Source organism: Musca vetustissima, unplaced genomic scaffold (genome assembly GCF_032173495.1).
Source record: "Musca vetustissima isolate MV318-11 ecotype Yass unplaced genomic scaffold, APGP_CSIRO_Mvet_v1 utg168959, whole genome shotgun sequence".
Classification (NCBI taxonomy): domain Eukaryota; kingdom Metazoa; phylum Arthropoda; class Insecta; order Diptera; family Muscidae; genus Musca; species Musca vetustissima.
The window spans coordinates 6,238-70,588 of NW_026885867.1; the positions used below are offsets into that span (position 1 = coordinate 6,238).

At 34.6% G+C, this 64,351-nt stretch overlaps 3 protein-coding genes across 3 annotated transcripts in view; 2 read left to right on the forward strand and 1 right to left on the reverse strand.

Annotated features, from left to right (window-relative positions):
• Positions 1-20,424, forward strand: part of LOC133333162 (fatty acyl-CoA reductase wat-like) — a gene marked incomplete at its 5' end in the record, with an annotated part of 22,020 nt that extends 1,596 nt beyond the window's left edge. The window contains 5 exons of the mRNA XM_061541492.1: positions 10,481-10,742; positions 10,812-11,013; positions 11,075-11,317; positions 11,379-11,636; positions 20,331-20,424. Coding sequence (XP_061397476.1) covers positions 10,481-10,742; positions 10,812-11,013; positions 11,075-11,317; positions 11,379-11,636; positions 20,331-20,424 — 1,059 coding nt within the window. The remainder of the gene's footprint in view (positions 1-10,480; positions 10,743-10,811; positions 11,014-11,074; positions 11,318-11,378; positions 11,637-20,330) is intronic.
• A 5,987-nt stretch (positions 20,425-26,411) lies between these two features.
• Positions 26,412-35,145, forward strand: LOC133333163 (fatty acyl-CoA reductase wat-like). The gene is made up of 8 exons (XM_061541494.1): positions 26,412-26,514; positions 30,689-30,801; positions 30,872-31,120; positions 31,388-31,649; positions 34,166-34,367; positions 34,425-34,667; positions 34,730-34,987; positions 35,055-35,145. Exons 1-8 carry the CDS (start codon positions 26,418-26,420, stop codon positions 35,143-35,145), a joined length of 1,515 nt encoding a protein of 504 aa, XP_061397478.1. The 5' UTR covers positions 26,412-26,417.
• Positions 35,146-54,951: 19,806 nt separating this feature from the next.
• LOC133333164 (uncharacterized) lies at positions 54,952-57,685 on the reverse strand (the record flags this gene model as incomplete). The annotated part of the gene is made up of 4 exons (XM_061541495.1): positions 54,952-54,977; positions 56,959-57,171; positions 57,306-57,541; positions 57,626-57,685. Coding segments are annotated over 4 exons (535 nt in total), but the record flags the coding sequence as incomplete, so codon positions are not given.
• Positions 57,686-64,351: the final 6,666 nt, after the last annotated feature.

Sequence of the window (64,351 nt, forward strand, 5' to 3'; positions counted from 1 at the left end):
TGGGGTTGTAGGATTGGGGTATGTAGGAAGTTTTGGAAATTGGTACAACTATGTACTAAATTTGGTACAATTTGAATTGCGGCTGCACAAATAGAGTTAGAATCCTGAAACTTGAATTTAGGATGACTGTGGGAGTATAGGTTTGGGGTAGGAAGGAGGTTTTGGAAATAAGTACTACTATGTACAAAATTTGGTACAATTTGAATTGTGGGTGAACCGATAGAGTTAGAATCCTGAAACTTGGATTTAGGATCATTGGAATCCTGGAATTTGAATTTGGAACCATTGTGGGGGTGTAGGATCGGAGTATGCATGAAGTTTTGTTGGATGGTTGAAGAGGGTACTTATGGAAATAATGCGTGCTAAATGGAAATTTTGGATTTGGGTGAACCTTTAGAGCTCAAATCATGAAATTTGGTACTAAATGGTACTATGGCCGATATTAATGTGTGGATTGTTTTTTCTGACATATGCAATTTCCTACATTCGCTAACGAAGTTGCGGGCATATGCTAGTTTTCAATAAAACTTGATGGAAATAATAAAAAAAAAGTTTGTACAAGAGCCAACCTTAGAGCTCGAAAATGTAACCTTGTAAAAATTGCAGAAATCCCTGAAAATGTTTATTTATTTAAAAAAAAACTCTATAAATGCTTGCATGAAATATTTATAATTAAAAGTATATAAAAATCTTAACAAAATATTCTTTAAAAAATTCACGCCTTTAGATAGTACTTGAAAAAATATTTTAAAAAAATCCACGCTTATGGATAATCTCTGAAAAAATCCTCGCTTATGGATAGTGCTGTGGATAGTTCTTGAAAACATGTTTTTAAAAAAGTTTTTTTTTTTTAAATCCATGCCTTTGGCTTTGATAAATATTTAAAACATTTAACTTGTATAAAGCAGATCGAATCCGACAGGCTTATAAATATGAATGCCCATAAAAAATTATCATACAAGTCGGAATCATTGCATCTTAATATCTTCTGTTTCATTGGCAATGTGTAATTATGTTGTTTACATATCTACATATTTTGCGTCACCATTAAATATTCAAAACTCTTCAAAATTGTTGAAATTAAGTGTTTTACATCAGATCGTTAACTGATTTTTTTTAAATAGCTTCCGCATAAATACCGGTTTTTATAAACGTCACATGGTTTAAAGCACGCGACTAGCAAGCTACCCATCAATTCAGCGGTGGAGTGCAGCACACGTCTGGCCACAATTACTCACATACCGACATCAATAACAACAGCTGGTGGTCTAGTGGAAATGTAGGTTTTCGGGTTACTAAAATCTTGAGCCAAGTCAAAACATGTGCAATAATAACCGGGTAGTTGGCAGATGTGTGGCCAGCAAAACAAAGCCCACCGAAACAGTTGTAACGACGTAGCACGACGGCCTGCTTCTGAACATTACAAATTAACTAACATTGCAAGTATTATAAAATTACATACATATGTATGTATAAAGATATGGTATATTTAAAATAAACTATTATACCAGTTACGCTATAAAACCGGCTGCATGAAAAGAAAAATCCCAAAGACAACAATAATCACGTAACGCAACTAATTTTTTTCTTCTTCTTTCAACGAAGAAAAAGTGGAAGTCGCAAGCAGACAAGCTGAAGCTGAGCCATGCTGAGGCATCGAAAAGAAAATAGGCAGTATTTGAAATTGTATGAAAGTTTTTTTGTTATTGTTTGCAAGATATCGCCATGGTAGCCTTTTTTCAATGAGCTTTTGGATATTTGTGGTCGATAGTGGCCGGTTTGGAATTTCAAAAATGGTCAAGCAAAATTGCAGGACTATCTGACCAATAGGCGTAGATTTTTTAAAGAAAATTTTTTCAAGGACTATCTGACCAATAGGCGTAGATTTTTTAAAGAAAATTTTTTCAAGGACTATCTGACCAATATGCGTAAATTTTTTAAAGAAAATTTTTTCAAGGACTATCTAAACAATAGGAGTAGATTTTTTAAAGAAAAATTTTTCAAGGACTATCTGACCAATAGGCGTAGATTTTTTAAAGAACATTTTTTCAAGGAATATCAGTTGATTTTTATGGATTATTTTTGAATAACATTCAAGCATTTTTCAAGGACTATCTGACCAATAGGCGTAGATTTTTTAAAGAACATTTTTTCAAGGACTATCTGACCAATAGGCGTAGATTTTTTAAAGAAAAATTTTTAAAGGACTATCTGACCAATAGGCGTAGATTTTTTAAAGAAAATTTTTTCAAGGACTAATTTTTTCAAGGACTATCTGACCAATAGGCGTAGATTTTTTAAAGAAAATTTTTTCAAGGACTATCTGACCAATAGGCGTAGATTTTTTAAAGAAAATTTTTTCAAGGACTATCTGACCAATAGGCGTAGATTTTTTAAAGAAAATTTTTTCAAGGACTATCTGACCAATAGGCGTAGATTTTTTAAAGAAAATTTTTTCAAGGACTATCTGACCAATAGGCGTAGATTTTTTAAAGAAAATTTTTTCAAGGACTATCTGACCAATAGGCGTAGATTTTTTAAAGAAAATTTTTTCAAGGACTATCTGACCAATAGGCGTAGATTTTTTAAAGAAAAAAATATCTGACCAATAGGCGTAGATTTTTTAAAGAAAATTTTTTCAAGGACTATCTGACCAATAGGCGTAGATTTTTTAAAGAAAATTTTTTCAAGGACTATCTGACCAATAGGCGTAGATTTTTTGAATAATGATTTTTATGGATTATTTTTGAAGAACATTCAAGCATTTTTCAAGGACTATCTGACCAATAGGCGTACATTTTTTAAAGAAAAATTTTTCAAGGACTATCTAATCAATAGGCGTACATTTTTTAAAGAAAATTTTTTCATGGACTATCTGACAAATAGGCGTAGATTTTTTAAAGAAATTTTTTCAAGGACTAGTTGACCAATAGGCGTAGATTTTTTAAAGAAAATTTTTTCAAGGACTATCTGACCAATAGGCGTGGATTTTTTATAGAAGATTTTTTCAAGGACTATCTGACCAATAGGCGTGGATTTTTTATAGAACAAAACATTTTGACTTCGACATAAAATTAACAAAAATCTACAACGGCAACCCTCTGCCAAACCCGCTTGTCATCAATGTTTCCCATCGCTAGCCCATGTATATGACGAAGTATGTGCTTGCGCGTATTTAAACAATGGACAGACAATGAAAATGGATGGACTTGTAAAACCACATTTTCCAAACTCACATTTCCCTCGCCAATTCGCAAAGAGAGTAAGAGTTTGAGAAGCTATTTGTTGGCATTATATAAAGAAAAGCTATAGTGTGTTTAAAGAAAATCAAAAAAAGAAAATAAAAACACACTTTTACATTGCATAATTCGTTAGTATGGTTTAATGTGTAGATTTTTCCAATTTTTTTATTTTATTTTCTTTACTCAAGTTAAGGCGTCTCCTCCTATCATATATCACATGGAGTGTTTTTCTTCTTCTTGTTCGACGTCGTCGTTGGCGTCTTTGGAGTCAAACTGGCAACGACATAAATTATACGATGCCCAGATACATGTGGAAGTGTCATGTTGGCTTAGTTGTAGCCGACTTATCTCGGAGTAGTTTTTCATTATTGCAAGACATTAAATATTTGCAAAATTTACATATTCAAGGAAGACAATGAAAAAAGTACTAATAATTGGTAATGGCAATAAATGCGAGGGGAAATTCATTAATCAATTGAGTTTATGTAAGCTGCTATAAATTTGTGAAACTATATAAGCTGTAGTTCGAACTATGTGTATTTTTTTTTTTGACAATATAAATAGGTTTATGAGACATGCAGGAGTGGATTTTGTAATAGCAATTTTTCCATGAATTGGCGCATCTATTTAGCCTTATGCGATAATATTATTTTCCTATAACCTATAACATATTCTTATATTTATAATGTTAGTCTTTGACGAATGAGGGTATATACACGTTTATACGGCAAAAATGTGTGTCATCGAAATATTATGTTATTATGCTTCCTTGGACCAAATTCGTTTAAAACAATTCTTTTCTGTCCGGCCGAATGGTGGACACAATAACTCTCAATTTGCACATCCGTCCACTGCTTCTGGTGCTTCTTCCCCACTCTCTTAATAAAATGGATTAACAAATAATCAAATTTTTGCATTTTGTGAGGAAGGTGCCAGAAGGATTGTTCCCATCTTCGAACTTGTATTATTATTTTAGAATACAACATGTATTAATTTATTATATTGTTTTCATAGAAATCACCGTATGTCGGAAGAGCTATTCAAACAACACACCAATAGCGACCATAATTGGGCCACTGTAAAAAAAATATTTTTTTCCGATTTTCTGAAAATTTTCAACCACGCATCCTTCTTAATTTTTTTTTAAGGCGGCCCATTTTATCGAAAATTTGCCTAAAGTCATCCTGAAAATTTTCGGAAAATCTGAAAAATTCCCATCTCCCACCTCCTTTATGACCTAATCAAAATTGTATCGCATTCAGTACCATTTAGTACACATAAGTACAAATTTCCATTACTATTTAATCCATACAATTCAAAAGAAGTTGTACCGAATTTAATACCTTCAAAAACAGCTCTTTGGCACATCTATCCTACACTCCATTAGTAACCCTCATACCAAATTTAAGAGTTCTATCTGTACCGGTTACAAATGGTAGCATAAAAATACAAATGGTAGCATAAGTCTATGCAAGGACCGAAAAAACTTAATTAAAAACCAGTGATCGGAGCAGTATAGTCGGACGACCCGACCATAAGATACCCTACACAACTTCCACGGAAATGTTTCTCTGGTTCTATATTCTGAACTTGGACAATATTTCGAGATATTTGCACTCTCCTGACCGATTAGAGGTCAACAAATATTACTAATATTAAGTACAGCTCTTCTAATTACTTGTCCAGATTCCCTTCTCCATGGGTTGTATTGTGATGTTCGGCTTTCAATTGAGGCCTGTAGATCGACTCGAAAAATCCCAATATTATTATCTGATCACCACCGAAAATTATAGGTATTCTCATTACCATCCCTGGATCCGAGTGGAAAGTTTCAAAGGCTTCAGCGCTATATTTCCGCCCTCTAGTGTGGCAATGCGTTACTAAATAATATATAAAAGTTTGTCATTTTTCACACAAAGGGTCCATTTAACACAAAGTCAGGGTCCGATCCCATTCTCCATGTAAAAATTCGTGATGTTTGGACCATAATTGCGACCTTTGGAGCGACCAGAAAAATAGGCAAAAGTAAAGTTTTTGGTACATTTCATCCCTTAAATATTAACCTATCTTTACCAAATACAATAGGGACCTTCTTTGGGCAGAACCCATCCTGCATGCAAAATTTCGTGAAGATTGGTCCATAACTGCGACCTGTATCGTGTTTAAAAATTATAATGGACAGGCGGACATACATGTCTACATCGACTTAGCTAGTCGAGATATGATGATCGGTATACTTCCAATATTTCGCGGCGTTACAAGCTCTTGGGGCTGCACAAAGCTATAATACCCTGACACCATAGTTGTATAGGGTAAAAAATCCACTTCTGTGTAAGGAAAATATTTAAAAAGAACCCATGCATATGTAAGGACCCTAAAATATAATTTAAAATAATACACGTCTATAAAGACCTAAAAAATACGCAAGAAAAATATTGAAATTCCCAAAAACCTGACCGAAATCCACAAAATACCGAATAATGGTGGTACCGATATATAGAGGTTACCGCAAAATATAAGTCAATATAACAATTTTTAGTACGGATATGTATCATTCAGGGAGAACCTCAAATACCAACAAATTACAGCCTGACTAAAATCCCCAAAATACCGAGTATTGGGGAATATCGTTATATGGGGGCTACACTAAAACGTGGACCAATATATAAATTTTGCAATAGCAAACATCCTAGGGGTACTAGCAATATCTATGCAAAATGTCAGAACATTATCTTAAATATTACAATCTCTATGTGGAGTTCAACAGACGAGCGGGCATGCGTAAATCTACATAGAATTTTATTCTGATCAAGAACATATATTTTGTGGGGTTTCCGATGAATATTTCGAGGAGTTGCAAGCGGAATGACAAATTTAATATACACTCTACCTTATGGTGGACGTTATAAAATCTCACGCCTATTTAAAGACCCACACACATATATTGGCAACACAGCTGTGGGCGAATTTAACTTTCCCATCCCTGCCAATCACACAAGTGAGTAATATTAGAACAACAACAACTCTTCAACATACAATTCTTACCTTGGAGAAAAGCTCGTGTCCCATAGCCTTGCTCTTCTAAGCTCACGAGTGCAATAGAAATCAAACGATGACGGCAACGGCGACTGCGACGACAACGATTGTTCAGACGACCGAGGATGACACGAATGAAAAACGTAAACAAACCATACCACCACGAAATGATCACTAACAAAAACAAAGAACAAATGGTAGAAACAACAAAAACACATAGCCCCAATTTTATTTGACACAACTTTTTTTATTGGCAAATAATTATATTTTCAATGATTTGATAATTTCAAATTTAAACACTTGCGTCAAACACTTTTCACTTCACTTTGTAAAAATTTACAGATGATAGACCATTAAATTATTACCGAAATTAAAGAAAACACTACTCGCGAAACTCCCGACAAACAACTCGCGCCCGTCTTCAATGAAACACACGAAACAACTGAAGAGAAAAATTATTGTAAGGTTGCCGTAATCAATTTAATTAGTGTGATGATGGATGTGATGTCTCTTTTAGTTTAGGGATTAAAGGAGTGAATATCGATATCGATTTTAAATATTGAAATAGTTATTGTTACCTCCACTAAATAGTTTGCTATAAACATTAATAAAACAGTAAAATGATTGACTTACTGATTTAACGCTGCATCAACACCCAGACAAAACGGTTGAAGCTAAAAGCTTGAAACTTGGGGGAAGGTCACTCTTAGTTCGAAGGTGTCAGAACAGACTGGGGCTTTGGAAATTTGTACTGGAGCGGAACGAAAAGAACCAAATACGGTACCACTTGTATTTGTCGGACCGGTAGTCTTAAACTTGAGGATAGATTTATCAAAGGAAATTCGAACTAATTAAATTGTGTACAACTTCATAGCCTGAGAACATATAGAGATAAACACTTGAAATTTGGAATGGGAATCAAGGTTGAGAAGTAGAGTCGATATAAGGAGGTGGTTTGGGAAGTGTGTACAAAAAGTACTAAATATGGTACAATTGAATTTTGAGGAACAGATGAAGCTGACATTTGAAATTAACATACTCTTGGAGTCTAGAATTAGGATATGTAGGTAGTTTTGGATGTTAGTACTGTAGGTAGTTTTGGAAGAACTAAATTTGCACTTAGATGAACCGCTAGAGCTGGAACCCTGAAATTTGGAATTAATATAACTGGGATATGTGGGAAGTTCTGTAAATACGTACTTATGGGTACTAAATGTGGTACCATTTGGATTTGAGTGAACCGAATATTGAAATTGGCAAATAAGATTGTTATTGGATTGTATGTAAAGGAAATTTTATAGGTAGTAAAGGAAATTGTTACATATGTGTACAAAATGGTACAAAATTTGATACAATTTTGAATTAAGAATTAAAATTATACTCATGTGTACTAAATGGTATCAAATGTGATACAATTTTGGTGAACCAATAGAGCTGGAATCCTCAAATTGGGAAATATGATTTCCGTTGGATTGTTATTGGCAGTTATTGACATAAATATTTATATGTACCAAATTTCTTAAATTTGTATTTGGGTAAAACTATAGACCTCGAATCAGGAAATTTGGAATTAATTTGGGAAATAAATACTATAAGAATAAGGAAAGTAGTAAAGTCGGACGGGACCGACTTTATGACACCCTTCACCACTATGGGTGTATTCTTGAGACGCATTCTAAGGATATGTGCGCGATTTTGAAGGATATGTGATCTTTATCTAAAATTGACCCGAATTTATCCTATAATAAACTTTTTATTTGGACAGATATATAGTCCTTTACTACAATGGGACAAAGTTATGTAAATCGATTTAAAGCAAACATCAATTACATCGTTCTGTGCACAATGTTGTGCGTTATGCAAAATTTCATGTCAATCTGACATACATGAAAATCAGTATGGGCCTATCGGCCATATTTTGAGCCCTTAGTGCATTATTTACTTCAAATCAGATGAAAATATATATGGGTGCTACATATATCCAAATCTGAACGGATTTCAACGAAATTTTCCAAACGTTAGGATACAGTAACTTCAGTACGTTGTGCAACAAAATCGGACTAAAATAGATATGGGAGATATATATTAATCTGAATCAATTTCAACGAAACTTTACAGAAGTTGAGCTTCAGTACATTATGCAAAATTTTGCTTCAATCTGCCATATTTTTGGTACTTGGTGAACCATTTACTTAAAATCGGACGAAACTATATATGAGGGCTTTATCTAAATCTGAACCGATTTTAACAAAACTTGACACACGTTAGACACTACGCACTGTGGTACGTTGTGCAGTACGTTTTGTGGTAATCGGCTTAAACTTGGGTTTTTGGTGCACGATTTGCTTAAAATCGGACGAAAATATATATGAGAGCTGCATCTAAATCTGAACCGATTCCAACAAAACTTGGCACACGTTAGGCTATACTAATTTCAGTACGTGGTACAAAATTTTATGGCAAACGGCCCAACTTTGGGCGCTCGGTGCACCATTTACATAAAATCGGACGAAAATATATATATATATGGGAGCTATATCTAAATCTGAACCTATTTTCACGAAACTTAGCAAACATCATTCTATACTCAATTCAGTATTCTATTCCAAATTTCGTGCAAATCGAAGGATATATATAGGGACTTGGGTCACCATTTACATTAAATCGAACGAAAATATATATGGGACCTATATCTAAATATGAACCGATTTTTACCAATTTCAATAGGATTAGTCCTTGGGTAAAATAAATGAGATGTTCCAAATTTCATCCAATTCGGATCATAAATACGACCTGTACTTTGTTTACAATTTAACATCAACAGACGAACGTACATGCATAAATCGACTTAGAAAGTGTTTCTATGCATATTCTCAAAAGGAACCATGTGTATCTCGTTTCCTTTTGCCTGTTACAAACATATGCATAAAGAAATAATACTATGTACCACAGTGTGGTGAAGGGCACAGAAATAGATTTCTGCTACGATCAGGAATGTCCTATAGTATTGAGATATGGAGGTAATTTTGAAAAAACGTACAAATATAGACAAGATAAAACCAAAATAATGTTATATTATAACGATGAGTCTACCAGAGTTAAAGCACAAGAAAGGCAGAACGTCATCCAAACAGTAAAATTTGGAAAAATGTCAATAATCATATAGGGGTGCACATCATGTAAAGGCATGGGAGACTTAGCTTTTATAGAAACAACGCTGGACGAACATTTGTGCTATGGACTTTGGGTTTTATCAGGAACAACAAGTCACATTTTCAATGTTACAAACATAAATTACATATAATGCGGATGTGACTTCTTTATAACTGTGACATAGGTTTGGATACACTAGCCCAAAGTCCCGACCTAAACCCTAGAGACAATTTGTGGGCATATTTTGAAAAAATAATAATAATTTGGCATTTGATGTTTTGGATTCTTACATGATTTTTATGGTCCCTAAAAAATGTCTTGAATTTTATTTACGAAAATCTTGAAAAATTATGTTTTTTTTAAATAATTTGTTTTACCTTCCCACTCCCAAAAACAAAGTTTTGTGCATTCGTTGCAAAGTGACAACACATTGCAGTGGGAAACGTATGTATTTGTCTTCAAATGCCTTGTTTACCACATAGACAGGTGAGGTGGTATTGCTGGTAGCGTAAGTACATCGATTTGTTACAACTTGTAACTTACAAGAAACATTTGGGTGTAAAAGGTTTTTTGTAGCGGTAGTTTCTGGGGAGAATACCTCTAACAAAAAGCTAATGGAGCTGATGAGGATCCGTTTGGAGATTCGAAACCCGCCAACATTTTTTAAAATGTTTTCACTATCTATTGCTCAGTTTCAACAGATTTCTAGTTAATGTGTGATTTTATTCCTTACTTTATAATTTAAAATCCGCAGGAACATGTCATCACTGTAAATATGTAAATGTAATCGAATATTTATTTTCTTACAATTCATTGATATTCCAAGTGTCATCACCTAACAATAATAACTCAGTAACTGAATGAATGAACGCTCGCTTAATGGCCCTGCACCTTAGATTTTGCATATAGCAAATTGTAGGAGGTGGGCGAAAGTGAGACAAAATTTTGACTCGATAACATCTTAATTTGTAATCAATGATTTATTTACAGCACGGAATAACAATGAGCTACTAGTTCTAACTTTTTTTCTTCTTCTTCCTCCCATATAGGCCTTTGTTCACGTTTCCTCAGCGTTTGCCAATTGTTTGGCTTTGCACGGGGAAGAACGTTTCTATACTGAACATTTGGGTATTAATAGCGAAGATTTGCTGTGCATTAAAAATATTTTGGGCAATGAGAAATTTGATCGCATGGAAGTGGATATGGTGGGAAAGTATCCCAACACATATTGCTTTACAAAATCCTTGGCGGAGGAGGCTGTGCTGAGATATAGTGGCAATTTACCGGTATGCATATTTCGGCCGGGAATAAGTGAGTATAAATATATGGTGTTAGGCAGATTTTATTAATAACTACATGATGTTTGATTTTTACAAATAGTCCTACCCACAAGTGCTGAACCTGTTCCCGGTTGGATTGATAATTTATATGGACCCATGAGCGTGTTATATGGAGCTGCCTATGGTGTATTGCGTGTCATGTATGGTAATCCTAATCAAAATGCTGGGTTAGTGCCTGTGGACTTTTGTGCCAATATGATGTTGGCCTGTGCTTGGTATACAGCAACGGCGGTTAAGCAAATGTAAGTTGGAAATATTTGGACTAGGATGCAATAGATATTATAAATATATATCTCCATTCAGACCCTCCAGCGATCCTCCAATTTACAATTTGGTACCCGATGAATCGAACACCTTGCACTGGGGTGCTTATAAACGTTTCGTCGAAGAACATGGTGTGGAAATACCGCTGGCCAGTATGATCTGGTATCCATTTTTAATATTCGCTCAAAATGCCTATTTCTATCGTTTCCTGATCTTAATCTATCACATCTTGCCGGGATATTTTATTGATTTTGTACTGCTGTTATTGGGCAAGAAACCTAGGTAAGATATTTGAAAATGTATTTATTATTTTATTTTTTAATAATTTATTGTGGTTTTTCAGGATGACAAAGGCGTATAAGAAAATCCACAAGCAGTGCAGTTTGTTGCGTTACTTTTTACAGAACAGCTTTACTTTCGACACAACAAATACGAAGAATTTATGGAAAATTATGTCAGCCGATGATCGCAGAATATATAATTTTGATATGGCTGCACTGGATTGGAGTCAATATTTCTACAATAGTTTGTTTGGTTTAAGACGATTTTTGGCCAAAGAAGATCCATCGACAATACCACAGGCCAAGAAATTGCTGAGAAAGTAAGTAATCGTATTTGAATAAAAATACGGGGTTAAATATTTTGGGGAGTAGATTTTTATGGATGTGCATATGCATGTATGGATATGCATAACCTAAAATAAACATTGGTACGTACGGATCAACTTATTATACTACCATGATGTGGAAATTCAATATGCATAAAATCTATCAGACTCCTATAAGAGCGTATTTGAGCATATGAAATGTCTGGAATTTTTTTTACAGTATCAAAGGGTACATGCCCATGGCCATAAGGCTGAGGGTATAAATGCGCAAGCCATTGTATTGCATGGAATTGGGAAGCATGTAGGAGGGTCAATAATGGTATTGGACTGTCTTTACTTGTAAATGTAATGAAACGCTATGGTTCCCTTCGCTGAAGAAAATATACCGAAATATGTCATAGATTGCTTGTGGAAGTCAAAAACCAGCTTTTTATAATGACAAGCACAATCAGATCTTTACTCTATAGAAAAATCTTTGGAGTAACAAACATAACCCATTCCCAAAGGATCAGCGAACATACACATCGCAATATTATTACCAATTGTAGATTAAGTCCGAAGATGGGAGTTGGAGATGGTACCAAATTTCAGAACTAAAAATGGTTCAAATATATATTTACACTCAATCCTGTTGTGTAACACCCTTAAAATACCGAATATTGGGAGGTACCCTTATATATTAATAGTTTTGAGTTGTTTTTTGTAGCAGCCCTATTGTTTTTACACATAGGGATGAGGTTACAGACGTTGACCAAGTAAGATTTGGGTCGTACCGGATCGTAAACCCCGCTGTCGTAAAACGATAATTTGTAGTTGGGAGGTTGGCTATACATTGTGAACAAAAATATCAAATTGCAGAAAATTTGGTGGAACATCTCCAAAATACAGAATATTAAGGGGACCGTTATAGGGAGACTACCCCAAAACTTGAGACAATACTAATAATTTTTGAGTATAAAGGAATGCACGAAGAACCCAAAATACCAATTTACAACCAATTAGTATTTACAACATCTGTGCAAAATTTTAGAGCACTATATTAATTATTATATCTTAAATTGTAATGCATGCGGTCATATCCTCTACCATCGGTTCAGATTTTAATAGAGCTCCAATATGCGTCAAGGTGCAACTATGACGCTTCAGCAATCCGATGAGTATTCATTTTGGCACAGACGACCAAGTCAAAAATCGCTTCAAGTCCGAGGTATTTTGTATTCAAAGATGTTCAGATCATGGTATAGCTTCCATATATTCAGTTCGTTTTCATGACAAATTAGGCTGTATTAGGAGCACCTCACTCACACCTATACTCATACAGGTGTAAGGTATCATATAGTCGGCTTCACCCGACTTTGGTGCTCTCTTGAATGATTTTCAAATGATCAGGAAAAACAAGTATTGGGGTAATTTTAAACAATTCTTTCTCTAGACAAATTGAAGTTGTTTTTATATATTTATTATACCCTACACAAGCTTTTGTAACGTCACGAAATAGCGGAGACCCATCTAGACCCATCTTTAAGTGTACCGATTATATTGATGATGATCTAGACATCTTTCTCCGCCAACAGTTATGGACCAATCGAAAGTTTGCATGTAGATTCGATTCTGGTCCTCCCTCAACCAATGATTCCAAATTCAAATTTCACCCACAAATAATTAATTAACCCACACCTACACCCCGACAGTGATTTTAAATCCAAGTTTCAGGATTCCAACTCCATAGATTCACCCACAGTTCAAATTGTATTTAGTACACAATAGTACGAATTTCCAAAACTTCCTATATACCCCAATTCTACACCTCCACAGTGATCCTAAATCAAAATTTTAGAATTCCAACTCTATCGGTTTACCCACAATTCAAATTTTACCAAATTTAGTACACAGTAGTACCAATTACCAAAACTTCCTACATACCCCAACCCTACACCCCCACAGTGATCCCAAATCCAAGTTTCAGGGTTCCAACTCTATCGGTTCACTCACAATTCAAATTGTACCAAATTTTTGTACACATTACTACAAATTTGTAAAACTTCCTACATATCTCAATCTTACACCTCAACAGTAATCCTGGCTCCAAATTTCATGATTCTAGCTCTATTGGTTCACCTAAAATTCAAATTGTACCAAATTTAGTACCATTTAGTACCCATAACTTTTATTTTCGTAAACTGAATCCTGACTCCAATCCCACACCCCTACAGTGATCCTGACTCCAAATTTCATTGTTCCCGCTCTATAGGATCACCCAAATCCAAACTGTTCCGATTTAGTACTTTTGGTACACATAAGTAAAAAATTTCCAAAACTACGTTTATATCCCAATCCTACACTCCGACGGTAATTTTAATTTCAAATTCCAGGATTCCAGCTCGATCCAAATCCAAATCAAATTTGTACCAAATATAGTACCATATAGTACTTTTCGTACACATGAGTAGGCACATTCAAAACCATCTCCTCAAAATGGACCCTACATCTCAACCTTAATTCACACTCCAAACTTCAAGTTTTTAATGCTATCCGTTCACATGCTACAGAATTGTACCAAATTTAGTACATTTTCGTACTTTTCGGATAGTTATAGTTAGAATTTCCAAAAACCCTTTGGTACATCTATCCTACACTCCATCAACGACCACCAAACCACATTTCAGAGTCCTAGCTCCACCAGTTCGCCAAATACAAATGGTATCACATTTAGTACTTTTTAGTAATTTTCGTACCGTTCTAGTACGAATTTCCAAAAACGCCGCCTTATCTGTGACCTTTGGACCAATGGTGAACCTCACCCAAAATGTCAAGATTCTAGCTTCAGACGTTTCGTCTGGGCGTTGATGAATAGTTAAATCAGTCAGTCAATCACTTTACTCTTTTATTAGTATAGATTAGTACCTTTTAGTACTTTTCGTACGGTTCTAGTACGAATTTCCAAAAACCCAGCCTTATCTGTCACATTTGGGCCAAGAGTGACACTCACCCAAAATTTCAAGATTCTAGCTTCAGCCGGTTAGTCTGGGCATTGATGAATCGTTAAATCAGTCAGTCGGTCAATCACTTTACTCTTTTATAGTATAGATTACATTAATGTACGCACTTGGATGCGAAAGTTATACTTAAAACTTTACTGGGTTCTACAAATTCAGGTATTTTATTAGTACTACCGGTAACCTACTAGAGGGCGGACATGTCGCGATATTCTTTATACAATTTTTCATGTAGGTCCAGTTATGATTAAGGACGTCGCCTTAAATTTTCGGTAATGATCAGATTATATTTAGAGGATGAAATCAACTAAGAACCCTTTATTTTTGTTTTCCTAGTCGCTCTAGAAGCCAAAATTAGTAACAAAGTAAAATGACTATTTTGACAATAATAAGGCAATATTTAGCGGATCAAATGTTTCAATACTTTTGTGTTAAGAATTACAAACTTTTCACCCCGGGAAAATATGACACAGAAAAGTTTCCAAAAAAATAAAGAAGTGTGTTGACCTTTAATATAAGATTAATTCTCTTAATGGAAGAGGGTATCATATTGTCGGCCCCGTCCGACTATATTGCCCCGCTCACAGGTTTTATTTGTATTTGTAACATAAAGCGTATGTCAACAAAACCTAATGACATGTTAAGTTTTTTTCTATGTCAATAGAAATTTTGTGGTTGACTGTTAATTAATTTTAATTATAGCAAATTATATAAGTCGATGAACCCTTAACACTGCACATTGACCCAGTAATACAAAACATTTCTTATCCTAAAGTTATAATTAACATTAATTATTATTTTTATTACTAGAATATATTTTAAAATTCAAAATTCTAAATATTGTTAGCACTAGATAACAACGTTAATAAATAACCTTAGATTTTTAAATTTTATTTTCAATAAAATTATTTTAATATGTCTAAACAAATTACTTTACTCTATTGTCCACTAAAGATTCTAATAACGATCTTGTTTGGTATAAACAATTTATTATCACTGAAAAAAAAAAAACATTTTCATTAACATAACTATAACAATTTGATACTATAGCATTTCTCCTATAACAAATGTCTAGTCGAAAGTCCACTGAAATCGATTCAGGAAATCAATTTAAGTACCTATCTAAAAATATATGGTAATTTTCTGTTATAAAGGTGATAGAAGAGAAATATTTTTTTATAACCAATTCAATGGACCGGAATATAAGTGAAAACATTTCTTCCTTGTCGAAGAAGAAATGTTCGTATAACTAGTTCCATAATTGCATACAACTCTCGTGAATTGTGATATTTAATCTAGTATCTGAATATGGCTCTATTATAGCAAAGTAAGTTGTTTTATGACTAAAATACAAACGAAAAAATGTTCCATAATATAATTATGACGTTTGATCGCTTTTTTCAAAAATCAATTTTAATTCGTTCTTTCCGTTTTGTTTAATAAAAGTACAAAAATATTGAAAACTTTCCATACTTGCGGCAAGTTGTTTGTGTCCATTCAACAAAATAAGTAATTTCATTTACGTCAATTCTTATTTAGTAACATTCTGTTGTTACGTGTTAATAATAAAAAAACACTCCCATATAAATCAAAAAATTAAATCATTTACCATATTTGTTATTTTGCATTTTTATTTTTTTATACGTCAAGTTATTTTTAGAATTGGGTTAACGCATCAAAAGCGTTTAGTAAATGCATAATAATTAAAGTAAATTAACAAATAATGATAAAAGGATATCAGATCATTTTATTTCAATAATAAAATTAGTACCACAATTTCCATAATCTAGTGTATATTAGATTCATATCTAATTGAATGTCTAAAACTTAATAAGGTATAAATCGGGGGATAGAATTTATTAGTATACTTCTTCTTTGAAACCCCAACAAATAGGAAATACTAATATCTCACATATATCGATATTAGACAACACAAGATTCACCATGCGCTTAATATAATGAACAGTTGCCCTATAGACCCCATTTTCAGATTTAGTGCAAGTTTGGTAAAAATATTAGGATATGCACTCAGCCGATTAAATTGGATACTGCATACGAGACAAAAACTTATTGAAATATTGACCCTATGTGGGAAAGACCGAAAATTCCGAGATTATGCGAACCGACCAAACATGCCGACATATAAAAACCGACTCCAAATTGTCTGCAACGCAATTGGCCCCTATAAACTTGGGGTCTAAAACCAATATTCCGATCCAAAAGGGTGAAGGGTGAAAAGGTGAAAATCAATGAAAAAAACATTGTACTCTCCTCAAAAAAAAAAAAAAAAAAAAAAACTTAACATCGGACTGCATGCATACCTTTCCAACATGTGACTTATTTCAAACCAGTAAGAAAAGTACAAAAGTCGAACGGGGACAACTTTTAGGTTGGCGCGTATGAAATGTCGGATTCTCTTTACATGCGGACGTTTGTCTCCCTGTTTTCGTTATACTTTTGTCTTTGGCATAACCTCATTAATAGTCGTATTGTCCATTGCCAGAGACTCATTTCAGCAAAATAGGTTTTCTCGAATGTCTTCCCTTTTGTTTTTTCTTTTGAGTTTATTTATTGTAATTTTCTTATATGAGTACAAACTTGGTAAAAGTGCTGCAAAAGCAGCACACAACATAAACCAAGCGTTTGTTGGTTTGAAAAAATTCGGACTGGCGATTTTTCACTGTAAAATGAGCCGCGCGGAAGACTCAAAACGTCTGTGAACAATGATGATCTGAAGGATCTAGTTGAAGCGTATCCAGCTGTATCCACGATGGAACTTGCTATCAGGATGAAAGTACTGATGAGATGCACGATAAGTTAAAAATTGCCAAATGCCATTTTAAATGATTCCCATTGATATGAAATCGGAAGATATTAATGTGGGAGCTCATATATAAATCTGGGCCGATTTAAAAAAAACTTGACATATGGGCTTTTCTAAAAAAAGGTAAACCAATTATGCTTAAATACGTTAACTAAAGACAAACATACAAATAAATACCACATTGACCGAGAAAAATTCTTCGCAAATAAAGGTATGCCAAATTCTGATATTTTGAAAGTGCAATAATAATTCTTGATATCTCTTATTCAAGTAAGGAATATTAAAAGTTCAAAATATTCAAACAATTCTCAGATTTTTCCCATTATTAGAAATGGTGTCTAAGGTCATGTATAGTCGCGTGAGTGACCACTCTTTTGTGGCTTTTATTTCGAAAGATAAAAACCGGAGGCCCTTAAATTTTTTTTACCACTGATAGTGCTTTTAAAGTTCTACAAAAAAAGTAATAAGGGTGAACTGTATGAAATGTAATAGTTTTCGATTTATTTAACATTTAAAATTTGATTCTGCTTCTGAAAGTCGTGTAAGTGACTGCGAGAAGTGCCCATATCCATTCGGTATGATGCAGCTCGCTGTACATAGTCTCGTGTCTATCGAACAAACTTATGGTATTTGCTTGTAATCAAACGATTTCCTCGGCTCAGTTTGGTACTATCGTTAAATCGGACGAAAATATGTATGCGGAGGATAATAAATGGAAAATAAATTCACGATGTTCAACATTTTTTATTTCGATTACGAATACATAAAGGGTCATTTTTGGAGCTATTTCAATGTTAAAAAATTCATAAAAAGGCATGAAATCTCTATTTGAATCGATGTAAATCTTGACCTCGACTGTGTCTTAAATGGTCCATCCGCTTAGTACAATTTCGGATATAATATATCTAAAGAAATCAACTTTCTGTTAGAGTCTAGCAAAATTCGCAATGTTTTCATTCTCTTGTGTGGTAATGGAAACAAAAAACCATATATGTACATGTAAATTCCTTTACAAATATTAATATAACTTCCATATTTGCCCAATAGAATTTATATAGATTTAAGGTGAATCATCCCTCTAGTAACTTTTTCACATCATGTTTTCCGGGAGTGCATATGATCATAATATGAAAATGTTGTCACTAATCAAAAAATATCATCATAAAGAATAAGCATTTCTTTAGCAGATACACCGTTCCCAAGTAAAAGTTCCTACTTGTGTTCTCTACAGAAACCAGAAAAGGACCAAAGACTGTATTATTCTTTTCATATTCTTAATATATACGGATATTTTTGAAAAAAAAAAATGGTCCATACCAGCGACTTGTACTTTCATTTCTTATTCCCCGAAGAAGAACCAGTAAGGAAAGTAGTAAAGTCGGACAGGGCCAACTATATGATACCCTTCACCACTTTGGGTATATTTTACATATGTATCCGAAAACACGTCGCTATACTGTTTAAAATTTAATCTCAATCAGACACCCATTGAATATTTGGCGTACAATTAACATAAATAAGTCGAAATTATATATGGAAGCTAAGTTATATCTATATCTGAACCGATTTCAAGCAAACCTGCCAGAAATCCATACCATAGTCAATCGAACTATAGTATGGATCTTTAGTGTTCAATTTGCTTAAAACCATCACATCATTCTAGACTTAATTTAGTACGCTATGCCAATATTCTTGCTTATCAAAAGATTTACAGGGACTTTGGTGCACCATTTACCTAAAATCGGGCGAAACTACATATGGAAGCTGTATCTAAATATGAACCGATTATCACGAAACTTAGCACACGTCATTCTAGATCTAATTCAGTAGGCAGTACCAAATTTCGTGCAAATCGAAGGATATATAGGGACTTTGGTACACCATTTACCTAAAATCGGACGAAAATATATATGGGAGCTATATCTAAATATGAACCGATTTTTTTCCAATTTCAATAGGGTTCGTCCTTGGGCCAAATAAGTGAGCTGTGCCAAATTTCATCCAAATCGGATCATAAATGCGAACTGTACTTTGTTTACAATTTAACATCAACATAAATCGACTCAGAAAGTGATTCTATGCATATTCTCAAAAGGAACCATGGGTCTATCTCGACTCCTTTTGCCTGTTACAAACATATGCACAAAGACATAATACCCTGTACCACAGTGTGGTGAAGGGTATAAAAACAGAACGTCAACTCCCCCCTCACTTCGTTGTTGTTAGTTTTGTACTTGATACGAGCAAAACCGCACATGATTGTTGTAATAACGCATGTAACTAAATTCGAAGAAACGAGACAAGACATAACAAAGAAGAAAACATAAAATCAAAATAGAAAAATTAAAAACAACACTCCAAAGTTATTTTTTCACACTCTCTGACATGAAACCAGTATTTAAGAATTTTTGAATTACATTCATAAAATACAGAAATCCGGACATTGGCAACACTTTCTGATCACATAATATATGAATTAATTTTTCAGTGTGTTGACATGCGCCCCTCTGTACGTATATAGCTATAGTATGAACTAGGGATATGTAGTCGAGCGCAAAAGTCGACTTTGCCGTTTCGACAGAAAGTGAAGAGGTCTGTGGCCGATTTGAACGATACTTATACTTCAATAATAAGGCCATCATTTAAAACAAACATTATTCAAAAATTACTTTTCGTAATAAATCTCACTTTTTGTTTCCACAATTGTCATACACTAAGATATATACATGGATATAATGAAATCAAAGCCTATATCATAAAAATCGGAATAATTAAGTCAAATAAACATTAACATAATTTATTTATTTATTATTTGGAATACATATAAAAAACTATTTTAATTTTATTGCTTTCTATTTTTAATTTTAGATTCCAAATTTTACACTGTGCCGTACACCTTGTGGCCTTTGCCGGTATTGCCTGGTTGCTGTGGTCATTTTTGAAATTTATTTTCCTGTCATAGTGATATTTCCCAAGGAAGTGGATTATGTTTAGTTGTTTAATGTGTATTTTTTTAATTTTTACATTTTAGTTAATAAGATTTTCTCGCCCCTTTACTAACTACATCATGGATTTGCTAACAATAAATAAACAAATTTGTTTTGGTATTGAATTGTTATTGTTGATGTTATTTAAATATGGGAAAGGCAAAAAAAAAAAAAAAAAATATTAAACAATTAATAGCAGCAATGCTTTCGTTTTAAGTAACTAAACAAAACTTGCCCAACGACAACATTAATATTTTTTATTAATTTTTTTTTAATAATGGAGAAAAGGGCAAACAACCTGAAACGCAAGTCGCCTATCTATCTATCAATCAAGAAAAATAGGAAAAAAGGTTCAATCAATATTTAATTAAAGGTCAGTGTATTGGAAATTGCATAATATTGTCGATTACAATTCATGAATATGGAAGTGTGTCTTTATTTCCTCGGTTATATTTAAATTGTTGTTGTTATTGTTGTAAATTAAAATACTTAAATTCTCGGTATTTAATGTATTCTGTATTGAATTTATGTGTGGTTGTGTTGTTGCTGCTGCTGTTGTTGTTGTTGTTCGTGATTTCATTGGAAGCGTTACAGTAATAAAATACCCACTAATAATCCGTCTACAATAGATAATAATTTAGATTTTTCTAGTCTCGCATTAAATAATTTGTGTTTTGTTTTCATTATTTTATTAAATCTTCATTATCTGATATTGCCGGTTTTGGTGAATTGGAGATTGAATAATTAATAAAAAAAGAAAGAAATTAATAAAATATTATTTTGTTGAACCTGTTAATGGGAGATTATACGAATTTTCAATATTGAAATTTGAACTTATTAATTATAAAATTTTGAAGACATCAATTGTTACAGGCGCTAATAAAAATTATTTGGAAAAAATCCACGAAATTGATAATAATTTAAAGGTAGTCCCTGAAACAAAATTAAAAAAACACGCCTTTTTGTAGTCTATTTATTCTTGGACATAAAAAATATATATTTTTTAAATCCACGCCTATTGGTAGTCCCTGAAAAAATATATATTTTTTTAAATCCACGCCTATTGGTAGTCCCTGAAAAAATATATATTTTTTAAAATCCACGCCTATTGGTAGTCCCTGAAAAAATATATTTTTAAAAAATCCACGCCTGAAAAAATATTGGACGTCTTGCGCGTTTATACCATCAGCTTGGTCTTCTCGCCGTTTACTGCCAGACGCAATTTGCAGACTCCTTCACAATTTGTTCAACGGTGGCTGTTACCGCTTGCAGTGTTCGACCCATTATGTCGATGTCTTCGGCGTAGGCGAGTAACATGTGTTGTTTGGTGTACATAGTGCCATTTCTGTTCACTTTTGCCTCTCGTATGACCTTTTTCAGCAGGATGTTAAAAAGGTCACACGACAAACTGTCACCCTGTCTAAATCCTCGTTCGGTATTGAAAGGCTACGATAGGCCTTTTCCGACTTTAACTACTGATCTTGTGCCAGTTAAAGTTATCCTGCATAGCCGAATTAATTTTGCAGGAATGCGAAACGCAGACATGGCTTTAAACACCACTGAACGAATTGGAGTGTCGAATGCGGCTTTACAGTCGACGAATAGGTGGTATGTGTCGATGTGTTTTTCGTGGGTCTTTTCCAGGATTTGGCGTAGAGTTAAAATATGGTCAATTGTCCACCAGGTCTGCCAGGTCTGAAGCCGCATTGGTATGGTCCAATAATGTCATTGACCATTGGCTTCAATCGTCCACACAGCACACTGGATAGCAAGATATCTTATTGGTTCTGGGGTATCTTCTTCACTGCCACTATTTGATATCACAAGTTTTTCAAAATACTCCTTCCAGATCCTCAACACGCTGGCTGTATCTGTCACCAGGTTTTTTTCTTCATCTCTACAGGAGGATGTGCCTGCACCAAAGCCTTCGGTTTGGTGTTTTACTCGTTGGTAAAATTTCTGGACTTTATTCTGACTCCTGTATATCTCGATTTGCTCACGCTCACGTTTTTCTTGTTATTTCTATTTTTTTCTGAAAAAAACACGTTTCTCCTCTCTCCTTTTCTCCCGATAATTCTCCATCACATTACACGTTGCTACTGTCTGCAGGGTTGCCCTATACGATGCGTTTTTCACATCAGTAGCATTATGACACTCCTGATCGAACCATGGGCTTTCTTGATGGTGGTTTTTGGTATCCAAGTGTTGCTTTTGCTGCAGTTTGTAGGGATTGGGCAATTCTTTGCCATTGTGCTACTATATTATTATCGGGACAAAGGGTGCTTTCGTCAAGCAGTTGGGTAAGTTGAGCGGAGTAGGCTTCTGCTATATTTTGTGTTTTCAGCTTTTCGACGTCAAACTTCCGTGTTATATTAGATCGCACCTTTGCTGCTACATTAAGACGGATGCGTACCTTGGCTGCTACAAGGTAATGGTCCGAATTGATATTCGCTCCTCGGATCGATCGGACGTCTAAAACACTAGATGAATGCCTTCCGTCTATCACTACATGACAGATTTGATTTCTCGTTGTTCGATCTGGAGAAATCCAAGTGGTCTTGTGCGTATCGGGATGCTTGAATCTGGTGCTGCTAATTACCATGTTTTCTTGCTGACGCGAAGTCGTGCCGTTGTCGGATGTTTCATCATGGATGCTGAATTTTCCGACAGTGGGCCAAATACATTTTCCCTTCCGATTTTTGCATTAAAATCTCCTAGCAGAATTCTAATGTCATGGCCAGGACATGAACATGTGTTTGGTCTGTTCATCTTTATCTTCGGTCGGAGCATGGGCGCAAATAAGACTGATGTAGAAGAACTTCGCTTGTGGAGACGAGGTCTTTTATTCTCCTGTTAACCATAAATCTGCAGCCAACTTCATGTCTCGTTTCATGGTAGCTACACAGTTTGATGGCAGCTATACAGAGCGTAAACATCTTATTTACTTACGCCTGTCCCTTGCGATCGCATTTCCTGTAAGGCAATAATATCGGTTTTGTACTTCCTGAGTACATCCGCCAAAGCGAAAACTGCTCCTGTTCTGTACAACGTGCGCACATTCTAAGTGCAGATTCGCAGATCGTGGTCTTTTATACGTTTGCGGGGGTCATCAACATTAGGTGAGTTTGGTTTTCTTTTTCTTTGCTTTTACATAGTAGGTTCGGTTTTCCGAGTGTGAGCAAATAACCCGACGCCTCAACCCATTTTTTATACCCTCCACCATAGTATGGAGGGTATATGAGTTTTGTTTTTCCGTTTGTAACGCATCGAAATAATCATTTCCGACCCCATAAAGTATATATATTCTTGATCAGCGTAAAATTCTTTGACGATTTAAGCATGCCCGTCTGTTTGCAGGTTGGTCAAGTTCGAAGATAGGATATATTGGCCCACGTTTAGGCGTAGCTCCCATATAAGGGCCGCCCCCCTAATTTCGGTATTTTGGGGATATTGAGCGCGTTTTTCAACCGAATTCGCTTACATTTTGTACATTGGGTTCTTATTTAGTGCCAAATATCTACAAAAAAATTATAAACATCGGTCCACTTTTTCTGATAGCCCGCCAATTTTCGGTAATTTGAAGTTCTTGAGTGCGTTTTTCAATCAAATTTGCTGAAATTTGGTACTTTGAGTTCTTATTGCGTAGCAAATCTCCCCACCAAAAAATATACATATAGGTCAATTTTTTCGGATAAGGGTACCCTCCTATTTTCGGTATTTTGGAGTTCTTGAGCGCGTTTTTCAACCGAATTTGCTGAACTTTGTTATATTGGGTTCTTACTTGGTGCCAAATAACTAAACTAAAAATTATAAAAACATCGGCCCACTTTTTCTGATAGCCCCCATATAAGGGTACACCCAATTTTCGGTATTTTGAGGTTCTTGATTGCTTTTTCAACCGAATTTGCTGTAATTTAGTATTTTGTAGTCGTATATGGTAACAAATCTCCCTACGCCATTTTAGGGGTAGTCCCCATATAGCCCACTTTTTATATTAAAATAGTTAGCTAATTTGTTTCGTATGTTGGGGTTATCCCCATTTAGCAGTATTCCACCATAGAATGGACGAAATTTTCAGTTCATACCCTGCATGGTATGGAATTCTAAAACTATTTTGTTGATTTAGCCATATGTTGTAATAATTTTTCTATCGGATGATATCGACATAAAAAACGCATTTAGGCCCAGGTCCTATATAAAACATTCTACATATTTAATATTTAGCGTGATGCATGGTATTGGTATGGTATTATTAGCTTGGAACTTGAGCTATATCGCCCTTCATTAGGCATAACCTCTTATATAACGAAAACACCAAGTATTCGAAAAAAACTAAACAATGTTGTCAATATTGGTCCCGCTTTAGTATGCCTCATATAAATTTGCCCTCTAAATTGGAGTATTTTCAAGATTTTATACGGTCCGGCCGTAATAGTTATAGTTCATATAGGTGAACTCGCGGCACATATTAGCTCACTATTTCATCGGATGATGAAAATAGCTACCCCAGGTGGCACCACGGGGAGGTCAGTGTCCATCATTGAGATGAAGGAGGGACCAAGACATGCCTGGACTTCGCCATGTTAAAGCCAATCAGAGCCGTTATTTGGTATATATCATCCCCTACGCCACGCCTATTGTTGGACAAATATTGTTAGAAAAATATTTTATTAAAAAATCCAAGACTATTGGTAGTTCCAGAAAAATATGTTTAACATATCCACATATTCCGTTCTAAAAAGATTTAAAACCAAATCTCCCATCTTGAATATTTTTAATTGCGCCATAATAAGATAAATAGGTGAAATAAAAACAATATCAATAAAAGTCAACATTTTTATTAGATCTTCATAGGGAAAATTCCGCAATTGTTTTGAATGTACAAAACTGACCAGATCGTCTATTTATTACCGCAATATAATATTTTAACAACCGGCTCTAAATCAAGCTAGTTTTGAAAAAAGTACCAAATATATTTGTATGCACGAACAGAGATGTTCTTGGCTGAACTATAAATTTATTAATACGATCCATTCCCAAATTATATAAAAAATTCGAAATTAATTCAGGCATTGAATTCAACAAACATGAAAACGAAACGCAAAAAAATCTAAAAATTAAATAGGCGAAATAATTAACCGTTTCTAATAATGAGTTCAATAAAATGAAACTAAACAAAACATAAAAAATAATAAAAAACAACAACAACAAATCAAATATCACAATCGTGTTTGGGATACATGTTTTGCTATTAGCATAAATCATTACGATACTAAGCTGGAGCATATACCGGCCGACAGACAATCGTCCGGTCAGACAGACAGAGAAATGTACAAAGTGTAAGAATATTGAAAATTACTTAATTTCGATTTTTATTTATTTATTTTCTGTTATTTTACGAATGACTTACGTCGGGAATACATACATTTCATTTTACATACAACAACAAGAACAACAACAGACGGCCACGGTAGGAATTTCTTGGGACAACAATTTATTAGCAGCGTCTCAGCGATCGATCAAGCAAAGCTTCACACGCTGACGTCCGTCCGTACGGCTGGGTAATGCAACAACGGCTAATGTTCACTTCGCTGTAGACCACTTACGCAAAATAAGCCGAGCCGGTTTAAGTTTGAATCACAGTTAGGTTTGAAATCGAAACCGAAACAGAAGTGCATATATAAAAGACGACAATTGAAATTTCATTTCTATTTGCTGATAGAACGTAGAGCAAGCAAGCGGTCATTTTGTCACTTTACTTTTCACGGCGCGGAAAAGGCTAAGCTGCGCATGCGTTATAATTAAAATAAAAAAATAATAATTTCGTAATAAAAACGAAAAGTGTAACGAAATAAAAATAAATAAAAAAATTAAAAAAATAATACATTTAAAAATTAAATTATTTAAATCATAATTTTCTGTGTAATTAAAAAAAATAAAATTCTAAAAATAAAACATGGTGAACACTATGCAAAATAATGTCTTAGAAATGGATACAAAAATCCAAAATTTTTTCCGTAATAAAAAAGTGTTCATCACTGGCGGTACCGGATTCTTGGGAAAAGGTGTGTGTGTCATATTAATACTATTTTTTTATTTAACTAAAACAATAAAAAGAAATGTGTCATCTTTATTCTGTTGGCATCGACTGGACTTGGGCATCAATTAAAAATGTTAAATTATCCATATAAGACGTGGCCATAAAATATACACTTTTAAAGGCACACATATCTAATATTTATTTATGATATTAAAACTAAAAAAACAAAGTGTTTGTGTTTTTAATAATGGAAATGATACAACAAATTTTATGGACTATATTATTAAACATTTTTTTATATAATAAAAAAAAATATTGTGAAATAAGAACTGTTGGTGATAAAATTGTGGAAATGAAGAACTGCTCAAGATTAAAGATTTAATATTCGAAATATACATAATAAAAAAAAAAATAAAAATATAAAAATAAAATCGTTGGACTATAATACAAAAGATTTAATAAAGATATACATATTTTGAAAATCGCTATAAAAATAAGTTAAATATGTTAAATACTTACAAAAATGCTCGCCGAAAGTTAAAAAAAAACGAAGAGCTAAAACCCAAATTATCTTCAAAAAAATATATTAATTTTCTTAAAAAAATTCTCGGGACATACAGCTAAGAACAATTTTTTGAAGTCCTGCAAAATTTTATTTTGGAGTTTTTTATAAACACGATGGATATATATATATTTAAGATTTATGCCCTCCTGGCATTTTTGTTTTTTATTTATTTATTTTTTGTAAAAGAAATGGATAAAAAGCATCCTCCGAAATTCCAGGTCCAGCTCCATTATAGCTGGGGCTCAAAAGCCATTCTCTTTTCCCTGATAATTATAAATGGAAACCTAAAAAAATGCCATTTTAATATGCGCTATATACCTGCATAAATACGTGGTCCTGATCAAAAAAGTGAACTAACAAGGATATTATTTATTCACTATGAGCAATATATGACACATTATAGCTAATTCGTTTACATTTTTAAAAATTCGAAAAAAACGTGATGGTAAATTAAAAAGTGCTTCGCAGCTATGTTTTAATACTTTATCAAATTTTGATATAACCCTCATACAAAGGGTGATAAGCTGATTATTGCTATCCTCCTAATTTTCGATATAATTCTTATGCATCCAACCTTATTGGTAATGACTTTGATGGTGTCAGATAAAACATATCTTTGATATATCACGATATCTCAGAGGAAGTAACCAACCTTACTCAAAATTTGCAAATGTTAATCCCCGATTTTTTAGATGTTTCATCTCTTCATACCTAAGCTATATTGGACCATATTTTAATGTGAAAAATATCGGACCACTGCTACTCATACCTCTCCGACAAATTTGTCACAATTTTGACCTATATATACAAATCTTAAAATTTTTAATGACCGTAGAGAAAGTTTCTGGTATCTTCTTAAAATGTGCAAATTTTACGTGTAGTTGACAGCTTGAAAGTTGGCATATATATATGTAGAGAAATTAAGAAAAAAGAGGAGAGCCAGAGACCCCATTTTCCCATGATTGGGTGTATGAAATAAAAAATATGCCCTCACCCTACAGTTTGCGGAGGAGGTCTCCGGAGTTATACACAGGATTTAATTAAAGATGTTTCGGACTTTATGTTGATCAAATATTTAATATTGACTCTTTTGTAATATGTACCAGAGGAGAGGGCAGACGGGTCCCACCTTCGGACTTGATCTAGGATTGGTAAAGATAACAGTTTGAGCAAAGCTTGGATCAAATCGTACATTCCATTCGCCTGATATTGGACTTATAAATATTGAAAATTTTGGCCCTCACCAATCGCCTGATATTGGATTTATAAATATTGACAATTTAGATAATTTGTGGGGGAGGTACCAGAAGGAGTGGACCAATCGGTCCCATCTTCATTCTTGATCTAAGCTTGGTAAAGGTAATCGATTGTGCAAAATTTGATTAAAAACTAACAGCCCGTTATTATGCATGTTATTATCAAATAAGTAAAAGCGTCGTTATACTTTTATACCCTTCACATTCATTCAACACACCTAATAGAGACCTTGGGAGCTATGCCATTGTAAATGGCTATCGGGATAAACCAACATACCAATCGATTGGAAACTTGGACGAGGGCCTTAAACATACCGAAAATTTCGCGTTAGTATTGGGACTCTATAAAAAATGGACTTGTATTGAAAATGATAATTTTTTGATAGAAATTTATGATAATTTTTTGATAGAAATTTATGGTACCCAATAAGACAAAAAAAAAAAATATATATATATATATATATAATTACAGCCAATTCAGTTAAATTGTGGATTTTATAGAAAAAGGATATTGCTAGAAACTTATCCAAATTATCGAGTAATACACGATACCGTTGTATGGGATCGGCAAATGACAATCTAAAATACTAATTTCCACCAAGTTAGTTGAAAAAGGTAATTTGGTAAAAATATTTGCTACCCAATATAAATCCCAAAATTACAGCCAATTTGAACTCTTCAATATTCTACTAAAATAAAAAGGAGAACATTCTAGTAAATTATCGTCAATTTGTTTAAGAAATGACGTGGACCCGTTTTCAATACCTGGAAGTAGTAATAAAGTATGAACGAGATTTCAAAGCCCTATCTTAAATATTGCGAGCTCTATCGAGATTAAAACATATTTATTTTTAATCAAAAATTTATATACTTACAAATGTCCCGCATAGGATTTTAGATAAGGTGCTTAAAGTCAGGAAATCGACAAATTCCGAATAAGTTTTAGATTATAGAAAAAAGTCGTAATTAACTGAGCTGTTTAATAAGAATTTCTGATAATAGGTAAATCGTAATTAACTGAGCTGTTTAATAAGAATTTCTGATAATAGGTAAATCCGATTTTTTGCACTCACCTCAAAAATATCCCAAAAGCCTCCAATAATGAAAAATCGTCTACTTGGCATATTCTGGCAACCAAAAGGCTTTGGCCACCTATTTTGTATACCTTGAGCCTATTGACAATAATGTGTCTAATTGAAATATTCCTTTTGACCCCATCCTCTATGACTGCGAACCATCTATTTGTGAGATGAGGCCAGAGAGTCTTCTAGTAACGTGTTGAAGTGTTCTGTGAACGAACTGAAGCAGACGAACTGAAGCAGACGAACTGAAGGGTGACATTATAGAGAAGCTGATGAAATAAAGCTTTCTAAAGGGAGTCGAGGTAAATAGGGAGTCTTCTGTGGACGAAAAATATAAAATATAAAATAATAGAGGAATCTTTTTATATTTTCTGAAATGTGCGTACGATAACTTTAGAAACAAGGAGCCGATTTGATCAAAAAGTTGCATATCATAATATTTCGTTCAAACAAATGGCTAAATAGACAATTTTCTATTATTTGCATGAAGTTCGGATTCCGATCAAGGACAACCTCTTTAATCATTTGTTTGTTCGGTTTGAATGAAAAAAGTTGTATTGGGCCTGTATAATGGAATTTTCATAGGAGTCAAAAAGTTCGAAGATATCTTCTACCCGTTGAAAATTAAGAAAAATTCCATCAATTTACAAAAGTTCTGTTCTATGGCATATATCAGGTCTGGTCTGAAGAAATCGAGGGTATAGGAATGCGGAGCTGATAAATTGTATGTAGTCTGATGCTGAAGATATACTAAAATCCTGAGGTATCGCAATTATGATTGTCTATTATACCGAGTGTTTAATGTAATTTTGTAGTCCTCTTCTGGCCGCATATGTGGCCCGAACTAAATTGCATGCCATGCTCTTAATTTTCCTACTAAAATAATTCCACAAATCTGTCAGGATGTTAGAAGGCTATATTGTACATATTGTGGACCAATCCATTAAAATATTTACTTTTGCGACTACGACCATTCCAAAATGCATGATAATTTGTCCAATAAGTACCTTAAAAGTACCGAATATAGGGTGAGAGTTTTATATTGAAACTTAATTAAAACATTTCTCGGTAACGAGTTAAAGAAACTTAGGAAAATCGATGTCGTAAGAACCTTCCATATACATGAAATAGATACGGGAGCTTTATATAGCCAAAACTAGGGCCTATGTAGAAAATGTCGACAAAGTTTTTTTTTTAGTACTCTCCCAAATACATACTAATGATATAATAGTAATATCACCTTTTTGTATATCAATTTGTAACAATCTTAATTATTTTATTTGCTATTCATTACAGTATTTATTGAGAAACTACTACGCACCACAGATGTTGAACGTATTTATGTGTTGGCTAGAGCAAAACGTGGCACTACAGCCACAGATCGTATGGCACAAATCTTAAAAGATCCAGTAAGTCATAATTGCTCAAACGTCGACATGTAATTGAAATAAATCAAAAAACCAAATTTCACAATTCTAGCTTTTTGAAAAACTACACACCGTACGATCGGATCCAATGAAATATATAAAAACCATAGAAGGTGATTGTACGTTACCAAAATTGGGTATTTCTCCCGAAGATCGTAAAGAGCTAATCGAACAGGTTGATGTGGTGTTTCATTGTGCGGCCACAGTGCGATTCAATGAACCGCTAAGCAATGCAACACAAATCAATGTGGCAGCGACAAGAGATATGCTGGACATGGCCAAAGAAATGAAAAACTTGAAGGTGAGTCTGCGTACATAAAAGAACTAAATATAAGGGAAAAGTGTTATAAAAATTGGATATTAAATATTTTATATAAAAATCATTCTATTCTTTTTATTTTATTTTTTATGTTCCGGTACTGCAAGAATCTACTCGATGTTACTATTTTATTCGATATCATAAAGGAAAAAAGTGTTATCAGAGTAAAAAATAGTAGATTCTTGCAGTACGGGAAAAGACTGCATTTTTCCTATTTTTTTAAATTTTTCTAATTATTTTTTATTTTAGTCCTTTGTCCACGTTTCCTCAGCCTTTGCCAATTGTGTGGTCACCGATGCCGAAGAGAAATTCTATACGGAACATTTGGGTATTACGAGTGATAAGTTATTGGATTTGAAAGATAAATTAGGCAAAATAGCATTCGATGCAATGGAAAAAGAATTGGTGGGCAAATACCCAAATACTTATTGCTATACCAAATCGGTGGCCGAAGAGGCAGTACAAAAAGTTGGCAATTCCATACCTATATGCATATTTAGACCTGGAATAAGTAAGTATTGAACATTAATATAGAATTTTAATTGCAATCGATTTCGCTCTCTGCGCCCGTTAGTCTGCCAATTATAAGATGTAATCAAAGTACGGGGCGAAGTTATGGACTTGTTGAGATATTGCATGTGGGTAGGCGATGCGGCCAACGAATCACCATCGATGAACATTTAGAGGGTTAAATATACTAAGACTTTCACCCGAAAATACCGAATATTGAGGGGATCTAGTTTCGGTACTCCGAAATTTCAATTCTACGCCTCAACGGCAATCTTTATTACAAATTTCTGGATTACAGCTCTATCGGTTCACGCAAATTCAAATTGTATCAAATTTAGTATCATGTTGTACCCATAAGTACAACTTTCCAAAATTAGATCTATTTTCAACAGTACTCTCGTTTCTGAGCATTCCAGCACAATCGGTTAACCCAAAAGTCAAATTGTACCAAATTTAGTGCACATAAATTGAAATCTCATTCCCAGAGATCAGGATTCCAGCTATATCGGTTTACCCAAATCCATATTTGGTACCAATTAGGGCACATTAGTACAAATGTCCAAAATTTCCTACAAATCCCAATCCTTCACCGCAAAAGTGACCCCAACTCCAAATTTCAGGATTCCGGCTCTATCGATTCACCTAAAATTCAAATTGTACCAAATTTAGTACACATTAGTAAGAATTTCCAAAACTTTCTATATGTTCCAATTCGACACTTCAACAGAGATCCTAACTCTAACATTCAAGATTACAGCTCTATCTGTTACCTCAAATACAAATTTGGTACGATTTAGTACACATTAGTACGAATTTCTACACCCTTACAAAAATCCTAACTCAAAATTTCAGGATTCCAGCTCTATCGATTCACCCTTTACTATTTTTCGTACATATATGTAAACATTTCCAAAACTACCTATTTATCGGTATCCTACACTGTCACGGTAATGTTAATTTCAAATTTCAGTATTCCACCTCTACCCATTTCTACAAATTCAAATTGTATACATGAGTACACACTTTCAAACAGACCTGATTATATCGACCCTACTTTTTAACCTTAATTCGGATTCCACGAAATTGTACAAAATATCGTACATTTTAGTACTGTTCGGATACTTATGGTTCGCATGTCCAAAAACCCCTTTGTTACATATTCCACATCCCATCAGTGACCCTTATTTTAAATTTAAGTGTTCTCGCTCTACCGATTCGCCAAATACAAATGGTACCACATTTAGTACTTTTCGTGCGGTTCTAGTACGATTTTCCAAAAACCCAGCCTTATCTGACACCTTTGGTCCAAGAGTGAACCCATACCCCAAATTTCAAGATTGTAGCTTCTTCCGTTTTGTCTGGGCGTCAGTCAGTCAGTCAATCAATTTACTCTTTTATTAGTGTAGATTCATGGGGTCTTCGGTGAATATTAAGAGGTGTTGCAAACGGAATTGCAAATTTGTTAGACTCTCCAAAACACACAAACGAGGTTATAAAAACGGGAGTACTATTTTATATCCACCTTTGTGGAAAAATGCACATAAAATCTTTCAAAATACCGAAATGGAAATTAATCCAAAACGTGGACTTATATTAAGCATTTTCTGCATAGATGCATGTCTTCAAAATACCAAAAATGGAAGTTAATCCAAAACTTGGACTTATATTGAGCATTTTCTGTATAGATGCATGTCTTCAAATATTCGGTCTCAAATTACAGCTGGCTTGATAAGACTAAACACTTCAAAATACCGAAATAAGTGGCGGTACATTTCTATGGAAGCCAAAACGTGAAGCGATATGCCACATTCACAATACCAAAGATCCTAGGAGTAGTACTAATGCTCTATCATAAGTATTCCGATCTGTACAAAAACATATAGAGGGACATGGCCAAATCGGCATAAAAAATAATTCGTATATTATATGAATAGTGCTCAAAAATGCTGGTTTCTTGTCAGAGAGAGTGAAAAAAGAAACAACTTTGGAATGGGTGTATTTGGTATTGGGGGCAGGTTTCTATGGCCCAGAAACTCTTTGTCGATTTGTTTTTTTTTTTTTTATTTTGATTTAATGTTGTTTGATACATTTTATTTCGCATTTATATCAAAATAATTTGGAAAATACATATGAGAATTTTGTAACACCAATGCAGAGGTCGGTAAGATTGTCTAAATTAAAGAAACATTAAGAATAAAACACAGCCGAACAATGAACGGTGTTTATGTGGTGGTGGTATTTTTTCTTGGTAGGAATTCATTTGTTTTTGTCAAAAGAGTGAGAGAAAGGGAATGAGGGGGAGAGAGAAAGGAGCCCAAATAGTGGTAAAGTAGAGCAAAGTAGGAAAATAGTTCTGATATTAATGAATTGTTTACATTATTGGAAAAATAGCGGGTTTTCCATGATTATTAGAAATTTAAATTGTATCCTAGCGAGGTATATGTACAATATGGATAAAAATTAACTATAAGAAAATATTCAATAAACCAATTTTTTCTGTGTATTTTATATTTATAGTTCTGGCCACAAGTGAGGATCCCATACCAGGCTGGATTGATAATTTATATGGTCCCAATAGTATTGTGTATGGTTGTGCTTATGGTGTGTTGCGGGTTATGTATGCCAGACCTAATCAAAATGCTGCCTATGTACCGGTGGACTATTGTGCCAATATGATGATGGCCTGCGCCTGGGAAACTGCCACCACTGTTATACAGAAGTAAGTTTTTTGAAGACCTAATCGAAATTGTTGTAATCAATTTTTTTTTATTTTTAGTCCACCCAAAGAACCACGCATCTATACCTTGGTGCCACACAAAACAAATGAATTGGATTGGGGTACATTCAAACATTATGCTGTGGAACATGGTTTCAAAATGCCTCTGCCAAATATGATTTGGTACCCGATTTTGTTGTTTGCTGAAACATATATTGGTTACAAGCTATTGACATTGATTTATCACACGCTGCCGGGATATTTAATTGATTTTGTTTTGCTACTAATGGGTAAACCCACAAGGTAAGAATTCATACTTGTTTCTTGAAAAATCTGTTTTCATAATCGAATGTATCTTCTTGCAGAATGACCAAAACCTATAAGAAAATCCACACCCAATGCAGTATGTTACGTTACTTTTTGGCCTTCGATTTCACATTTGATATGACCAATTGCTACAATCTGTGGGATTCAATGTCGGCGGAAGATAAGAAAATCTATAATTTCGATATGTCCAAATTGGATTGGAGTCGGTATTTCTATGATGATTTGAAGGGTATGCGTCGATTTATCGCCAAAGAGGATCCCAAGTCCATACCTCAGGGTATGAAAATGTTGAGAATGTAAGTGTGGAGCTATACTTTGGATTTGGTGTTTCCAAATAATAATAAACGTTTTTATATTTTGCAGATTCCGCACACTTAACTTCATTGTCCATGCCCTGTTCATTGGCGGTATGCTGTGGCTGACATGGAGTCTATTGAAATATATTTTCCTATAGTTCCTGAACCAATCAACTTAATTCAATGCATAACTCATTTGTGGTGTTCCTTTCAGGGGTCATATTATACAAATTCATAATCATCATTTAGTTATAAGAAGATTAGAACAATATTTAAGAGATTAATTTATAACTTCAATAAAAATGATTTTATTTAAAGAAATTAAAAAAAGTAAATTTACAAATTTGTATTAAAAAACCAGTGAGCGGAGCAGTATAGTCGGACGGGGCCGACCATATGATACCCTACACAACTTCCACGAAAAACTAACTGGTTCTATATTCTGATCTTGGTCAATATGTGTACTCTCTTGACCTCCACCGTGGGTTGTGTTGTTATGTTCGGATTTGAATTGTGGCCTATAGATCGGCTCGAAAAAACCAAAAAAAAAAAAACAAAAACAAAATAATAAGTTTTCGGTCCACTTCATCCCAATATTATTATCTGATCATCACCTAAAATTACAGGCGTTGTCCTTGACCATACCTGGACCCCATGGGACATTTCAAAGCGATCAGCGCTATATTTTCGCCCTCTAGGGTGGTAATGGGTTGCTAAATATTATAAGTACCTGTAAATATTTAAGTGTAACTCCCACATCCGTATACATACAACAATGTAATTGGTATCAATTTGATGGCCAACTACTCCTCTTGGATATATTGTCAACTTCAGGCGTAAATATATACGCTATAGAATACAAATGTGCCATTTGACCCGCTAAATATTGATCGATCTTTATCAAAAAAGGCATGCTTATTCTTTGGCCCGATCCCCTTCTCCATGCAAAAATTCGCGGTGTTTGGGCCATAATTGCGGCCTCTGGAGCGACCAGAAAACCCGACAAGAATAAAGATTTTGGTCCATTTCATCCCCTAAATATTAACCGATCTTTTCCAAAAACAATTGGGGTCTTCATTGGCCAGAACCCATCCTACATGCAAAATTTCGTGAAGATTGGTCCATAACTGTGGCCTGTATCGTGTTTACAAGTTATAATGGACAGACGGACGGACACACATGTCTAGATCGATTCAGCTAGTCGAGATATGATTGGTATATTTAAAGGTGGGTCTAGGACCAATATTTCGCGGCGTTACAAACTCTTGGGGCTGCACAAAGCTATAATACCCTGACAACGTAGTTGTGTAGGGTATAAATATATATTTTCTAGAAATATTAAATGTGTCGATTTTTATAACATACACAACAATGTTGTCAGGGTATTATAGCTTTGTGCAACCCCAAGAGTTTGTAACGCCGCGAAATATTGGTCCTAGACCCACCTTTAAGTATACCGATCGTCATATCTCGACTAGCTGAGTCGATCTAGACATGTGTGTCCGTCCGTCCATTATAGGACACAGGCCACAGTTATGGACTAGTCTTCAAGAAATTTTGCATGTAGATTCTGGCAAATGAAGACCCCTTATTGTTTTTGGAAAAGATCGGTTAATATTTAGGGGATTAAATGGACCAAATACTTAATTTTTGTCGGTTTTTCTGGTCGCTCCAGAGGCAGCAATTATGGCCCGTATATAGCGAAATTTTACATGGAGAAGGGGATCCGGCCAAAGAATAAGCATACCTGCTTTGATAAAGATCGGTCAATATTTTACGGGCCAAATGGACCCTGACTTTTGTGTGAAAAATTACAAAATTTGTATTATGTGGCGTATATATTTATCCCTGAAGAACATAGACCCGAGAAGTTGATACTACATCTAAGAGGAGTGGTTGACCTTTCAATTGATACCAATTATATTGTCGGTTGTACTCGGATGTGGGAGTTACACTTAAATATTTAAAGGTACTTATGTATTCATATATTATTTAGTAACCCATTACCACAATAGAGGGCGGAAATATATTTTGGAATATTCCACGGGGATCCAGATATGACCAAGGACAACACCTGTAATTTTCGGTGATGATCAGATAACAATATTGTGATGAACTTCACCGAACACTTAATTTTGTGTGTTTTTTTTCGAGTCAAACATCACAACACGATCGGTGAAATCCGAACATCACAGCACAACCCACGGGGAAGGAATCTGGCCAAGTAATTAGAAGGGCTTTACTGAATATTAGCAATATTTGTTGACCTCTAGTCGGTTAGGAGGGTGCAAATATCGCGAAATATTGCCCAAGCTCAGAATATAGAACAGCAGGAAGTTAGATTTTCGTAGAAGTTGTTTAGGGTATCATATGGTCGACCCCGTTTTTAAAGAATGTTTTTTCATGGGCTACCAAAGGCTTGGAGTTTTATACCCTTCACCACACTGTGGTACGGGGTATTATGTCTTTATGCATATGTTTGTAACAGGCAAAAGAAAACGAGATGGACACATGGTTCCTTTTAAGAATATGCAGAGAATCACTTTCTAAGTCGATTTATGCATGCCCGTCCGTCCGTCTGTCTGTCCATGTTAAATTGTAAACAAAGTACAGGTCGCATTTATGACGCGAATTGGATTAATTTTGGCATTGGTCACTTATTTGGCCCAAGGACGAACCCTATTGAAATTGGGAAAAATCGGTTCAGATTTAGATATAGCTCCCATATATAATTTCGTCCGATTTTCAGTAATTGGTGCACCAATGCCCCTATATTTAATCCGATTTTAACGAAATTTAGCATAGTGTACTGAATTGAGCCTAGAATGATGTGTGCTAAGTTTCGTGAAAATCGGTCCAGATTTAGATATAGCTTCTTTATATATTTTCGTCCGATTTTATGTAAATGGTTCACCAATGTTCCTATAAATCATTCGATTTGAACGAAATTTGGCATAGCGTACTGAATTGAGCCTAGAATGATGTGTGCAAAGTTTCGTGAAAATCGGTTCAGATTTAGATATAGCTCCCATATATATTTTCGTCCGATTTTAAGTAAATGCTGCACCAATGTCCCTGTATATCATTCGATTTTCGGTATAGAATGATGTGTGTTAAGTTTTCTGAAAATCGGTTCAGATTTAGATATAGCTCCCATATATAGTTTCATCCGATTTTATGTAAATGCTGCACCTACATCCCTATATATTATCCGATTTGAACGAAATTTGGCATAGCTATGTTTCGTGAACATCGGTTCAGATTTAGATATAGCTCCCATATATATTTTCGTCCGATTTAATGTAAATGGTGCACCAAAGTCCCTATATATCTTTCGATTTGGACGAAATTTGGCACAGCGAAATGAATTAGGTTTAGAATGATGTGTGTTAAGTTTTCTGAAAATCGGTTCAGATTTAGATATAGCTCCCATATATATTTTCGTCTGATTTAAGGTAAATGGTGTATCAAAGTCCCTTAATATATTTCGGTTTGCACGAAATTTGGCACAGCGTAATGAATTAGGTTTAGAATGATGCGTGTTAAGTTTCCTGAAATCGGTTCAGATTTAGATATAGCTTCTATATCTGACCAAATGAAATAGTATCGGTTGCAGAGTGACATATTTATGGATCCAATTTCATTTTAGTGGTCCTTTAAAAATGCGACGTCTGTTAGGATTCATCTGTTGAATATAACCAAAGTGGTAACAAAAGTGGTAAAGTCGGCCCCGTCCGACTTTACTACTTTCCTTACTGGTTTAAATATTTTTTTCCATGACCTACCAAAGGCGTGCATTTTTTAAAGAATATTTTTCCATGACCTACCAGATTTTTCAAAGTTTTCATTTTTATGATTTCAAATCGAATTTTATTAATAACAATCATTTAAATAAATAATCTAATTTTAAATACATTTTTCTCAACAATCAATGACTAATTAAATTAGCTATATTGTGGTCTCTTATGAGCGTCATAATGATGTCGCAAACGTCCCAGACGATAACTAGGCAATGGTTTCCATATACTGGGCATAGCCCTTGGTGTTCTTGGTGATGGTGTAATTAGATTGCCAACATTTCCATTAGTGTAGGGATGCAACTTTGTATTGTCCACAATCGTAGAACGTTTCCGTTCGTGATGCTTCAAACGATAATTACTGCGAATCAAATGATCCACTCGACGATGGCCTTGTTCCAGCGGAGTACGTGGTGAATATTCATCACAGTTTATAATATCGTCATCATCATTATCATAATTTTCATGATGGCCATCATCAATTACGGGAGAAATATGGTCAATTATTATAGTCATGGAGTCCAATGGGGTGCTTGTTTCCAAGTTCACCTGAAAATAGTTGTTATTTCTATGCAGAAAATTCTCATAGTCGGGAATTGTGTCCACACTATAGCACGAATTATGTGAATCCATTTTTAAAATTTTCGATGAACTTTTTTTTAGAATTTTTTATTTTTAATTTGTTTTTTTTTTATGTAGATGTCAGTATTGGTTTTGTTTATTATTTGTTTATATTACTAATATTTGTATTTTTTATTTTAATTAATTAAATATTTATTTTCAATAAAATAGTTTGTCTATTGGTACTTTTAAATTGTCACATTTATCGCATGATGTTTGATCATATGTTTTCGTTAGCCTCTTTTGTTTTGAGGTTAACCTTAAACTAAACGCTCTGTGTAACGCAAACTGTACGCCGACGCATAGTTACATAGTGTTTAGGAATATAAAGATTTCAAATTGTTGTATGTTGGTACCTCCCTTTCAGGATATGAAAACATTATAGAGCTTGAAAAAATATTCTTTAAAAAATCCACGCCTGTTGTAGAGATTGAAAAAAAATATTCTTTAAATAATCCTCTCCTCCACGCTTCTTATAGAGCTTGCAAAAATATTCTTTAAAAAATCCTAGCCTCCACTCCTCTTCTAGAGCTTGAAGAAATATTCTTTAAAAATATTTCTTAAAAAATCCACTCCATTTTCAATTTTTTTTAATAAAAACGAAGCTTCCTCCCTCAAAAAGTTAAATTTTTTTGAAAATGAAAATTTAAATAAAGCAACACTTGGTTACCAAAGACCACCAGCAAGAAATCCGTGGTACCATCGGTAGTGTCGTAATGCTACTGATATGAAAAACGCAGCGTATAGGGCAACCCTGCGGACAGTAGCAACACGTAATGCGATGGAGAACTATTCGGAGAAGAGGAGAAACGTAAATTTAGAAAAAAGAAGAAAGAGCAAGAAAAAACGTGAGCGTGAGCAAATCGAGATATACACGAGTCAGAATGAAGTCCGAAAATTCTACCAACGGGTTAAACACCAAACCGAAGGCTTTGGTGCAGGCACATCCTCCTGCAATGCGATGGAGAACTATCGGTATAGAGTGTATACCACCTAGCCAAGATGAGGTCAGAATAGCAATCAATCGGCTGAAGAATAATAAAGCAGCAGGTGCCGATGGATTACAAGCCGAACTATTCAAGACTGTTGGTCAGATACTGGTAAGGAGCATGCACCAACTGATTAGTACAATTTGGCTAGAAGAACCTCAACATCCTGTGTCAAAACAGACAAGACGATATGTGCCAATTATAGAGGAATAACTCTCCTACCCATCGCATATAAAGAGCTATCTAGTGTGCTGTGTGAACGATTGAAGCCAATGGTCAATGACATTATTGGACCATACCAATGCGGCTTCAGACCTGGCAAATCCACCATTGACCAGATTTTCACTCTGCGCCAAATCCTGGAAAAAAACCACGAAAAACACATAGACACATTCCACCTATTTGACGACTATAAAGCCGCATTCGACAGCCCTATTCGTTCAGAGGTGTTTAAAGCCATGTCTGCGTTTGGCATTCCTGCAAAATTTACTTTAACTGGTACAAGATCAGCAGTTAAAGTCGGAAAGGGCCTCTCGGAACCCTTTAATACCGAACGAGGATTCAGACAAGGTGACAGTTTGTCGTATGACCTTTTTAACATCCTGCTGGAAAAGGTCATATGAGAGGCAAATGTGAACAGAAATGGCACACCAAACAGCATATTTTACTCGCATAAGCCGATGACATCGACATAATGGATCGAACACTGAGAGCGGTAACAGCCACCTTTGAACAAACTGAGAAGGAGTCTGCCAAAGTGGGTCTGGCAGTAAACGGAGAGAAGCCCAAGCTGATGGTATCAACGCGCAAGACGTCTAGTAGACTCGGACCAACTGTGGAACTTGAGAACTACACCTTCGAGGTAGTCAAAGATTTTATATATCAACGCGTAAGACGTCCAGTAGACTCGGACCAACTGTGGAACTTGAGAACTACACCTTCGAGGTAGTCAAAGATTTTATATATCAACGCGCAAGACGCCCAGTAGACTCGGACCAACTGTGGAACTTGAGAACTATAGCTTCGAGGTAGTCAATGATTTTATATACCTTGGTACCGCCATAAATAAAACGAATGACATCCGTTTTGAAATTAGGAGAAGGATAGAAGGATGGCCAACAGATGCTACTATGGTCTGAGCAAACAACTCAAAAGCAAGGCCACCTCCCGCCAGACCAAATTCACACTCTACAAGACGCTGATACTACCCGTGCTTTTATATGGATCTGAGTGTTTGAGAGAAAAATTCTCTGAAAGATCTATGGGCCGATCTGCGTTGGCGTTGAATATTGCCGTCGAATGAACTATGTGTTGTTCCAGATATTCTCGGACATCGACATTGTTAGACGCATCGAGCAACAGCGACTACGTTGGCTAGGTCATGTTATGAGAATGGCATATAAAAGCGTACCAGCTAATGGTTCACGCAGAAGGGGAAGGCCAAGAATACGATGGAAATATCAAGTCGAAGACAACATTGCCCAAAATGGTCTTTCAAATCGGAAGAACTGCGCAAAAGACCGACGGGAAATCTTTTGGAAATCTTTTCTAAGCTCATCTTATGGAATGAAAGTTCTGTCACAAGCCAGCTAAGTAAGTAAGTAAAATTTAAATGCAAATATTCTGGAAAAAATCTTCTCCTCTTGTAGAGCTTGAAAAAAATATTCCTTAAAAAATCCGCGCCTCTTGTAGAGCTTGAAAAAAATATTCCTTAAAAAATCCGCGCCTCTTGTATAGCTTGAAAAAATGTTCTCTAAAAATCCGCGCCTCTTGTATAGCTTGAAAAAATATTCTCTAAAAACCCGTGCCTCTTGTATAGCTTGAAAAAATATTCTCTAAAAATCCGCGCCTCTTGTATAGCTTGAAAAAATATTCTCTAAAAACCCGCGCCTCTTGTATAGCTTGAAAAAATATTCTCTAAAAATCCGCGCCTCTTGTATATCTTGAAAAAATATTCTCTAAAATCCGCACCTTTTGTATATCTTGAAAAAATATTCTCTAAAAATCCGCGCCTCTTGGAGAGCTTGAAAAAATTCTTTAATAAATCCACGCCTCTTGTGTGGAGGCTTGAAAAAATATTCTTTAAAAAAATCCACGCCTCTTGTGTGGAGATCTTAAAAAATATTCTTTAAAAAAATCCACGCCTCTTGTGTGGAGATCTTAAAAAATATTCTTTAAAAAAATCCACGCCTTGGAGGATCCTTGAAAAAATATTCTTTAAAAAAATCCACGACTTGTGTGGATGAAGGATTCTTGAAAAAATATTCTTTAAAAAAATCCACGCCTCTTGTGTGGAGGCTTGAAAAACTATTCTTTAAAATATCAACGCCTCTTGTGTGGAGGCTTAAACAAATATTCTTTAAAATATCCACGCCTCTTGGAGAGCTTGAAAAATATTATTTAAAATATACACGCCTCTTAGAGAGCTTGAAAAAATATTCTTTAATAAATCCACGCCTTTTGTGTGGAGGCTTGAAAAAAATCTTCCTCCCACCAAGGCTAAATATTCGAAAATTCTTTAATTTCAATGAGGTTGAAATACTAAATCGTGTAATTGAAATCAATTTATTTTTTGTTAAAATTGGAATTTTTTCGAATTTCAATTAGAATTCAAGCTAAAAATATTCTCCCGGTTGAATGTGACGTACAACATTGGCGAGTGCCTCAGAAATCAATACACCATACGCTGCCGGCAATGTGTCACACAATAATGGTTGTCAACGAACCTAACAGTTGTTTGTAAACATTCCGTGACGTCACAGCCGTAACCTTTCTACCATTAAATTACACAATTTAGTCATTTAAGTCAATTTAATTTAAATCAGATTAAGGAAAAAAAAACGAAAAATTAAAACATGTTTTTATTAGACGTCCGTCCATTGTCTAGATAGATATACAGTCAATTTCATTTCATATACAAAAACAACTAAACTTCACGTCTAATGAATAATACTTTGAACTTAACTTTGTTATTGTGGCAACAATTACAATAAAAACAACAACAACATGCCGGTGATGGAAGTACAAGCGGAATTGTCCAGTGCTTTGACTTGAAATTGAAAAACATGTTTTCTTTCTTCGAAAAAATGCCAATGGAAATTTTTGTTTAAAAATAAAAAGAAACAAAGTCGTTTATAATTAGAATAAAATTATTATTTCTGGTATTGTTCAAATTTTTGTTTGAATTAAAGCGGAATTGGAGAAATTGGAAATGGTTGCTTTTTTGTTTTCTATTATAAAAAGATTAATGTCAGGTTTTTAGTACGCCATAAAATCTTAAGTTTATATCTACATTAAGGTAGAGAGATTTTAGTGTAATAAAATTACACGAGATGATATTAATACTGTGTAAATTTTAAAACGTAACTAAGCATGCTTAGTAATTATTACAACGACAAAATGTAAACAATTAATTTCCGTATAATTTACATATGAACACTTTCATAGTAATTGGAAAGTATCAAATATTAAAAGTACACAGTGGTCATTTAAAAAAAAAAATGATAGAAAAATATTTTAAAGTTTGAAATAAATTAGTTAAAAACCAGTAAAGAAAGTTCAAAAGTCGGACGGGGCCGACTATATGATACCTTTCACCACTTTTGGTACATAATAGAAATTCTCATATATACAATATCCTTTAGATAGAATAGACATATCATCTTTGGAGGACCGTTGAAATGGAATCTAACGAAATTAATCGCGCGAAGTTGTAGATATTAGAACTAAATTAAAACATCTCATACAGATACAATCTGAAATCTATGAAAAATTCAATGACAATCATCGAGCAAAATATGTGTAAGATCTATATATAAATGGACGTCTTTGAGCAACCATGGCATCCAACATTTGGTATGCTGCAACACTATGCGCTATCCAAAATTTATTTCGACACAAAATCCAATACACGTTATTCTAGTTTCGATTTGGTACGTTGTGCACTAATTCGTCCTAAGCGGACCAACTTTAGTCATTTGGTACATCATTTTGATGAAATCGGATATATATGGAAGCTATATGTAAACTTGAAACTTATTCAATCCAATACGCTATGCAATATTTCATGTAAAGCGAATAGACATAGGCTCCTCCATTTGCACCATTTGCATAAAATCGGGAGCTATATTTAAATCCGAACCGATTTCAAACTTAACTAAATCATTCGAGACTAAATTCAATACACGCTGCAAAATTTCGTGAATATAGAATAAACATAGACTCTTCGGTGCGCCATTTACATGAAATCGGACGAAAATATATATGGGAGCTATACCTTAATCAGAACCGATTCCAAAAAACATCGCATACATCAATCTGGACTTAATTCAGTACTCTGTGCAAAATTTTATTTCAATCGGACCAATACTGGGAGATTGGTGCATTATTTTCATAAAGTCGGACGAAGTTATATATGGGAGATATATCTAAATTTGAAACGATTTCAACCAAACTCGGCATACCTCAATCTAGACATAATTCAATACCCTGTGCACAATTTTGTCTCAATCGGACCAATATTGGGAGTTTGATGCACCATTTACCTAAAATCGGGCGAAACTATATATGGGAGCTATATCTAAATCTGAACTGATTTTAACCAAACTTGGCATACATTAATATAGACCTAATTCAGTACTCTGTACAAAAATTTGTCTCAATCGGACCAATATTGGGAGTTTGATGCACCATTTACCTACAACCGGACAAAACTATATCTGGGAGCTATATCTGAATCTGAACTGATTTTAACCAAACATAGCCTACATCAACCTACACCTAATTCAATACTCTGTGCAAACTTGTGTCTCAATCGGACAAATATTAGGAGTGGAGGTGCATCATTTACCTAAAATCAGACGAGTCTATATATGGGAGCTATATATTAATCTGAACCGATTTTTTCCAATTTCAATAGGGTCAAATAAGTGACATGTACCAAATTTCATCCAAATCGGTTCATACATGCGACTTGTACTTTGTTAACAAAAATACATGGACTGACAGACGGATCAGAAAGTGATTTTATGTATATATTGACCTGATAGTCTCTGAAATAAATTATTTAAAAAATCCACGCCTATTGAACAGATAGTCCACGCCTATTGACCTGATAGTCTCTGAAATAAATTATTTAAAAAATCCACGCCTATTGAACAGATAGTCCACGCCTATTGACCTGATAGTCTCTGAAATAAATTATTTAAAAAATCCACGCCTATTGAACAGATAGTCCACGCCTATTGACCTGATAGTCTCTGAAATAAATTATTTAAAAAAAAATCCACGCCTATTGACCTGATGGTGTCTCTGAAATAAATTATTTAAAAAAATCCACGCCTATTGACCTGATGGTGTCTCTGAAATAAATTATTTAAAAAAATCCACGCCTATTGACCTGATGGTGTCTCAGAAATAAATTATTTAAAAAATCCACGCCTATTGACCAGATAGTCCCTGAAATAAATTATTTAAAAAATCCACGCCTATTGACCAGATAGTCCCTGAAATAAATTATTTAAAAAATCCACGCCTATTGACCAGATAGTAACGGAAATATATTATTTAAAAATTATATATTTATTTACACAGAAAATTTACAAAAATTTAAAACAATTTAATAAATAAATTATTACAATAGGTAAGAGAAAAAAATCATGCAAAATATTAATGAGCCAAATATGGCCGATGAGCATCCAAGTGATGTCGCAAACGTCCCAGACGATATGACGGCAAAAATTTTAATGTAGAGTTACTCACACCCTTGGGAGTTCTGGGGGAATTTATCTATACATTGTAAAAATATATAATTGATGACCAGACAATATTTTCCGTATATAATACAATATGTGAAATTTACCAATTCCGGCGGTAGATGTCTTTCATTTCTATCAGGAGACTCCTCCAATATGTTTGGCGAACTCGTATCTAAATCATCCTCCATTGACATTAAAAAACTTTCAAATCCACTTTCATTACTTAAATCCATGGATAATTTCAAAAAAAACCTCGACACTTTAAAACAAATCAATTTTTTTAGGCAGCACAAAGGGGAATATGCGAACACAATGGAATGGCGTAATTAAGAAATGTCAAGTTAAAGCAAAACATTGTTTTGGGACAGATCACAAAAATATCAGCTGTTGACCTCTTTCAGTTTCATACGCCGTTAATTGAAATCTATAGGCCGTGATGTCTGATTTGATTAACTCTAACTTGGTAGGCCATGAACAAATCCACGCCATGAAAAAATATTATTTAAAAAATCTACGCCTTTGGCAGGCCATGAAAAAATATTATTTAAAAAATCTACGCCTTTGGCAGGCCATGAAAAAATAGTATTTAAAAAATCTACGCCTTTGGCAGGCCATGAAAAAATATTATTTAAAAACTCTACGCCTTTGGCAGGCCTTGAACAAATATTATTTAAAAAATCCACACCTTTGGCAGGCCATGAAAAAATATCATTTAAAAAATCCACGCCTTTGGCAGGCCACGAAAAAAATATTATTTAAAAAATCCACGCCTTTGGCAGGCCATGAACAATTATTATTTAAAAAATCTACGCCTTTGGTAGCCCATGAAAAAATATTATTTAAAAATTCCACGCCTTTGGCAGGTAATGAAAAAATATTATTTAAAAATCCACGCCTTTGGTTTAGTAATATTTAAAAAAAAAATAAAATATATTCCAAACAACTTCGAAAATTCTTAATTAACTTACGATTTGTTGTTGTATTCCTGAATTCAATTGGCGCCACAGTACTACCAAATAAACACAATGGATTCTGTGTTCCATAATTTACAAAAGCAATCGATCCATTATTACTATTATTTCCATGACTACCGAATGCCATTGCATCTGCGACAGCAACAGGCAAGGGCAAGGATTCAAAAATGCCCAGTGGCAGGATACTTTGCACGGATATTTTATATTTTGTAATTGAACAAATAATTATCACAATATTGACAATGAACATTTTTGTCTCTAAGTTAACACCAACAACCGAAAACACTTTTCTTCAATATTCGAATTTATTATTTGGCGCTTAGAAATTTCCCGCGTTAACTACAAAATTCCTACTTTAACAAGGATGCTGCACATTCGTTGCAATTGAAAGACCACTTCAAACTAAATGGCATAGCCGGCAGTTAAACTCTTTTATATATGAATGGAGATGGAGTCAGGATATCCACATTATCTTCTGCTTGACTTGGTCGTATTTGGAAAGTGTGGAAAACCAATGGCAAGGATGAAACGAATAACGGCGGCAGCAGCAATACGACAGAATGTTTACGAATATTACCAACCCCTCATCCCCACCTCCCACAACGATTAAAGTGTCCTTGCGCTCCATGCATCCTTTTTCGTTTTGTGCAAAAAATAAAGACATTGACTTTTGGTACATGGAATGTGGCATCAGGAATTCATTCATGAAGTACCCGGAGAGAATGGAGTGGAATGAAACCCAACCAAAACAAGAACACCTTCAACTTTACTTTCAACCGAATCGAGACTCGTCGCTAAACGCATACAACAATGTTTTGGTATTTCGTAACGGGAACACCGAACATCCGCAAGCAAGATGTTGCACAACGGGATGTTGCAATAACAAGTTGATATTTTCTAGATATTAGGATGTGGGTGTCATAAACAGTTTAGGAATTTTTATTGAGGCGTAGAGTTTTGATAGTACTAAAAGTCGGGGAAGTTTTTTGAAGGCTTTCAATAGACGGGCAGATATAACTTTCAATATGAAAGATGGCCGTTTGAAATTGTACATATGCATATTTCTGGGATGTATGGCACTGAAATAGGAATATGTCGGTGCATAGTCCCCATATGACACATTCGACATCTTAAAGGTTTTAGCAGCATTTTCCAATCGAAAAGGCTGGAACTTGCCATTTTATGGAGGGTATTATACTTCTTCGCAGAACAGGGCCAATTTACGTCCATTGTTTACCATATTTCCCATATAAAGGTCCTGGCTTTTTTGAGGCATATTAACGGTCTTAGGCGAATTTTCCAACGTTTCTTCACAGAAAATTGTCAATATAGGTCCATGTTATGGAATAGCCCCCATATAAATGTTCTGGTATTTTTGAATGTTTCAGTAGCATTTTCCAACCGAAGAGACTGACCTTTGCAATTTCGGATTATTGGTAAGCCAATAACTCGATTGACGAAAGAGAAACATATTCACATACAATTTTCAATATAGGTCCAGGTTTACACCCACATAAAGGTTCCGCCCTTTTTGATGCATTGGAAAGGTCTTAGGCTATTTTTCCAACCGAAGTGACCATCATGTAATATTTCGACTTCTTGGAGGGCAAGAACCAGGTCCATTTGGCATAGACCCCATATAAATGTCCCGTCATATTTTCGGAAGGTTTAAGACGCGTTTTTCTATTCGAAGTGGTAGTAATTTGGTATTTCGTATTTTTGAGGGTGATAAACACCTTCACAGAAAATAATCAATACCGGTCCATGCTTTTGAATTATCCCACATAAAAGAGCCGCTCTATTTTTGATATTTTCTAACCGACTTTGACCAACATTTTAATAAAGGTCCAACCGAAGTATTGCGATTGTAATTATTTCTGCATATGTTTGTAACATGCAAAAGGAAACGAGATCAACCCATGGTTGCTTTTGAGAATATGTATAGAATCACTTTCTCAATTGATTTATGCATGTCCGTCCGTCGGTCTGTTGGTGTTAAATTGTAAACAAAGTACATCCGAATTGGATGAAATTTGGCACAGGTCACTTATTGGGCCCAAGGACGAACCCTAATGAAATTGGGAAAAATCGGTTCAGATTTACATAAAGCTTCCACATATATTTTCGTCCGATTTTCAGTAAATGGTGTACCACAGTCCCTATATATCTTTCGATTTGTACGAAATTTGGTACAACGCACTTAATTGAGTTTAGAATAATGTACGCTAAGTTCCGTGAAAATCGGTTCAGATATAGCACCCATATATATTTTCGCCCGATTTTATGTACATGTAGCCGAAAGTCCCTATATATATCTTCCGATTTGCACGAAATTTGGCATAGCGCACTTAATTGAGTCTAGAATGATGTGTGGTAAGTTTCGTGAAAATCGGTTCAAATTTAAATATATCTCCCAAATATATTTTCGTCCGATTTTATGTAAATGGTGTACCAAAGCCCCTATATATAATTCGATTTGCACGAAATTTGGTATAGCGCACTTAATTGAGTCTAGAAGGATGTGTGCTAAGTTTCGTAAAAAGAGGTTCAGATTTAGATATAGCTCCCATATATATTTTCGTCCGATTTTATGCAAATGGTGCACGAAATTCCCTACATATCTTTCGATTTGCACGAAATTTGGCACAGCTCACTTAATTGAGTTTAGAATAATGTGTGCCAAGTTTCGTGAAAATCGGTTCAGATTTAGATATAGCTCCCATATATATATTAGTCCGATTTTATGTAAATAGAGCACCAAAGCCCCTACATATCTTTCGATTTGCACGAAATTTGGTATAGCGCACTTAATTGAGTCTAGAATAATGTGTGCTAAGTTTCGTGGAAATCGGTTCAGTTTCAGAAATTCGGCATAGCTTACTGAATTAAGTCTAGAATGATGGGTGCTAGTTTTGTAAAAATCTATTCAGATTTAGCCCCCATATATATTTTCGTCAGACATAATGCAAATTGTGTACCATAGTCGGTTGACTTATAGATAAAGATCACATATTTAAATTAGTTCAATTTCATGTCAATCTTCCCTCGAGGGAACAACTATTAGGATACATATGTAGAATATACCCGTAGTGGTAAAGGTTATCATATAGTCGTCCCAGTCCGACTTCATTATTTTCCTTACTGGTTTTCAGCATAGCCCCCACATACTGATGTCTACCTCATGGTGGAGGGTGTGCAAAGTTCGACCCGTTTTTTTCGCAGAGTTTTCCAATTAAAATGATACTTCTAATTTTGCGAATTGGAAGATTAATATCACATTTCAAATATATATGACTAAAATTCGGGTACCCCCTAACAAATATTTGCCAATATAAGTTAATTATTGGACATTGATCAAATATAAAATGTAGTCTCCAATTTATGAATTTTCCAGATTGTAGCCGCATGGGTGATGAGTCAGACTACAAACCGATCGATCCCGGATTCGAATTTCACCAGAGGAATAAATAAAAAATGTATGAAGTGAATCCACACATCAGCATAACACAATATATAAACGGACCACAAACAACCAATATATAAAGCAAGGACCTCAGCCACTGCACAAACTTCAAGGAAGTTTCGATTCTATGCTACTATAGATGGCAGCCCCATCATTTTCTGATAATGTTCTGAATACTTCTGAATTTAGGTCTATTTATTATTTAAAACTATTTGGATGAACCTAACATCGGAATTTTTCGCCAATATAAGTTCATTATTGGACATTAATCAAATATAAAAGGTCGTCTCAAATTTATGAGTTTTCAAGATTGTAGCCGCATGGGTGATGTGTCAGACTATAAACCGATCGATCCCGGATTTGAATTTCACCAGAGGAATAAATACAAAATAGACGAAATGAATCCACACATCAGGATAACACAATATATAAACGGACCACAACCAACCAATATATAAAGCAAGAACCACAACCACTGCACAAACTTCAAGGAAGCTTCAATTCTATGCTACTATAGGTGGCAGCCACATCATTTTCTGATAATATTCTGAATACTTCTGAATTTAGGTCCATTTATTATTTAAAACTATTTGGAGGGAACCTAACGTCGGAATTTTTTGCCCCCAACAGGACCTCTTTAATATACTCAAAATTGTTAGGGTCCATATAGGAAACACCATACGAATTTGGGCCTTTTCTTAATGGTTTGATTACACTTATCCATCAGTAAGGAACGTAATTCTCTAGGAAATATTTTCTTTGCATCATGAAATGTTTACACCTTAATTCCCCAAACTTATTATCCTTTACCCCTTTTTCTTTCCTCTAGTAGACAAAAAGTCAGACAGTTAAATGAGTGGAGCATACCCGCAATGCTAAGGGCAATGTCGGGGTGACTTGAATGCCACTGTAGTACAACAGCAGAGAACTTAAAACCATTCTTGCCACTTCACAGTTGACTAGCTAGCTGACTGTCTACTACTGTGGCAGTGTACAAGAAACTAAAACACAACCACATCCGTAGCTGTGGTTTTCATTTCCGTATCCGTTTAAAATTAAGGCCAAACATCAGTGCTCGCACCCGATGCTTGTGATGCCGTACGACAAGAGGGATTTGCGAGCAAGTTGGTAGTGTAAAACTAGGGGTTCTGATTTTCTGTTATCCCAGTGAAGTTGTTCAAAGTGATAAGTTAATGTGAAAATTTGGTTGGGAGGTTGTGCCTCACGAGAACAGAAAAATAAATAAAATTCGTATTGATCTATAGGAAATTTAGTTCTGAAGTGTATGCTTCGAATCTAATTACAAATCTCGAAGAAGCTATAAGGTCCATTTATATCATGCATATGGACTAAACTTTGTGCGGTGTAACATATTTAAGGAAAATCGGCCTATAACTAAACAGGTATAAAACCAGGGGTGAAATGTAAGTTAATGTCTAAGTGGATAAAGGGTAACACAAGGGCTAATGCCAACATTTTGATCCAGGTGTTGGTTATTGAAGATGTCTTTCTTTATTCGGCAATGTTTGCTGGGATAAAAAGTGATTCTACAAATTGTTGAGCTTAAATATTCGTTAACTTTCTATAACGGCTGCCTCTTGTAAGGATTTAGTTAATGTTCTATAGTTGAATGATAATAAGTGACAGAACAATAATTCATAACAATTAGTAGGATTTGAAACTATTACATTTTATTGTAACATAGGCATAGATTTTTTAAATAATATTTTTCCTACGACCAATATAGACGTGGATTGTTTAGATTATGTTTTTCTGTTAAACGCCTCTATAGGTTTGGATTTTTAAATAATGTCTTTCAACCTCCACTATAGGCTTGGAATTTTTATACCCTTCACAACTATGTTGTAAGGGTGTTATAGCTTTGTGCAGCCCCAAAAGTTTGTAACGCCGCGAAATATTGTTCTAGACCCACCTTTAAGTATACCGATCATCGATCTATGATGAAATGGCCGAAAAACTTTATTTTTGTCTGATTATGGCGCAATTGCCGCAATTATGGCGCAAACATCGCGAATTTTTTCATGGATAAGGGGGCCGGGCCAACGAATGGCATGCCTGTTTTGATAAAGATCAGCCATTATTTAGAGGGTCCAATGGACCCTGACTTTTTTGTGAAAAATGACAAAAATTTATTCTATGTCGTATATATTTACACCTGAAGGACACAGACCCGAGAAGTTGATAGTATATCCAAGAGGAATGGTTGGCCTTTAAATTGATACCAATTATATTGTCGTATGTACTCCGATGTGGGTGTTATACGTAAATATTTGAAGGTGTCTATGTGTTATTATATTGTTTAGTACTAAAATTACCCCACTAGAGGGCGGAAATGTTGCGCTGATCGCTTTGATTTTTTACATTTTACAGTTCCGGTTATGGCCAATGACGATGTCTATAATTTCCGGTGATGTTGAGATGGCGCAATAAACCGAAATCTTTATTTTTGTCAATTTTCCTAATCGCTCTAGAGGCCATTATTATACGCAGGACATCACATATTTTACACGGTGAAGGGAATCTGATCAATTACTTAGAACGGCTATTTAGATGATGATCTGTCAATATTCCGAGGGTCAAATCAACCACAAACTAAGGTGACCAAATTTGTATTTTATGGGTTAAATGGGTTATTTTATGGGTTAAAATTAGAGCTTGGTGGAAGTTGTGTAGGATTTCATATGGTCGGCCCCGTCCGACTATACTGCTCCCTAGTCTACAACTTCAGTAGTGTTTGGCGGGTTATTTGGGATGCCATTCGTATTTTCCCTGCCTTACCCCTCGGCGGACAATGCCATACATTCCCCACTTATAAATATTTGTTTTTTTTTTTTATTTTATAAAAACAACAAACTGGGATTAAGCCTGACTATTTTGCAAAAACAAAATACAAATGGTATCCCAAATAACCCGCCAAACACTACTGAAGTTGTAGACGAGGCACGGTCATACTGTTTGGTTTATTGCTTTAACTAGCAATACCAACAACAACGTTATGTGCATTCGTAACAAAGTGACGACACATAGCAGTGGGAAATGTATTGTAGTTGTCTATAAATGGCTTGTTGACCACGAAGTCAGGCTCCAATGAAACGAACTTCTCATTGGGGTCGTGTCGCTGGTAACGTAAGAACTTCGAATTGTCACAAGAGACATTTGGGTTTGAAAGGTTTTTTGTAAAGAAGCTATTAATAGCTTCTGGGGAGAATATCCCAACAAAAATTAAGGGAACTGATGAGGATCAGTGGCGAGATCCGAAACTATACCCCTCGGCGGACAATGCCATACATTCCCCACTTATAAATAGTTTTTTTTTTTTTTATAAATAAAAACAACAAAGCCTGACTATTTTGCAAAAACAAAATATAATAAAAGTATATAAATGAGAGCTATATCTAAATCTGAACCGATTCCAATAAAAATTGGCACACCTTAGGCTATACTAATTTCAGTACGTTGTGCAAAATTCTATGGCAATCGGCTCAAATTTGTATCATTGCTGCACCATGTACTTAAAATCGGACGTGAGTTTATATGGGAGCTTTATTTAAATCTGAACCGATTCCAACAAAACTAGACACACTTTAGGGTACACTAATTTCAGTAAGTTGAGCAAAATTTTGAGTTAAACGGCCTAACTTTGGTTGCACATGTACATTTTACTTAAAATCGGACGAAATTATATAAGGAACTATATCTGAATCTGAACCGATTTCGATGAAACATTCCACACTTAAGGTTACACTAATTCTAGTACATTGTGTATAATTTTGTGTCAATCGGCTTAACTTTGGGTCTTTGGTTCATCATTTACATAAGATCGGACGAAAATATATATGGGAGCTATATCTAAATCTGAACCGATTTTCACTAAACTTTGCACACTTCATTCTAGACTCAATTCAGTACGTTTGTCAAAATTCATGCAAATTGAATGATTTTCAGGGACTTTGGCGCACCATTTACCTAAAATCGGTCGAGAATATATATGGAAGCTATATCCACGTCATTCTAGACTTAATTCCGTACGCTATGCCAAAATTCGTGCAAATCTAAGGATATATTGGAATTTTGGTGCACTATTTACCTAAAATAGGGCGAAACTATATATGGGACCACGCCATTAGTGGTCTGAAAAAATATTATTTAAAAAAATCCACGCCTGTAGGTGACCCTAAAAATATTATTTAAAAATCTAAGCGTATAGGGGTCCCTAAAAATATTATTTAAAAATCCAAGCTTATAGGGGTCCCCAGAATTGTTATGTAAAAATCCACGCCTATGGGGGTCTCCAGAATTGTTATTTAAAAATCCACGCCTATGGGGGTCTCCAGAATTGTTATTTAAAAATCCACGCGTATAGGTGTCCCTAAAAAAGTATTATTTACAAAAATCCAATCCAATGGAGGTTCTCTAAAAAATATTTATATTTGAAAAAAATCCACGCCTGTAGGGGTCCCTAGAAAATATTATTATAGAGGTTCCTACAAAATATTATTAAAAAAATCAAAGCCTATAGAGGTTCCATAAGATATATTATTTACACCAGTGAGCGAAGAAGTATAGTCGGACGGAGCCGACCATGCGGATGTTTTTTCCGAGCCAGGGCATATTTTGGTGATATTTGCACCCTTTTGTCCGATTAGGGGTCAACAGCACCTCTTCCTTGCACTGACATATTTTCCGAATACTAATAGTCGTTTCACCATGAGTTGTGTTGTGGTCTATAGATCGACTCGAAAAAAGGACAATAGAATTACGTTTTGGGCCCACTTCTTCCCAAAATTATTATCTGATCATCACCGAAAACTATATGTGTTGTCCTTGACCATAACTGGAACCTCAAGGAAAATTTGAAAGCGATAAGAGCTATATTTCCGTTGTGTTGTGGTCTATAGATCGACTCGAAAAAAGAACAATAGAATTACTTTTTGGGTCCACTTCTTCCCAAAATTATTATCTGATCATCACCGAAAACTATATGTGTTGTCCTTGACCATAAGAAAGCGATAAGAGCTATATTTTCGCCCTCTAGCGTGGTAAATAAGTAAACACCTGTACATATTTACGTGTAACTCCCATATCCGAGTTCATACGATAATATCAATTTAAAGGTCAACCACTCCTCTTGGATAAACTATCATCTGCTCGTGTCTATGTCCTTCAGGGGTAAATAAATACGCCATAGAATACAAATTTTGTAATTTTTTTCACACAAAAGTCAGGGTCCATTTGACCAATCTTTACCAAACACGCATGCTTATTCTTTGGCTCGATCCTCTTCTCAATGTAAAATTTCGCGATGTTCGGGCCAAAATTGCAGCCTGTGGAGCGACCAGAAAACCCGACAAAAATTAAGGATTTGATCTACTTCACCTTGTAATTATTAACCGGTCTTCATTGGCCAGAACTCATTCTGCATGCAAAATTTCGTGAAGATTGGTCCATAACTATGTCCTGTATCATGTTTACAAATTATAATGGGCAGACGGACGGATGGACGCACATGTCTAGATCGACTCAGCTAGTCGAGCTATGACGATGGGTATACTTAAAGTGGGTATAGGATCAATATTTCGCAGTGTTTCAAACTCTTGGGGTTGCACAAAGCTATAATACCCTGACGCCATAGTTGTGCAGGGTGTAATTACACATAGTGAACAATATAAAATATTATTATTATTAGGCTTGGAGTTTTGAAATACAATTTTTCTTTTTATTAATTAATTTTTTAAATTCTCCACCCAAGTATTGGAAATTATATCATTTCAGTATTATTAGAATTTTTCTAAATGTATGGGTTATTAAACTTTGAACTTTCACTTTTATTTTATCCAAATCTAGCCACGTTTGTGACGCATGCATCTATCAAACTTTAGTATTTAAAAACTAGACACTATTTATGAAGGTTTTTCGCATACAATTGAATAGAAAGATTCAACCATAACATTAGACCGGTTTCCTAACATTTCTATGTTTTGAATAAAATTAAAAATTTGAATATAGTCTGTATTAATTTTAATTTCATTTTCGATTCTTTATTACGAAATTAAAAAGAATGTTCCAAAAATAAATAATAAGGTGAAAAAGAGATGTTAGACTGGAACCGGTTGGAAACCAACAACAATATGGCCCACTGCCCGACAAGATATTCTATCTAGTTAATCAAATAACGTTTGATATTCTTTTCCAAAATAAAGCGATACTTTGTTATTGTTTTTATTTCTAGACCAATCGAAATCGTAAATACTTTGAACTTTTTTGTGAGCACAAAAATAACGTCCACCGTTCGTTCATAAAATATTCAATTGATTGATTTAGAAAAAGTTTAGAAGCCAATAAAAACTTACCTTCCTTTGTAAAACCTTTAACAACTTTGGCATTGTCCATTGCATTGAAAGCCATTAAGTTTTGTTTTCGTGCAGTTGTGAGACCACCGCTCCGCATGACATTGTTGTCAACTTTTATTCCAGCCAAACTATTGTCAATAATGGTACCACCACCTGCAGCCGTGACACCACTACCACCCCCACCACTATACATATCCGCCACAAATGGTATATCTATTATTTGGAGGAAGTGAAAAGAAAAAAACAAAATTAGACACAAATGGTCAATCATTTTACAAAACGTACTCTCATCCCACAAAATAAAATCCCATGAATTGAATTTCCATTTCCCCCCTTCATCGATTTACCTGTAGCTTTGTTCGCCTTCTTCATTTCCATAATTTCATTATTCGGTATAAATTTGAATTTACCACGAAAACCTTTTGCCGTTACATTAGAACTTGCATTGAATTCAATTAAAAGATCCGGTCCGGTGCTGAGGATATGCCTAGTACCACTCGACGAATTGCCACACAGGACATCGATGACAGCGTTCATATTGAGGGATTCAGCATCGAATATGGTTAGTTTGTCTAAATTGCAACTGGAAATTATTTAATAAATAAAATATATTTTTAGTTTCAAGAGATTGATATAGATTTTATTTTATTTTGGGGCTAATAAATACCTGTCATTAACCATGGGTATTTCCAATTCTTCGAATATCAGTTCCACACGAGTTTCAGGCCTGAAAACGTGTAAACGTTAGATTTTTAAAACACATTATATAAATATTCGATGAAATATTAATACGTTTAGTATTTTTTCTCCAAATAATTTTAAGTCGACCACATGAATTATACATTGACTTCAAGGCGTTGAGACAGATAAGATATTAAGATACTACTATACCTACAACCTTAAAGGACCAGGGAACTACTGGGAACCACCTAATCAAAGTTTAACAAGTTAAAAAAGCGTTAAGGTCGGCCGGACCGAACTTTGGATACCCTCCACCATAGATAGTTATTTACTATTTACTTTAGAAGAAATTATAGGGAACATACAAAAAGTGGACCTATACCGATATTTCTTCAAACCGATTATGTAAACCATAAAGTGTACTAAATACAAATTTCAGCAATTTTTAATGGATTTTTATACCGTTAGCCTTACGGCTAATGAGGGTGTATACACTTTGATACGGTGAAAAGTTGCCTCATCGAAATATTAGTTCTAGACCCATGTTTCTTTGTATAAAATCTGTTTCAAAAATTTGGATTTCATCCAAACTTTGCACATCTTATTATTTCTTCCAAACATAGTTGAAGTTCGAAAATGGGGAATATTGGTCCACGCCTTCTGCTACCTCCCACACAGGGGCTAGGGCTTGGCTTAAATGCGGGCTATAGATCATTATCGAACCTTGAAATGCTTACAACAGAGTCTTAGAACCAAAATCCAAAACGCGGAACAAATCATATAACTATTTGAATATAAAAAGGGGGGTTATATGGGGACTACCCCAAAAAGGGGGCGAATATTAATAATTTTTGGTAGGTAGATTTGCTATCATGTATGACAACAAATATCAGCGAATTCGTTTGTAAAAAGAGCTAAAGACCCCCCAAAAAACCGAAAATTGGGGGATACCCTTATATGGAAGCTATAACTAAACGTGGACCGATATATCCCATCTTCGAACTTGACCTGCCTGCAGACAAAATACAACCTTGTGCAAAATTTCGGCACCCTACTTCAATAATATATATACGTTATACGGTCGGAAATGAATATTTCGATGAGTTACAAACGGAAGGACAAAATTAATATTGTCATTCCGTGTGGTAGAGGGTATAGAATTATCGATTTCAGAAAGTCTAAAAGGGATGGCTATAGACTTCAATTATTGGGCTATGGAATTCTATCTATAGAATTCTTAAAGTTTAGGTGGATCAATTCTGAAAATAAATACCAATAATACTAAGTACCGATTTCATCCAAACACGCCCTCTTCCACCGTAACGAAAGAAATCTTGTGTACGTTACTGGAGCAAGCCATTACATTAATTAAACCTGTATAATGTAAATATAGTACCTGAATCGCAAAGAAACACATACTGAAAATTTGAAATTTGATGAAAAACGTGACCAATCTAACCAAATTACTCAAATCGTCATATGGGATCTGCTCTAAAATGTTTACTTTTTGGTAGAAGGATTTGCTGACCAATGAAAAATCTTTCAATATTCCCATAATGCAAAATAATTCTTATGTGGACGCTATACTAAAGCGTGGACCGATACATCCCATTTTCAATACCAATATATCCTAAGAGTACTTACATTGTATGAGCGAAATTTTAATGAAACTTCGCCTTAAAATCGCGGCTAGAGCCTTCAAAATACATACAATTAGAATGAATAAAGCAAAAAAATGGATAAGACCGCATAAATACACAGAAAAAATACAATACGATGAAATGAATTTCTGCATTTTATGATTGGAATTCATTTTGCATTTTATGATTGGAAGTTTAAAATACTGATTTCTTGTCAGAGAGAGTGAAACAATAACTTTGGAGCGTGTGTTTATTTGTCGTTTTAATATTTCCATTTTTATACCCTTCACCACACTGTGGTACAGCGTATTATGTCTTTGTGCATATGTTTGTAACAGGCAAAAGGAAACGAGATAGACCCATGGTTCCTTTTGAGAATATGCATAGAATCACTTTTTAAGTCGATTTAAGCATGTCCGTCCGTCTGTCCATGTATTTTTGTGAGCAAAGTACTGGTCGCATTTATGATTCGAATTGGATGAAATTTGGCACAGCTCATTTGTTTGGCCCAAGGACGAACCCTATTGAAATTGGGAAAATCGGTTCAGATTTAGATATAGCTCCCATATATATTTTCGTCCGATTTAAGGTAAATGGTGTACCAAAGTCCTTATATATCTTTCGATTTGCACGAAATTTGGTAAAACGTACTGAATTGGGCCTAGAATGATGTCCGCAAAGTTTCGTGAAAATCGTCCGATTTCATGTAAATTGTGCACCAAAGTCCCTATATATCTTTCGATTTGCACGAAATTTGGCATAACCTACTGAATTGAGCCTAGAGTGATGTCTGCCAAGTTTCGTGAAAATCGGTCCAGATTTAGATATAGCTCCCATATATAGTTTCGTCCGATTTCATGTAAATGGTGCACCATATATCTTTCGATTTGCACGAAATTTGCCATAACGTACTGAATTGAGCCTAGAATGATGTCTGTCAAGTTTCGAGAAAATCGGTATATATTTAGATATAGCTCCCATATTTAGTTTCGTCCGATTTCATGTAAATGGTGCACCAAAGTCCCTATATGTCTTTCGATTTGTACGAAATTTGGCATAGTGTACTGAATTAAGCCTAGAATGATGTGTGCTAAGTTTCGTGAAAACCGGTTCAGATTTAGATATAGCTCCCATATATATTTTCGTACGATTTAAGGTAAATTGTGCACCAAAGTCCCTAAATATTTTTCGATTTGCACAAAATTTGGCATAACGTACTTAATTGAGCCTAGAGTGCTTTATGCGAAGTTTTGTGAAAATTGGTCGAGAATTAGATATAGCTTCGTCCGATTTTATGTAAAGATTCACCAAAGTCCCTATAAATCTTTCGATTTGCACGAAATTTGGTATAGCATACTGGATTGAGCCTGGAATGATGTGTGCTGAGTTTCGTGAAAATCGGTTCAGATTAAGATGTATGTATTTCCGTCAGATTTAATGTAAATAATGTACCAAAGTTCTAATATTGCATAGATCGATTGATTTTAAGTAATTGACGCACCAAGGAACCAATATATGGTTAATAGGAACAAAACGTACTGAAATTAGTATAACCGAACCTGGGACAAGTTTCGTTGAAATCGGTTCATATTTGGATATAGATTCCACATATATTTTCGTCCGATTTTAAGTAAACGGTGCAAATGGTGTTTGTCAGATTGACATGAAATTTTGCACAACGTACAAAATTGAGCATAGAATAAGGTAGTTGCGTTTTCTAGAAGTGCAGACATAGCCCAACGCCCCAACATTTGTCCCATTGTAACAAACAAATGTCATGCTTATATATTGATCTACGTTGATTCATATTTAGATAAATATCACATATTTTAGTTCATCCAATTTCATGTTAATTGTCCTGTTTAATATACCCATAGTGGTGAAGGGTATCATATAGTCGGCCCGTCCGACTTTACTACTTTCCTTACTTGTTATTCTATGTTTTCTACTTCTTCGTTATGTTTTGTCTCGTTTCTCCTTATGTACTACGATTGTGCTTGTTGTTCGTATCAACGTTTGTTTGATATATGATAGTCGTCATTTATTTCGAAATAATTTGGAAAATACAAATGCGAAATTTGTAACTACATAGGTCGGTAAAACAAAGAATTACAAAACTAGTTACAATCGAGTGAGTGGAAAGTCCGTAGTTGTTAGCAACAGTAGTCAGTAGTCAAACACGAAATGAGGGGAGGGTGGAGAACGGAACCACAATGGTGGTTGTGGTGGTGTTTTTTTTTTTCTTGGGAGAAATACATTTGTTGTTGCAAAGAGAGCGCTAGAGAGAGGAAAAATAATCGTAAATAATGGTAAAGTAGAACGAAGTAAGAAAATAGTTTTGATACTAATGAAATGTTTACATTTTTTGAAGAAATAGTGACTTTCACATGATTTTAGGAATTGTAACTTGTATTCGAAGCAAGGTACAACATGGAAAAAATGAAATTATTAAAAAAAAAATTCAATAAAAAAGTTGTCTGTGTATAACGGAGAATTATATTGAAAAAAAATGTTTTAATAGGCCTACAAAATACTTAAAATTGAGCGGAACCTTTGCTTGAGGGTTATGTCATATACGACGGTGCAGAACTCTTAATGCGAACACAAGCCAGTCACGGCTACTGTTCATAATTGTATCTAAGTAAATAATGATTTAAGTCTACTCTCAGAGAAGAGACATAACATGGGCTCCCTTACGCTAGCTCCAAGACATATATAGAGTAACTTCGGGTAATGTGGACCACCATTTTCTTTTTTTGATGTTGTGGGCGTAACAACGGAAAAAATAAAAACAAATTGTTTTCACAACATGGTAGATTTGTTGGCTAATTATATTCCAGGTCAAAAATTATATATATTTGTCCATAAAAAATTGCATTATATTTCAAAAAACTCTAAACTGCAAATAAAAATAACTTGGGTAATGTGGACCAGTATGTGTGGGTAATGAGGATCAGTAAGTTAAAGGTAGGTTGTGGATTAATTGTGATAAATTTCAATTTATTGCACACTTGGGTAACAATGAATGCAGAAATATATGGGTCCATGTTTTGGAATAGCCCCCATTTAAGGTTACCGCCCCATTTGCGGTATTTTGAAGGTCCTTGCTTCATTATCCTACCGAGGCACTTATAATTTCTGATATCGAGTTTTCAGAGGATAGAATACCTCCTCGTATATTAAATGCGCCCTTGTTTCGAACTCGTCCTCATGAAAATGTCCCACTTTTTTATAGTGGTCCACATTACCCGACATTGAATATTTTTATTTAAAAATAAATATCGGCTTCAAAAATGAATAAAAATTTTAAAATAATTGAAAGTAATTACAGATAAATGTGTATTTTTGTTAAAGAAAACAAGAAAACCACATAACCACTTTATATTCGAGAAAAACAAAATGTTCGACTATTTTACAAAATCGTTCGACTATTGTGCTAAAAAATTTTCAAACCACACTTTTACAATCAGAGCTACATTTTCACCTACTAAATTTTCAACATTGCAATTATTTATTAAAAACCAAGTTTGATGTTTGTTTTCACTAATTAGGAAAATATTTATCAAGGCGGCATTGGCATATTTCAAGCATTTTCTTAGATATGGGGGGTGGTCCACATTTGACGCATGGTCCACATTACCAGAAGTTACTCTAATGTCGATGATATCTGCCAAGATATTGCACATACAGTAATAATTAGAATACCTGGGTAGACCATCTCGCAATATTGGAATTAAACTAATGTTTATGTAGATATTTCCAGGGAAACGAAGCTTAAAATATGTGAAGTATGTACAAAATCGATTCAGCTATACGCTGTTTCGAACACACAAAAGCATTCTGACCCAATATCATAAGTAACGTGTAGCGGTGGAACCTAACGAACCAGTGACCCATACCAACCCAAATTAAACATAGAAAATGGGATGCATTGGTCATAAGAAAAAAAATTCACAGAAAACACAGAATATCGCTTCGACAAAAAATAACCACAGAACTGATACATTATAACCTTACATCGGAAAAAGCAAGCCAAGCTCAACTAACCGATGCACACCATTTCAGGTAGAGAGGAAAAATCCTTATTTATTTGAAATCCGGAGACTTTGAGCTTTACACCAGTAACATTTTATATCATTGTGTTTTACGGTTTACAAATGAAATGAGGTCAAATTCAAAAGTTCATTATTTTTATACCCTTCAGAACTATGTTGTCAGAAATGGACCAAATATTTAATTTTTGTCGTTTTTCTGGTCGCTCCATAGACCGAATATCGCGAAATTTTACATGGAGAAGGGGATCGGGCCAAAGATTTAGCATGCCTATTTATTATATAGCGGGTCAAATGATCCCTGAATTTTGTATGAAAAATTACAAAATTTGTATTCTATGGCGTATATATTGATGCCTGAAGGACATAGACCTGATCGGATGTGGGAGTTAAACTTATATATTTATAGGTGCTTACGTATTCAGATATTATTAGTAATCCATTAACATTAGAGGGCAGAGATATAGCGCAGATCGCTTTAAAATTTTCCATGAGGTTCCAGTTATGGTCAAGGACAACGCCTATAATTTTTGGTGAATATCACAAAAAAATTTGGGATGAAGTGTACCTAAAACTTTTTTTTTGTTTTTTCGAGGCGATCTGTAGGTCACAAGCCGAACATAACAACAAAATCCACGGTGAAGGGAATCTGGTCAAGTAATTAGAAGGGATGCACTGAATATTGGGAATATTCGGAAAATTTGTCAGTGTAAGGAAGAGGTGCTGTTGATCTAATTGGCCAAGAGGGTGCAAATATCACGAAATATTTATTGCCTAGGCTCGAAATAAACATCCGCAGAAAGTTAGATTTCCGTGGTAGTTCTGTAGGGCATTGTATGGTCGGCCCCTTCCGACTATACTGATCCGCTCACTGGTTTTTAGTTTACTCATTTTAAATTCATTCATTACTATTGCCGACTTCTGAAACCTATATTTTCTCATTGTCCTTTTTGAAGCCTTCTCTATAGCACTTTAACTTTTTTGGTACAGTTGAATTTTTATTTGACTTACCTTCCAATA

What these genes read in the sequence shown, in the direction of transcription:
- LOC133333163 (XM_061541494.1), top strand. Translation starts at nt 26,418, where the DNA reads ATGCAAAATAATGTCTTAGAAATGGATACAAAAATCCAAAATTTTTTC. An exon ending in CATATTTAGACCTGGAATAA is followed by an intron (nt 31,650 to 34,165) that starts GTAAGTATTGAA and finishes TTATATTTATAG; the next exon opens with TTCTGGCCACAAGTGAGGAT. An exon ending in GGTATGAAAATGTTGAGAAT is followed by an intron (nt 34,988 to 35,054) that starts GTAAGTGTGGAG and finishes TATATTTTGCAG; the next exon opens with ATTCCGCACACTTAACTTCA.